Raw genomic sequence first — 72,089 nt, forward strand, 5'->3', positions numbered from 1 at the left:
AATATATAATGACGCAAAGATAGTCTCTTCAATAAATGGTCTTGGGAAAACTGGATAGCTACATGCAGAAGAATGAAATAGGACTCTTAGACCATATACAAAGATTAACTCAAAATGGGTTAAAGCCTTAAATGTAACACCTGCAAACATAAAACCCCTAGGAGAAAAGCTAGACATTGGTCTTGGCAGTGATTTTTTAGATGACACCAAAAACAAAGCAACAGATGCAAAAATAAAATGGGAGTATATCAAACTAAAATATTTCCACTCAGCAAGGAAACCATCAGCAAAATGAAAAGGCAATCTATGGAATGGGAGAAAATATTGCAAACCATTTATCTGACAGGGGGTTAATATCACAAAAATATATAAGGAACTCATACAACTCAGTAGCAAAAAAAAAAATTACCCAATCAAAAAATGGGCTAAGGAACTGAATGCAAAGAGCCAATGGATACATGAAAAGGTGCTCCACCACTAATTATCAGGGAAATGCAAATCCAAACCACAATGAGATATCACTTCCCACTTGTTAGAATGGCTGTTCTCAAAAAGATAAGAGATAACAAATGTTGGCAAAGATGTGGAGAAAAGGGAACCCTGGGGTACTGCTGGTGGAAATTTAAATTGGACACCTACTATGGAAGCAGTATGGAGTTCCATAAAAAAAAATTAAAAAGGAGCTACTATATGATCCAGCAATTCCACTTTTAGGTATATACCCAAAGGAAATGAAACCTCTTACTTGAAAAGTATCTGCACCCCTATGTTCATTGCAGCACCATTCACAGTAGCTAGGATGTAGGAACAGCATAACTATTCATCAATAGTTGGAAAAGAAAATGTGCTGTGTATCTACACAGTAGAATAACACTCAGCCATAAAAAGGAAAACTGGCCCTTTGTGACAATATGGATAAACCTGGAGGACATTTGCAAAGTAAAATAAGTGAAGTAAAGTGCTAAGTGAAATAAGCTAGACACAGCAAGACAAGTGTATGGTCTCACTTATTTATTTATTTTTTACACTTTGTATTAAGGTATGATTGATATACACTCTTATGAACATTTCACATGAAAAAACAATGTGGTTACTACATTTACCTATATTATCAAGTCCCCACCCATACCCCAATGCAGTCACTGTCCATCAGTGTAGTAAGATGCCACAGAGTCACTGTTTTCCTACTCTGTGATACACTGTTTTCTCCCTGACTCCCCCACACCATGTGTACTAAACATAATACCCCCTAAACCCCCTCTCCCTCCCTGCCCACCCGCCCTCCCACACGCCTCCCCTTTGTTGACCACTACTCCCTTCCTGGAGTCTGTGAGTCTACTGACATTTTTTTTCTTCAGTTTTGCTTCATTGTTATACTCCACAAATGAGGGAAATCGTTTGGCATTTCTCTTTCTCTGCCTGGCTTATTTCACTGAGCATAATGTTCTCCACCTCCAACCATTCTGTTGCAAATGGTAGGATTTGCTTCTTTCTTATGGCTGAAAAGTATTCCATTGTGAATATAGTACCACATCTTCTTTATCCATTCATCTACTGATGGACACTTAGGTTGCTTCCATATCTTGGCTATTGTAAAAAGTGCTGCAATAAACATAGGGGCACACATATCTTTTTGAATCTGAGAAGTTGTATTCTTTGGGTAAATTCCAAGGAGTGGGAGTCCCTGGTCAAATGGTTTTTCTATTTTTAGTTTTTTGAGGAACCTCCATATTGCTTTCCATAATGGTTAAACTAGTTTACATTCCCACCAGCAGGGTAGGAGGGTTCCCCTTTCTCCACATCCTTGCCAGCATTTCTTGTTCTCAGTCTTTTGGATGGTGGCCATCCTAACTGGTGTGACGTGATATCTCATTGTGGTTTTAATTTGCATTTCCCTCATGATTAGTGATGTGGACCATTTTGTCATGTGTCTGTTGGCCATCTGAATTTCTTCTTTGGAGAATTGTCACTTCATTTGTTAATTGGGTTATTTGCTTTTTGGGTGTTGAGGCATGTAAGTTCTTTATATATTTTGGATGTTAACCCCTTGTCAGATACGTCATTTACAAATACATTCTCCCACACTCTGGGATGCCTTTTTGTTCTGTTGATGGTGTCCTTTGCTGTACAGAAACCTTTAGTTTGATGTAGTCTCATGACTTCATCTTTGTTTTTGTTTCCCCTTCTTGCGGAGATGCGTTCAGGAAGACATTGCTCATGGTTATATTCAGCAGATGTTTGCCTATGTTGTCTTCCAAGAGTTTTATAGTTTCATGACTTACATTCAAGCTTTTAATCCATTTCAAGTTTACTTTTGTGTATGGGGTTAACCAATAATCCAGTTTCATTCTCTTGCATGTAGCTGTCCAGTTTTGCCAACACCAGCTGTTGATGAGTCTGTCGTTTCCCCATTGTATGTCCATGGCTCCTTTGTCATATATTAATTGACCATATGTGGTTGGGTTTATATCAGGGCTCTCTAGTCTGTTCCATTGGTCTATGGGTCTGTTCTTGTGCCAGTACCAAATTGTCTTGATTACTGTGGCTTTGTAGTAGAGTTTGAAGTTGGGGAGCATAATTCCCCCTGCTTTATTCCTCCTTCTCAGGGTTGCTTTGGCTATTCGAGGTCTTTTGTGGTTCCATATGAATTTTAGGATGACTTTCTCTAGTTCATTGAAGAATGCTCTTGGCATTTTGATAGGAATTGCATTGAATCTATAGATTGCTTTAGGCAGGATGGCCATTTAGACAATATTAATTCTTCCTATCCATGAGCATGGGATGTGTTTCCATTTATTGGTATCTTCTTTAATTTCACTCATGAGTGTCTTGTAGTTTTCAGAGTATAGGTCTTTTACTTCCTTGGTTAGGTTTATTCCTAGGTATTTTATTCTTTTTGATGCAACTGTGAATGGAATTGTTTTCCTGATTTCTCTCTCTGCTAGTTCATTGTTAGTGTATAGGAATGCCACAGATTTCTGTATATTAATTTTGTATCCTGCAGCATTGCTGAATTCAGATATTAGATCTAGCAGTTTTGGAGTGGATTCTTTAGGATTTGTTATGTATAATATCATGTCATCTGCAAACAGGGACAGTTTAACTTCTTCCTTGCCAATCTGGATGCCTTTTATTTCTTTGTGTTGTCTGATTGCCATGGGTAGGACCTCCAGTACTATGTTGAATGGAAGTGAAGAAAGTGGGCATCTTTGTCTGGTTCCCAATCTTAAAGGAAAAGCTTTTAGCTTCTCACTGTTAAGTGTAAGGTTGGCTGTGGGTTTGTCATATATGGCCTTTATTATGTCGAGGTACTTGCCCTCTGTACCAATTTTGTGGAGAGTTTTTAGTGTGAATGGATGTTGAATTTTGTCAGATGCTTTTTCAGCATCTATGGAGATGATCATGTGGTTTTTGTCCTTCTTTTTGTTGATGTGGTGGATGACGTTGATGGATTTTCAAATGTACCATCCTTGCATCCCTGGAATAAATCCCACTTGATCATGATGGATGATCTTTTTGATGTATTTTTGAATTTGGTTTGTTAATATTTTGTTGAGTATTTTTGCATCTATGTTCATCAGGGATATTGGTCTGTAATTTTCTTTTTTGTGGTGTCTTTGCCTGGTTTTGGTATTAGAGTGATGCTGGCCTCATAGAATGAGTTTGGAAGTATTCCCTCCTCTTCTATTATTTGGAAAACTTTAAGGAGAATAGGTCTTACATCTTCACTAAATGTTTGATAAAAATTCAGCAGTGAAGCCATCTGGTCCAGGAGTTTTTGTTTTTAGGTAGTTTTTTGATTACCAATTCAATTTCATTGCTGATAATTGGTCTCTTCAGATTTTGTTTCTTCCTTAGTCAGCTTTGGAAGGTTGTATTTTTCTAGAAAGTTGTCCATTTCTTCTAGGTTATCTAGTTTGTTAGCATATAATTTTCCTAGTATTCTCTCATATTCTTTGTATTTCTGTGGTATGTGTCATGATTTTTCCTTTCTCATTTCTGATTCTGTTTATGTGAGTTGACTCTCTTTTTTTGTTGATAAGTTTGGCTAGGGTTTTATCTATCTTGTTTATTTTCTCAAAGAACCAGCTTCTGGTTTCATTGATTCTTTCTATTGTTTTATTCTTCTCAATTTCATTTATTTCTGCTCTAATCATTATTATGTCCCTCTTTCTACTGACTTTGGGTCTCATTTGTTGTTCTTTTACTAGTTTCCTTAATTGTGAGTTTACGGCTTATATGGGATTGTTCTTCTTTCCTGAGGTAGGCCTGTATTGCAGTATACTTTCCTCTTAGCACGGCCTTGGCTGCATCCCACAGATTTTTCAGTGTTGAATTATTGTTGTCATTTGTCTCCATATATTGCTTGATCTCTGTTTTTATTTGGTCATTGATCCATTGGTTATTTAGGAGCTTGTGGTGAAGCATCCATGTGTTTGTGGGATTTTTCATTTTCTTTGTGTAATTTATTTCTAGTTTCATACCTCTGTGGTCTGAGAAACTGGTTGGTACAATTTCATTCTTTTTGAATTTACTGGGGCTCTTTTTGTGGCCTAGTATATGATGTACTCTTGAAAATGTTCCATGTGCACTTGAGAAGAATGTGTATTCTGTTGCTTTTGGGTGTAGAGTTCTGTAGATGTCTGTTAGGTCCATCTGTTCTAAAGTGTTGTTCAGTGCCTCTGTGTCCTTACTTATTTTCTGTGTGATTGATCTGTTCTTCAGAGTTAGTGGAGTGTTGAAGTCTCCTAGAATGAATGCATTACATTCTGTTTCTCCTTTTAATTCAGTTAGTATTTGTTTCACATATGTAGGTGCTCCTGTGTTGGGAGCTTAGATATTTATATTGGTTATATCTTCTTGTTGGATAGACCCCTTTATCATTATGTAATGTCCTTCTTTGTCTCTTGTGACTTTCTTTGTTTTGAAGTCTGTTTAGTTTGATACAAGTACTGCAACTCCTGCTTTTTTTCTCTCTATTAGTTGTATGAAATATCTTTTTCCATCCCTTCACTTTTAGTGTGTGTATGTCTTTGGGTTTAAAGTGAGTCTCTTGTAGGCAGTATAGAGATGGGTCTTGTTTTTTTATCCATCCAGTGCCTCTGTGTCTTTTGATAGGTGCATTCAGTCCATTTACATTTAGGGTGATTATCGACAGGTATGTCCTTATTGCCATTGCAGACTTTAGATTTGTGGTAACCAGAGGTTCAAGGTTAACTTCCTTACTATCTAAGAGTTTAACTTAACTCACTTAATATGCTGTTACACACACAATCTAAAGGTTCTTTTCTTTTTCTCCTCCTTTTTCTTCCTCCTCCATTCTTTTTATATTAGGCATCATATTCTGTACTCTGTGTCTATCCCCTGGTTGACTTTGGGGATAGTTAATTTAATTTTGCATTTGCTTAGTAATAAGCTATTCTACTTTATTTACTGTAGTTTTATTACCTCTGGTGACAGCTTTTAAGCCTTAGGAACACTTCCATCTACAACAGTCCCTCCAAAATAGGCTGTAGAGATGGTTTGTGGGAGGTAAATTCTGTCAGCTTTTGCTTATCTGGAAATTGTTTAATCTCTCCTTCAAACTTAAACTGTAATCTTGCCAAATAAAGTAATTTTGGTTCCAGGCCCTTCTGCTTCATTGAATTAAATATATCATGCCACTCTCTTCTGGCCTATAAGGTTTCTGTTGAGAAGTTGGATGATAGCCTGATGGGTTTTCCTTTGCATGTGATCTTTTTTCTCTCTCTGCCTGCTTTTAATAGTTTGTCCTTATCCTTGATCTTTGCCATTTTAATTATTATATGTCTTGGTGTTGTCTTCCTTGGGTCCCTTGTGTTAGGAGATCTGTGCTCCTCCATGGCCTGAGAGATTGTCTCCTTCCCCAGATTAGGGAAGTTTTCAGCAATTACCTCCTCAAAGACACTTTCTATTCCTTTTTCTCTCTTCTTCTTCTTCTGGTACCCCTATAATGCAAACATTGTTCCGTTTGGATTGGTCACACAGTTATCTCAACATTCTTTCATTCTTAGAGATCCTTTTTTCTCTCTGTGCCTCAGCTACTTTGTATTCCTCTTCTCTAGTTTCTGTTTCATTTATCATCTCCTCCTCCACATCCAATCTGCCTTTAATACCCTCCATTGTGCTCTTCAACGATTGGATCTCTGACCAGAATTCATTCCTTAGTTCTTGAGTATCTTTCCATACCTCCATGAGCATGTTAATGATTTTCATTTTGAACTCCCTTTCAGGAAGATTCATGTGGTCCATGTCATTTAAATTTTTCTCAGGGATTATATTAATGTTACTCTGAACCAGGTTCCTTTGGTGTTTCATATTGGTATATAGCGCCCTCTAGTGTCCAGAAGCTCTACTGTCTGGAGGTGCTCAGCCCCTGAAGCAATGTCTGGGGTTGCAGGGGAGTTGTATTGGTGCCTGTGGGGAGGAAAGAGCTGTTTCCTGCTTCCCAGCTTCTATGCCTGTCTCCACTGCCTGAACCAATGGGCTGAGCACACAGGTATAAGCCTCTATGCTTTGCATTTTTAGTTGCTGTAGACAGATCTTCTCTCTGGCTGGCCTAATGCCAGGGTAGGGTTTGCTGGTTTTGGAGCCAGGTGGGACTTGCCAGGAGAAAGGCGCAGTAGGCTGTGTATCACAGAGGGGGTCCTTGGAGCTGTGTAGCCAGCCAGGGAGCTGGAGCACCTTCAAATCATGAAATCTCCCAAGCTGCTGGGCAGAGTGCACCTCTAAAATTTTGTCTACCTGTCCTTCCACCTGAGCAGTAAGCTCTGTGCCATCCTTGCCCCTTTAGCAGCCCTCTTGCCAAGGGCTTCCTTGTTAGAAAATTTCTCAGACTGCCCACCTTTCTTTTTTCCCAGAGCAGCCGGATATGGATCCCTGCTTTCCACAAGTGGCTGGAATCTCAGTCTCTCCAGGAATTCTGCCTGTCTTAGCTTTCCAATCCCCTAATCACTAGAGTATCATGAAAGAACCATGAAATGTAGGTTTGTGCTCCCAATCTCCAGGACTAGGTGTTCAGCAGTCCCAGACTTCCACTCCCTCTCTGCTCTGTTTCTCTTCCTCCCACCAGTGAACTGGGGTGGCGGAAGGGCTTGGGTCCCGCTGGGCCATGGCTTTGGTACATTACCCTGTTCCATGAGGTCTATTATTTTCTCCAGGTGTATGCAGTCTGGCACAGTCCTCTTTCCTGTTGCTCTTTCAGGATTCGTTGTATTAATTATATTTTCGTATTATATGCAGTTTTAGGAGGAAGCCTCTTTCTCACCTCTCATACCACCATCTTTAATCCTTTTTCTGGTCTCACTTATAAGTGGAATAAAAAAAAGTGTCAAACTCATAAAAATAGAGTTGAATGATGGTTTCCAGGAGCTCAGGGGTGGGGGAAATAGCGAAATGTTGGTGTGGGCAAAATTACAATATTTCTAGAATCTCTCACCTGGCCTTAGTGCATCTCTGTATCAATAGGTGTTTCCAAGGGGTGGAGAGTAGTCCATCTCCACATCAATAGGTAATTACAAGGGGCAACAAGAGCATATGTGGACCTGAGAGGTTGGGTGGGGCCCTTTCTGCAGCCAGGTCACAAGAGACACAGGCGAGCAGAAGTGGATGACTGCTTGTAAGCAATAACCGAGTTTCTCCCACTTTATTTCTCCCTTTGACTGATTTTGATTTCAAAGGTATTTTGACTAAGATTAATAATATTGTACTGCACACTTGAAATTTGCCAAGTGTATCGTAAGTATTCTCAGCAACAAAAATAGGTAACCATGTAAGGTGATGGGTGTGTTAATTAACTTGATTATGGTAAATATTTCACAATGTAAACATATAAATCATCACATTGTACACCTTAATAAAAAACATCACATTGTACAGCCTTTAAAATAGAAAACCACTAACTACTATCAACCACAGCTTAATTTATCTCTTGCTGATTTGAGGAGGATGCAACTGCCTACATCATGTCAGATGCTCCTTCACGTCAGGCTCACTTTTGGCTTTCTATGGCAGAAACCCTTGCAAACATCTTTCTTCATCTTGGAAATTCTTTCAGCAAGCTACGTCTCCTGACTTCTTCCAAATAAAGGGTATTGTGTTGCTTTCTTAGAATTATTCATCATCTCTTTGACAATCAAGTGTTGAATTTTTAAAATTCTATATGCAGATAAAAGGAAACAATTCCACTACCTTTTAAAGTGTGTGCTCCCTGGGAATCCATGTTTTCTGTGCTGGGATTATCCTTCCTATCAGAAGGTAGTCATTTCCCTTGCTTTCAACCTGGACAATTTACCCGGTGGAGTTGCCACTTACATTGGTTCTAATGTTTGTCCCTTAGGAATCATAGGTAATTCCTCACTCAACTTGCTTCAGCAAGAATGCCTTCAATAACAAGGTAGAATTATTAGTCCAAAATTCTTTATAACATGCTTAAAACGAAAACATAACAGTTTAAAACATGAAAGAGGTTTAGTCCAGCTCAGGTTCAAGCTTGCAACCTGGAGAGGAGAGGGCTGCCTTTTAAGACACTCATTGAACAATCATAGTTAGTGTGCTAGCAAATGGGTGCATGGACACAGCTTTAAGGTGGGTCTGCCTTTGCCTGTATTACCCCTGCCATCGCCATCACTGAAAGTGCATCTACTCCAACCTCTGAATAAGCTGGGGCTGGATAAGGGGCCATGTGTATGACTTTGCCAAGTTGCTTATAATGAGGCCTAACGCAATTAAAATGGGATGGGATGTTAGGATTAATTTTATGTATGAACTTGACTGAGCTACTGAATGCCCAGAAAGCTGGTACAACAAGCATTTCCAAGTGTACCTGTAAGGGTATTTATGCAAGAGGTCAGTATTTGATTCTGCAGCTGAGTGAAATGATCACGCTCACCAATGTGGGTGGACATCATCTAAACCATGGTGGGCGTGAATGGAATAAAAAAGCAAATGAAGGGCAAATTCCATCTCTCCTTGAGACAGAATGTCTATCTGCTCCTGTCATTGGACATCAGAGCTCCAGGGCCTTTGGATGTCAGGACCCACATCAGCAGCCCCTTGGTTGTCAGGCCTTTGACCTGGGTCTAAGTTACACCATTGGTTCTCAAGCCTTCAGCGTCAAACCAGCTTATAGCACAGGCTTTCCTGGTTCCCAGCTTGTGAACAGCAGATTGTGGATTTCTCAGCCTCCATAATTATGTGAGCCAGCTCCTATGTGTGTGTGTGTGTGTGTGTGTGTGTATCCTAAATTTTTGGTTTTGCTGGAGAATCTTGACTAGTACAGTCACTATGAAGGATGGTTGCAAAAGGAGAGTTTGATACTGAGAATCTTGGTTATTCCACAAGAGGAGCTTACTGTTCTGACCATGGCCTGTCCCCACAGTTCTCAGACAAAAGCCTTTGACAGGGGGAAAGAAATGAAGGAAGAGCAGCTTAGAGGCAATCTCTGCAGCTTGGTGCAAATGAAGCTGTCCTTTTGTCTGACAAAATATAACCTGCTAACCATTCTACCAAATAGGTACGCTCCTCAAAGGTGCTAACCACTCTATTATCTCTATTCCCACCTTCTGGATTTAAGAGGCTCAGAGGCTAGCTTATAGTTCACATTCTAATGAGGTCTCGGATCAATTCAAACGTCAGAAAATCCAATGAGAAGAGGTGCTGAAATGTATGTGTTTATTTAAAGCTTGCTGTTCAACAGTCACATGCATCTTACTTATAATCAGCTACTACAGTTCATAAGGTACTACCCACAGCAGATTATGGGGCTTTTGAGATAGGAAAATAAATTAAGTTCTCTGCATTTTATGGTATGTCTATCTGACAGTCCAAGATGAGAAGCCATGAAAGCATTGTAACCAGGAGAGGTTCTGGTGTGTGTGTGTGTGTGTGTGTGTGTGTGTGTGTGTCCTCTCTCCTTCAGCAAAAGGAGAGCATAGCTAAGGAATAGCACACTGCAAAAAGTTGGCCAACAGCTATTTACTGATATCTACTTTGTACCAGGCAGTCTGCTAGATGCCTTTCAGGAACCTGAATATCCATCTGAAAATAAGGCTAACACCAAAAGACCGATTGAGATAATTTTCAAAGAAACTTTAGACAGTAGATGTTGCTAGAGTTCAGAGGAGAAAGATGTGCACCTTCTGGGAGGCCAGGGAAGGCTTCCCGGAGAAGGATTTAATATGAGTCTTGAGAATGGGCAGCATTTGGGAGGCAAAGGCAAGGGGATAGAGGATGTTCAGGGGGAACCATCTGCCCCAGGCACAGAGCTGGGAGCAGCTAAGGTGTCTGGGGAAAGAGAATTCACTCTCTGGGGTGGAAGGGATTAGGAAATAAGGCCTGAGGGGAGGCAGAAGCCAGGTGTGAGGAATCAGAATGCGCCTCTCCTCTGTGTCTGAAATAACGCTCAAATAGGTACTGACCCAGGGTGCCTGTTAGAGTAGCTTCACCCTGGAAGAAATGAAGTTGTAAGGGTGGGGAGACTTCAGAAGCCTCCTTCCCTCCTCAAGCTTCTGGGAGACCCCTGCTTGCCACTTAGTTCTAGTATACTAATGGTTCCCTGGTGCCTTCAGTGAGTGGGAAATAAAGATGCCACACATCCCTACCACAGGTAGTTGTTAACTAGGAAGGCCACCACTCCCCATCTCTTCCCCACTGTTTTTTAAAATGAAAACAATGAGAGGCCAAGAGAGGAAACAACTGCAAAAAGTCTCCCCTGGTGAACAAGGAACAAACTAAGCAAAACACCAAGGGTCTTGGCAGCAGCACTATAAGGAGTAAATTGAGATCCTGTTTTTGCCAGATGCCAGCTGTGACCAAACCAGATAAGGTCCAAAACCTCATGAATCTACCCAATGCATTGAGGAAAGTAGACATTCAGCAGGGGGAAATATGGAGGAAAAGAGTAGGGAGCCTGTAAGAGACTACAGTAGGGGAGCAGGGAGTGACCAACTGAGGAAGCGGCTTTGGGCTGAGATCTGCGGACCAGTGAGCATTGATTGGCCAAGGGAAGCGCGGTGGGGGCTGGGAATGACCCCTGGCCCTTCAACCACTCCTCACCCTCAATGCTAGCAACCCTCCTTCTGTTATTTTGACAACCTTCTCACTGTGACTATGGGCTGTAATTAGATCCCTGAAGACCAGGTGAGTCTGCAACTACTTTTTTTCCTCCTCATAATGCAGAGGCACCTTTCAGATTCCAAGGTGCAGCTCAGTTCGCAGGTCCTGGGTATTTGCAGATGCTGTGAGGAGGCTTTTCCTACATATTGGTTTACAGTTAACCCGGGGCCCCATTTACTTAAACCACCATTGACCTCTGAACCATCAAATACAGCGTCTTCATCCTCCTGCCTCATCCTCTCCCTCCCTTTGGGTCACTTCTTTGAAATTCTGGCTTTTTTGGTTTCCATGACACTGAATCACTCCTGTTCAAACTCTCTGCACACTTCTACCTCATCTATTGTTCCTTGTGCTGTGATAGTTAAGATTAAGTTTGGCTGCAAGCAACAGACCCATCATAACAGTGGCTTAAACAAGATAGAAGTTCATCTCTCCCTCATGTGAAGTCTGGGAATCGGAAGTCCAGGGATCAGAAGGCTGGGGCTGGTATAGTAGATCTGCAAAAGCATCTAGAGCCTTGAGCTCCATACCAACTTCTTTTGCTCCATCCTGAGGATGTAGCACTCATTCTCATGGTTCAAGGAGGCTGCTAGAACTCCAGCCCTTCACATTAGTATTCCAGAAAGGAGGATGGCACATGGGACAAAGGGCACATGCCCTCTTAGGACAGGTTCCCGAAAGCAATCACATGACACTGATTCTTACATTTCTTGGATAAAACTGAGCGCCATGGCCAAGTAGTGATAAGGGAAGCTGAGATATATGGTCTTCATTTCAGACAATTTCATGCTCAACTAAAAAAAATGAGAGTTGTGTTATTATGGAAGAAGGTGAGTTGTATAAGGGTCAACCACTAATCTCTGCACATACACATAGATGTGGGCCATGAAAGATTCTGACTTGGCTCTCATTCTTTATAGCCTGCACTTGGCAGTTCAACTTTTTTAAAAATTTGATATATAAGTGATACCATATAGTATTTGTCTTGCTATTTCATTTGTCTGGCTTATTTCATTTAGCATAATGTCCTCCAGGTATATCCATGTTGTTTCAGATGGCAAGATTTTCTTCTTTTTTTTATGGCTGAATAATATTCCACCTCATATGTATAATCACATTTTCTTTATCCATTCAGCCACTGATGAACAGTTAGGTGGTTTCCATTACCTTGATTATTGTGAATAATGTTGCAGTAAACATGAAAATGAAGGTAGCTCTTCAAGATATTGACTTCATTACTTTTGGGTATATATCCAGAAGTGGGATTGCTGGATCATATGGTAGTTCTATTTGTATGTTTTTTAATGTTTTCTATAATGACTGTACTAATTTACATTCCTTCCAACAGTGTACAATGGTTCCCTTTTCTCCACTTCATCATCAACATTATCTGTTGTTTTTTTGGTCATAGCCATCCTAACAGAAATGCAATAATTTTTCATTGTGGCTTTGATTTGAATTTCCCTGATAATTAGTAGTGTTGAGCACTTCCTAATGTACATATTGGCAATCTATGCATTTTTGGAAAAATGTGTGCTTAGTTCCTCTGTCAATTTTTTAACCAGGTTATTTGGTTTTACTGAGTTGTATGAGTTCCCTATATATTTTGGATATTAACCCCTTTCTGGATATAGGGTTTGCAAATATTTCCTCCTATTCCAGAGGTTGCCTTTTCACTTTGCTGATGGTCTTTTTGCTCTGCAGTAGCTTTTTAGTTTGATGTAGTCCCACTTGTGTATTTTTGCTTTTGTTTCCCATGCTTTGGTGTCATGCCAAAAAAAAATCATTGCCAAGATCAGAGTCAAGGAAATTTTTTCTTACATTTTTTCAAGGAGTTTTATGATTTCATGTCTTATATTTAAGTATTTAATTCATTTCAAGTGAATTTTTGTGAATGGTATAAGATAGGAGTATAGTTTTTCATTCTTTTGCTTGTAGATATCCAGTTTTCCCAAAACCATTTATTTAAGAGACTATCCTTAACCCATTGTGTGTTCTTGGTGCCTTTGTCAAGATTAGTTGACCATATATGTGAGCATGTTTTCTGGGCTCTCTATTCTGTCCCATTGGTCTATGTGTGTCTGTTTTTATGCCAGTACCATACTGTTTTGATTACTGTAACTTTGTGATATACTTTGAAGTCAGGAAATGGGTTACCTCCAGCTTTGCTCTTCTTTCTCAAAGTTGCTTTGGCTATTCAGAGTCTTTTGTCATTCTGTACAAATTATAGGATTGGTTTTTCTATTTCTATGTAAAATGCCTTGGGAATTTTGATAAGAACTTTGTTCAAACTGTAGATTGCTTTGGGTATTATGGACATTTAATATTCATTTTTCCAAAACAAGAACACAGACTATCTTTTCATGTATTTGTACTTTCTTCAGTTATTTTCATCAGTGTCTTACAGTTGTCAGTGTAGGTTTTTCACCTCCTTGATTAAATTTATTTCTAAGTATTTTATTGTTTTTAATGCTATTGTAAATGGGATTGGTCTCTTAATTTCTCTTTCAGATGGTTTGTTGTTAGTGTATACAAATACAGGTGATTTTTGCTGTGTGTGTTCTGACTGCTCCATTGACTGGCTCCTCACTGTCTCTGTCCTTCTCTTCAGGTCTTTCTATGCACTGAGACAAAAACTATTGACAGTAGGCCAATTAATAACCATATAATGACCTTTAAGTGAAAGGAGGAGAATCATGTTTCTCACTTTCAATCAAAAACTAGAAATGATTAAGCCTAGTGAGGAAGGTATGTTGAAGGCCAAGAATTAGCTAAAAGTGAGGCTTCTTGCCCTGAATAGTTAGCCAAGTTGTGAATACAAAGAAAAAAATTCTTGAATTGCAAGTGCTCCTTCAGAGAATACATGAATGATAAGAAAGCAAAACCTCCCTATTGCTGATATGGAGAAAATTTTAGTAGTCTGAATGAAAAGTCAAACCAGCCACAACATTTCCTTAAGCCAAACCTATTCTAGAGCAAGGCCTAACCCTCTTCAATTCCACGAAGGCTGAGAGACATGAAGAAGCTGCCTAAGAAAGGTTTGAAGCTAGCACAGGTTGGTTCATGAGGCTTAGGGAAAGAAGCTGTCTCCATGACATAAAAGTACAGGTGAAGCAGCAGGTGCTAAACTAGAAGCTGGAGCAAGTTATCCATAAGATCTAGCTAAAATCATTAAGAAATAGGCTACACTAAACAACATATTTTCAAATGTTTTAAAACATATTTTCATGTTTGTGTAGACAAAAGAGCCCTGTATTGGAGGAAGATGCCATCTAGGACTTGTATAACTAGAGAGGAGAAGCAAATGTCTGGCTTCAAAGCTGCAGAGAACAGGCTGCCTCTCTTATTAGGGGCTAATGCAGCTGGGGACATCAAGTTGCAGCCAATGCTCTTGTACCATTCTGAAAATCTCAGGGCCCTTAAGAATGATCCCAAATCTACTCTGCCCGTGCTCTCTAAATGGAATGACAAAGCCTGGAAGAGAGCAGAACTTTTTACAACATGGTTTGCTGAATATTTCAAGCCCACTGCTTAAACTGCTCAGAGAAAAATATTTCTTTCAAAATATTACTGCTCTTTGACAATATATCTAGTCATCTGGAGCTCTGATGGTGATGTACAATGAGATTAATATTGTTTTCATGCCTGCCAACACCACAACCATTCTGCAGCACATGGACCATTTTGAATTTCAAGTCTTATTATTTAAAAAACACATTTTGTATGGCTATAGCTGCCATAGACAATGATTCCTCTGATTGGTCTCAGCAAAGTAGATTGAAAACCTTCTGGAAAGGATTCACCACTCTAGATGCCATTAAGAAGTGCTCATGATTCATGGGAAGAGGTCAAATTATCAACATTAATGGGAGTTTGGAAGAAGTTGATTCTAAACCTCATGGAGGATGTGGAGGGGTTTAAGACTTCAGTGGAGGTAGTAATTGCAGATGTGGTGGAAACAGAGAACTAGAATTAGAAGTGGAGGCTGAAGACATGACTGAATTGCTTCAATCTCATGATAAAACTTTAATAGAGGAGGGGTTGTTTTTTATGGATGAGCAAAGAAAGTGGTTTTTGAAATGGAATCTACACCTGGTGATGATGCTGTGAAGATTATTGAAATGACAATGGATTTAGAATATTACATAAACTTACCTGTTAACACAGCAGCAAGTTTGAGAGGATCAACTCCAATTTTGAAGGAAGTTCTACTCTGGGTGAAATGCTATGAAACAGCATCACATGTTACAGGGAAATTGTTCATGAAAGAAAAATCAGTCAGTGTGATTCTTGAAAAACTTCATTGCTGTTTTATTTTAAGAAATTGTCACAGCCACCCAACCTTCAGCAGCCACCACCCTCACCAGTCAACAGCCATCAACATGGAAGGAAGACCCTCCACCAGAAAAAAAGATTGTGACTCACTGAAAGTTCAGATGTTGGTTAGTACTTTTAGCAATAACATATTTCTTAATTAAAGTATGTACTCTTTTATACATAATGCTATTGAACACTTACTGGATTACAGATTAGTGTAAACATAACTTTTATATGCACTGGGAAACCAAAAATTCATTTGACTCATGTTATTGTGATATTCATTTTATGGCACTGGTCTGGAACCAAATCCACAATATCTATAATGTATGCTTCTATTTCTTTTCCTTGCCTAGGTGTTTTGGCTAGGAATTAGTACTATATTGAATATATATGGCAAGAGTGGACATCCTTGTCTTGTTCCTGATATTAGAGGAAAAGGTTTCAGCTTTATGTCATTGAGTAGGATTTTAGCTGTGGGTTTATCATGTATGGACCTTATTTTTTAAGGTACATTCTTTCTATGCTAATTTGTTAAGAATTTTTGTGATGAAAAAGTGTTGAATTTTGTCAAATGCTTTTTTCTGCATCTATTGAGATGATCCTATGATTTTTATCCATCATCGTCTTACATCTGGTGTATTACATTTATTGACTTGCATATATTGAACCGTTCTTGCATTCCAGGGATAAATCCCAGTTGGCCATGGTGTATGATACTTTTAATGTAATTTGCTGTTGAATTTGATTTGCTAGTATTTCTTTGAAGACTTTTTTCATCTATGTGCATAAGGAATATTAGCCTGTAATTTTCTTTTCTCATAGTGGCCTTGTTTGGCTTTAGTGTCAGGGTGATGCTGGCCTCTTAAAATCAGTTTGTAAGTATTCCCTTCTCTCAGTTTTTTAGAAGATTTTGAGAAGGATTAATGTTGAATTCTTCTTTAAATTCGATATGTAAATAATTAAATTATTTCCCACATTCCCTTTTTGTTCTCCTGTGCTTCCTACTTTCATTTATCATCATTCTTCTCCCCCTCTTCCCATCGCCCACATCCAAATCTTTGCTGCCACGTAAAACTTCTCCTTGTCTCCTCCCTGCACATTCTCTCTGTGGCTAAGCGCCTGTTATCTTTTGCCTGGACTCCTGCAACAGCCTTTTGGTGGTTTCCTTTGCTTCTAGTGGTCAGTCTCTTCTCCAGTCTCCCTGGTATATGACTGTCTAATTAAAATTCTTAATATCTGGAGTGGGCTGCCTCCAACTCTTACTCCCAAGACATTCAAATGTCTCCCTGTTACTTACAGAATAAAACCAATACTCCTCAGCCTAGTGCACAATTCTCTACATAGTGATCCTAGGCTCTGTCACTCAACAAATGCTGTTAAGTTTCAAGTATGTGCCAGACTCTATTCCAGGTGCTTGAGGTCCATGATACAAAAAGCAGATATACACACACCGAACTCCCACACTGTGGAGCTCATATTCTCACTTTCCACTGTTTTGCCTCTTTACATACCTTCCATTCCAGGAAAACTGATTCACCTGCTGTCCATGCAGGGCCTGTTCTTCACTCATAATATTTACTCTTTCTGGAACATTCCTTTGCCTATTCCTTTATAGCAGAGGCTCTCAACCAGGGTGATGTTTTTCTCTGTGGGGGACATTTGGCAATGCCTGGAAACATTTTTGGTTGTCACTACAGGAGGGATTCCTGCTGGCACCTTGTGAGTAGAAGCCTGGGATGTGGTTAAATGATGCGATGTACAGGACAGCCCCACAATAAAGAATCATCTGGGCCAAACTCAGTAGGGCCAAGGCAGAGAAATACTGCTCTAGATCCAAGTCCTAACCATCCTTCAATGCCAGCTCAAATTTCACCTTCATGACAGGCCCACGATTCTTTCTCCCACTCCTTTGCTCAAAGCTATTTACTCCCCAGCTGAATTCCCAGTTCCCCTGTGTATTAGAGCCGTTTACTGGCACTCAACACTTTTCATAAGGAAGAAAGTCTTCAAGGACAGATTTACACCTGATTCATCTGAGTTCTCAAAGGCTATCCTGGAGCTTACTCCACAGGGAAAGGGCCCTCAGACATTTGTTATGTGCCTGACTGGGGAATACCCAATGTCTGTCTTTTCTCCCGGACTTCAGCTCCTAGGAACTGAGCAGCCTGAAAGTTCCAGCTTCAGAGAGGAATCTTCCAGGCCCCTCCTGGCCAAACCTGGAAGAGACTCAACTGACATCAGGTCACAAGAAAGACTCTGCCTCTACCAGCCTGGAGGGAAGGGGCCAGTAAAAAAAGAGACTAAACAAACATGGCAAGAAATACGACTCTGTGCAAACAGAGGTTTCCTACAAAAATAACTGCCAGCAGGAAGGACATTTGACTGGATGGGAGCTTGACCAGTATTATTAAGTGCATTAGGGAAGCCAGTAACCTTAGCTGCCCTTGAAATCCTAGTCCTAACAGTGCAGAAGCTAGGAGCCACACACAACCACACCAGGGGCTGGCTGCCAGCCACAGGGTCCTGTGCTGTCCCTGGGTCGCCTCCTAACAAAGGCCTGAGCACAGACACCGCTGCTGCAGGGTGCAGGATTGTGTATCAACCATCACTCATTAATACAACTTTTTCTATCTGAGTCCTGGGGCTGTCTAGGGGCCTGAAGTGTCCTGGCAAGACTGGGAAACTGCTAATCTCAAGAACTGGCTCAGTTACCTCAGAATTCTCCTGAATACAAATGTGCCAGCTTGAGCTGTTTGGAGCAGGGAGCTCTGCCATGCACCACTTTTTTTTTATCTGCCTGGCAGCCGAAATGTCAAGTAGGTCTGTGGAGTCCCAGCTCTGAATCAGGCACAAGGGAGCTGTGCGACTTTGCAAAAGGAGTGACTGAACTCAAGCGGAGGAGAAGAAAAATGGCTAAAAAGCTGCAATCAAAGCCCAGAGCCACAGAGCATTTGGTGAGCACTTCATAGCCAGATTTATTCCACCCGGAGGTATCTGTCACTCATCCAGCTTTACGCAGAATGAATCTCACACTTAATAAAACAGCATAACCCACTAAATTAGTTCTCTCATCTATTACCTAATCCTCTGTTTCCTTATGCTCCAGGATAGGGTTGGATGTTCAGAGAGGGTGAGACAAGAAGAAACTTGCTGACAATTTCACCTCTTACCCAGGGTTCTGGAGGCTTGAGCAAAGCGCAGGGGGATGTGCATTCCAGGGGGAATGTTGGTGCAGGGCCCCAGACTCTAACTCTAAGCTCAAAATTAGCCAGTCTAAGAGAAATACAATACCAGCCACAAACACAAGCCACATACATAATTCTTAATTTTCTAGTAGCCACATTAAAAATACATAACAAGGAATTAATTGTAATAAAATAGTTCATTCAATCCAATATATCCAAAATATCATTTTAATATGTAACTGATATAAATACACTCTCAATAAGATAATTTATGTCCTTTTTATCATACAAAGCCTTTGGAATTCAACATGTATGTTAGTTTTACAGGATACCTCAGTTTTAACTAAACATATTTCAAATACTCAACTACAGTGCAGATCTACAGTAATTCAGCCCTTTTACAAGGCAACAGTTAGTGCCCAGGCATTAATCATGTATCATGTATACAATGGGGGCTAAAATAACACATGAAATAAAATGAAATGGGGAATTTTAAAATTATTATTAATAAGGTATCACTGATACCTTATAAAGTTTTCTCATGAGCAACATTGCAGTTACTGCATTTATCCATACTATCAAGTCCCCCCACACCCCATTGCACTCACTGCCCGTCAGCTATAGTAAGATGCTATAGAGTCACTACTTGCCTTCTCTGTGCTATACTGCCTTCCCCGTGAACCCCTACACTACGTATGTTAACCATAATGCCCCTTAATCCCCTTCTCCCTCCTGTGAGATGGGGAATTAAAAAAAAATATTCTAGAAATCCCCCTGTGGGGAACACATCTCACATGTGGTTGGGAGAAATCCTTCGGAAAACTTGCTATAGCCAGGATGAGGGGAGGAGTTGGAGGTGGGAAACTCCCACAGAAAAATGCTGAGGTAACAATAGATTGACAGTTAAACTTGAAGCTATCAGGGATTTCACTGACACCTGAAACTGAAGCAACCTTTAATTATTTTTCTAGGACCAAACAGATGACACAGGAAGATATAACAACACTGATTCATTTTATTATTGGAAAATTTATAATAGCGTCAATGTCTAATGAGAATAAAAATATTCTATTTTTAATTAAATACTATTTATTAATATTAAATATTAAATATTATATCTGATTAGAATTATATTTAGAAATACTATTTAGAAATATATCAAATATATTTGATACAGAATTAAGTAAGAGAGAGAAGCTGGATTCGACACAATTGCTTATATGAGTTGATCTGTATTTAATAAATGCAAAGAAAAGAAATATGCTAAATGTTTCCATTGTTTTTACTAGGAAGGAGCATTATGGGTGATTTTTCTGGAATTTCTAATGCTTTTATAATGAATACATATTACTTTGAGAAATAGGAGGAAGAGACTAAATGAAAAGCAAAATTCAGTGACTCACTTCCCAGAGATCCCCACTGTGTAAATACTTAACTACGTGCATATGTTGTAGTGTGTGTGTCTATAGGCATGCAAGTGTGTGTGTGCAAGGTTTATGTGCTGTCTTCCTGAGTCTTCTCCTGAGCCTGATCCACGAATAATGTTCAGTAGATCTGGAGAAAGGTAACCTCTTCCACTCTAACACAATTATTTCCTTGGGTTTTGTTAAATTGATTGAAATAACATTTCCATAGCTATTCTGGACTCATTCCTAATTCCCTCATCCCCAGTTGCTTTTTGAGAGACTGCATCTCTCATGCACATTTCCAGCTAAGTGTAGAATGGTTTTCCCCTTCACTTTATGTGTAAATAAGACAATAAATCACCTCTGATCTCCAAGTTCTAAGCCCAGAGGCAAAGAATTTGAGATGATTATGCAGCCAAAAAATTAAGCCACATCACTGTCATGACATGTAATCATATCAGCCTGACTGCACGATTTTTCAGAGGGTCATTTTTCAATTGCCTGTTTTATATTACTGGGTTACGAGGCAGAAAGAAAGCTGACAGTATATTGAAAGTAGAAATTTTAAACTATACAGAAAAAAATCCCCAAGTAATGATAAAAAAGTTTAATCACTAAATATTTATGACTGCCATATATTCAGTTAAGAAATGTATGTTAAGCAGTTAAGAGTGTGCAAAAGAAAATCATATATTGTGGGAAACTCTTTTTTGAGCAGTATGAAAAATTGGATACTCTGAATAACCTGTTCAAGTAAAATAACTCACATACTGAGTAAGAAATTTTTTTAAATCCTTTTTGAACACTATGCTTGTGCAAAATATATGCTCATCTCGAAATGTGGTATCCACATATAAATCAAGTATAAAAATCAAATGAGTATTCATATTTGAACTGACTGTTTATAGTTCATAATGCATGAGCAAAACCGAAGGTTTCTGTGATGGCTGCCCTTGTACTGTTCACCATGTAAGAATTTATTCACTATGTAAGAATTTGTTCTCCATGTAAGAACTTGTTTGTTATGCCTCAGAAGATTGGAGACTGATGAAAATTAGGCTTGGGGTGGATTAATGATTGTGCATTGAGCATTGACTCCCCTATACAGAATTTTATTGTTGTTAACAACCATTTGATCAATAAATATGAGAGATGCCCTCACAAAAAAAAAAAAAAAAGTATACACTTCCAATGGTAAAATAATAAGTAACCGGGATGTAATGAATATAGTCAAGGTATTGTAACAGCTTGGTATGGTGATAGCTGGTATCTAGAATTGTCATGTATATAAATGTTGAATCACTATGTTGTACACCTGAAACTAATGTAATGTAATACTGTGTGTCAACTACCCTTCAATAAAAAAATAATTATGTACAAAAAATAAAAAAATAAAAAATAAAAATAAAGTGTTGATCTAAACTTCAAAAAAAAAAAAAGTATATGCTCATCTCTGAAAATAAGTGAAACCAAGAACTCCAATAGTGCCAAAACCAGCATCTACCCTAGAAAATTTAACAAAACCTGGAATCCTTGAGCTTGTGTTTTAATGACTCTACCAGGTACAGGTGACAAAATGTAAAGCTTAGAGCACAGCCAATGTGAGGACTGAAATTGAGATTCGCATAAAAAGCTGGGACTCCAAAGAGCTTTACCCACAGTGAAGCCTCCCTGAGCAGAGGGGAACAGCAAGGAAACTGGCCGGCAATCCTAGAGGAAGGAGTAAAATTAAAATAATCCCCTGGGATACCCAAAAGTAATGTTGTATAACTACTATACGTTTTATAAATCCCCTGGGAATTCATGACTACAAGTTGGACTTCATGACCATCCAGTTTCCTGTTACCTACATAGTCTAAAAAAACCTCATGGGGAAAATTTAATTTAAGGTAGTTATTGATCAGTAGTGCTCCAAAGTAACTGGCAGAGAAACACAAGTCCTCAACTTCAGCCCAGGCCTCAAAGAATCTCCATAGATAAATTTCTGGTAAAAGTGAGCAGTTCACAATAAAAAATAAAAAATAAATTAAATAAAGCACATTCTATTGGCTTTACATGATGGGTTAGTTTTCTGGACAAATCCTCCCAGTGGAGAAAGGGTAAACATTCTGGCTTAAGTCTGGGATAATCTCTTGCTAACAACATTGAATTGGTTAAAAAAAGTAAATCCTCCCTATGAAAACATCTTCCCCAAGAAAAGAGAAATGGATGTGGAGTACAGGGGATGTGCAAAAATGTGGGTGCATGTTTAAGGTGTCCATGGGCATTCAAGTGAGGATACTCACTGGGAGTAGAAAATAAGGGACTGAAGTTCAAGGAAGAGGTTGGGAGTGGAGATACTCCAAGAAAACATGGAGTCCAAAAAGGACTTGGCACAATATATTTCAAGAGATAAAAGAAAAATAAAATGTGTTAACCCAGAACCCTACACCCAGGAAAAATGTCTTTCAGGAATGAAGGAAAAATCAAGACATTCTCAGGTAAAGGAAAACTAAAAGAATTTGTCACCAGCACACCTACCGTAAAAGAATGGCTAAAAGAAGTTCCCTAAACAGAAAGAAATGATAATAGAAGGCACCTCAGGATATAGGGATGCAAAGGAATAGCATAGTAAGCCAAACTATGGGTAAATACAATATGAGTAAGTCTCCTGTTGAGTTTTCTAAATTATATTTGGTAGTTGAAGAAAGAATTACAGCACTGTCTGATGTCATTCTAAAAAATATTTGTAAAAACATCAAAGATTTAACAAGAAAACAAGATAGTAGCAATGTTCCTAAAGTTCATTTCTTGAAATAAAGGTTAACACACATGAAGGAAATTATAAGGTCCTATCTTCTGTCTTCTCACAGTTTCAGAATAAGACAATAGGGGAATAGGAAATGTTCTACAGATAAAAGATGAAAATTTTCCAGAATTATTGAAATACATCAATGCTCAGGTATAGGAAACCCAACAAATATCAAAAATAAAAGAAAGCCCCAAATCGACACTAGACTTATTATAGTGTAATATTAGAACATTGCAGAGATTTTAAAAGAAGCCAGATATCATCAACAAATAAATAGCCAATTAGACTGACTGCTGACCTCTTATAATAACAATGGAAGTGAGAAGATAATAGAACAAATACCTTCAAACTGAAAGAAAGTAATTATCAGTCTAGAATTTTATAAAGAGAAGAACTAACTTTCAAAGATAAGGGAAAAACTATCCAGACAAAAATTAAAGGTTTGTCACCACAACCTTCTCACTAAATTAAATTCTAAAGGATGTAGGTCAGGTAGAATAAAAACAAGCACAGATGGAAGGTCTGAGATGTAAGAAGGAATAGTGAGCAAAGATTCTGGTAAACATGTAGGTAAATTCAAACAAGCATTGACCTTCTCAAACAATAATTACAATAAGTGGGGAAAATGGGCTGTAAGTAAAATACTGGAAAACTGTGCATGAGTTTAGATAGAGGTGATTAGAGTTAATGCATTTCAAGCTCCTTACTTTATTGAGAAGGATAAATAATGTAAAAATAAAAATATTTAAACTCAAATATGGAAAACATTTGATCAGATGAATACTAATAAAAAGTCTGACTTGCTGTATAAATATCACAAAATATAGACTTTAAGGCAAAAGCTATGCTAGTAGTAAAGAATGTCACTTAAAAATGATAAAAAGCCTCAATTAACCATAATCCTAAATTTGTATGCAGTTAATAACACAATCAGCCTCAAGGTAAGTGAGACCTATAAAGAAATATTGACAGACCTATAAAGAGAAAATGACAAGTCCACTTTATAGTGGGAAATTTTACTTTCCTCTCTGCACTTGGTGAATTAAGGAAACAAACAAAAAAATCAGAAAAGATATGGAATATTGGAATAGCACAATGAGTAAACTTGTCCTGGCAGATAGCACATGACAAACACACATGAAGCATTTATGAAAATTGATCATATACTAGATTTCAATGAATTTCAAAGAAGTGGTGTCATACAGACCAAATGTAATGATCTCACATGCACTTAAATTATGAATAAATAACACAAACAAGATGCAATTACAGGCTGTTTACAATGTCAGAAGTAAAAGGATAGAAAAAATACACCATGAATACACTAACCAAAGAATAGCTGGAGAGGTTATGTTAGTATTAGACAAAGTAGCAGTTAGAGCAAGAAGTATTACTAGATAAAGAGGAACATTTCATTATGATAAAAGGGTAAATTCAGTAAGTCAACATAGAAATCATAAATTGGCATATATCTAATACTTAGTTTCAAAATATAAAAAGCAAATAACAGAGCTAAAAAGGGAAAAGATTCCCTTTCTCAGTTATAATTGGGAATTTTTTATGAGCATACAGTTTAATGGATTTACACAGAGTGAACATACTCAGTTTGAAAAGAATGTTACTTATGCCACAGAAGCTCCCCTCAAGCCCTTTCCCAGACAACTCTCCCTCCCTTGACTTTTCAAAATACATTTTATTTCTTTGAGCTGTTTTAGATTCATGGCAAAACTGAGGGGAAGTTAATGGACCAGAATACATGGAACCTTGCTCTTCACATTTGTAACCGGCTCCATTAATCAAGATTCTCCACCAGAATGGTACACGTGTTACAAACAATGAACGTATACTGATGCATCATTATCAGTCTACAGTTAACCTAACTAAGGCTTTACTCTTGATGTTGTACATTCTGTGGGTTTGGAGAATGTATAATGCCATGTATCCATCATTACACTATTATACAGGGTAGTTTCACTGCTCCCAAGATTCTCTGTGCTCTACCTATTCAGCCCTCCCTCCTCACTAACTCATGACAACCACTGATCTTTTTACTGTCTCCATAGTTTTGCCTTTTCCAGAGTGCTGGAATCTTACAGTCTGTAACCTTATTATATTAGCTTGTTTTATTTAGTGATATGTACTTAAGTTGCCCCCATGTCTTTTCATGGCTTAATGTCTCATATATTTTCAGCACTGAATGATATTCCATTTTCTGGATATACACAGTTTATCCATTCACCTACTGAGGTCATCTCGACTGCATCCAAGTTTTGAAAATCATAAATAAATCTTCTATAAACATCCATATGCTGGTATTTCTGTAGAGTAATTGGGAATTTTAACATTTCTCTCAGTACCTGATAAAAAATATCAGCAAGAATATAGTCGATTAAAGCAACATGATTAATGGATTTGATCTAATTGACTTAAGTAGTACACAAACCCAACAATTATAGACTATAGAATCTTTCAAGAGCACATGGAACATTACCAAGACAGACTGTAAGTTAGGCCATAAAGCAGGTCTCAACAAATTTTGAAATTATACAAAATATGGAATTAAACTAGAAATTAATGTTTTTATAAGACATTAGAAAATACCCAGAAACTGGGCAAAAAATCAAACATAACCTTTTTGGAGGGTAAATAACCTCACTCTCCTTTTCCTCCATTCTTATATAGCATATATATGTGTATCTGTGTGTTTATAAACACACACACATACATATACATATACATATACATAACCTTTGATGGCTGCCAACCATTTTGTCCTAAATATGCTACATTGTATTAACATTTCTGTAAGTTCCTGAAGGTCGGGAAGTTATCCTGCATCAAACCACAATGTCAATTGGACTCCAAGTCTCTGTACCCCAAAAGGAGCTCCAAAGCAAAGACTGCCCTTAAAAGAGTCCTGTGTTGGGGGGAAAGGGCTAGTCTCTTTCCTTCCATCTGTGTCAGTCACTGATTGAGATCTGCCCGAGAAGAGCATGCAATCCGATTACCACTGCTTTGCTTAGAAATTAGCTGGGTGGTTTCTCCAAGAAAAGCAGGATGTTGGCTTGAAAACCGAAGCAGACCCTAAGGGAGATGATGACTGGAGGCTCATCTAACTCTGCTCATAGGAGCTGTGCAGGTTCTGTCTTGAGGGGTCATCTAAGCAGCATGTCTCCATGTCTGCCACAGCCTGGTCCAGAGGAGAAAGGCTGAAAAATCAGTAAGTCAAGTGTCCACATCAGAAAGCTAGAAGAAGTATAGGAAATAAATCTCAAATTAAATAAAGAGAGGAAATTATAAAGACAAGGGCAGGAAGCAATGAAATAGAAAGCAGATAAACAAGAGAGAAATCCATGAAGTCAAAAGTTAGGTCTTTGGAAAGACTAATTAAATTGATAATCCCCTAGTGAGACTTCAAAAAAAATCAGAGAAAAAGGTAAAGATAATATAAGCTGTCACTATCAAGATTCAATACACTGAAAACATAATAAAAAGATATTTTGAACAATTTTATGTCAATACATTTAGCAATTTAGATGAAATGTCCAAATTCCCTGAAAGGCACAACTTACTAAAATAGTCACACAAAAACAGAGAATTTCAGTAGTCCTGTATATGCCAAAGTAATTGAATCCATAGTTAAAAACCTTTCTACAAGGAAAACTCTAGTCCCCCAAGGCATCACTCAGAAGTTCTTCCCAAGGTTTAAGGAAGAAATTAGACCTCTCTCAGGTAGACTCATTTAGAGATTAGGGATGAGGGCTCACTTCCCCACTCGCTTTATGAGGCCCTGGCACCACAATCTGACAAAGATACTACAAGAAAGTTAAATTGTAGGCCAAAATTTGAAACAAAGAAAACCAGTAAATACGGTTTATCCCAGGAATGCAAGATTGATTTAGCATTCAAAAATCAATTAACATGCTAGGAAGAATTAATATCGTCAAAATGGCCATCCTGCCCAAAGCAATATACAGATTTGATGCAATCGCTATGAAACTAACAGCAACATTCTTCAATGAACTGGAACAAATAATTCAAAAATTCATATGGAAACACCAAAGACCCCGAATAGCCAAAGCAATCCTGAGAAAGAAGAGTAAAGTAGGGGGGATCTCACTCCCCAACTTCAAGCTCTACTATAAAGCCATAGTAATCAAGACAATTTGGTACTGGCACAAGAGCAGAGCCACAGACCAATGGAACAGACTAGAGAATCCAGACATTAACCCAGACATATATGGTCAATTAATATTTGATAAAGGAGCCATGAACATACAATGGCGAAATGACAGTCTCTTCAACAGGTGGTGCTGGTAAAACTGAACAGCTACATGTAGGAGAATGAAACTGGATCACTGTCTAACCCCATATACAAAAGTAAACTCAAAATGGATCACAGACCTGAATGTAAGCCATGAAACTATTAAACTCTTGGAAGAAAACATAGGCAAAAACCTCTTAGACATAAACATGAGTGACCTCTTCTTGAACATATCTCCCCGGGCAAGGGAAACAACAGCAAAAATGAGTAAGTGGGACTATATTAAGCTGAAAAGCTTCTGTACAGAAAAAGACACCATCAATAGAACAAAAACGATCCCTACAGTATGGGAGAATATATTTGAAAATGACACATCCGATAAAGGCTTGACGTCCAGAATATATAAAGAGCTCACACGCCTCAACAAACAAAAAACAAATAACCCAATTAAAAAATGGGCAGAGGAACTGAACAGACAGTTCTCCAAAAAAGAAATACAGATGGCCAACAGACACATGAAAAGATGCTCCACATCGCTAATTATCAGAGAAATGCAAATTAAAACTACAATGAGGTATCACCTCACACCAGTAAGGATGGCTGCCATCCAAAAGACAAACAACAACAAATGTTGGTGAGGCTGTGGAGAAAGGGGAACCCTCCTACACTGCTGGTGAGAATGTAAGTTAGTTCAACCATTGTGGAAAGCAGTATGGAGGTACATCAAAATGCTCAAAACAGACTTACCATTTGACCCAGGAATTGCACTCCTAGGAATTTACCCTAAGAATGCAGCAATCAAGTATGAGAAAGATCAGTGCACCCCTATGTTTATCGCAGCACTATTTACAATAGCCAAGAATTGGAAGCAACCTAAATGTCCATTGATAGATGAATGGATAAAGAAGATGTGGTACATATACACAATGGAATACTACTCAGCCATAAGAAAAGGGCAAATCCAACCATTTGCAGCAACATGGATGGAGCTGGAGGGTATTATGCTCAGTGAAACAAGCCAAGCAGAGAAAGAGAAATACCAAATGATTTCACTCATCTGTGGAATATAAGAACAAAGGAAAAACTGAAGGAACAAAACAGCACCAGAATCACAGAACCCAAGAATGGACTAACAGGTACCAAAGGGAAAGTGACTGGGGAGGATGGGTGGGTAGGGAGGGGTAAGGGGAGGGGAGAAGTAGGGGGATATTAAGATTAGCATGCATGGGGGTAGGAGAAAAGGGAAGGCTGTACAGCACAGAGAAGGCAAGTAGTGATTCTACAACATTTTGCTATGCTGATGGACAGTGACTGTAAAGGGGTTTATAGGGGAGACCTGGTATAGGGGAGAGCCTAGTAAACATAATATTCATCATGTAAGTGTAGATTAGTGATACCAAAAACAAAACAAAACAAAACAAAAAAGTCCAGTTCCTGTGTGGTAACCTCCAATGAGTTCTACACAAGGGTATAAAGGGCATATAAAAGTGTAGGCAAAGGGTCTGTTTGCGTTTATACAGAAGATCAAAGCCTAATTGGGCTACCCCAAAAATGAACTAAGATACAATATGAAAGAGAACTTCCAACATCAGCACTCTCTGGAAGACTCATGCCAGAAGATGATCATCAAAAAACCCCAACAAAGATCCACGCACTGCTACAGCTGTAGATGCACTCATCCCACCAGCTCCTGGACTTGCCACAGGAATGAAGGAGATATCTAAGCTGGCCTGTGCATACAGTAAAACAACAAATTTGACTGGATCTATACTGTTGGAACTCAATCAAGAATTAGGAGAAGTGCAAATTGTAGCGCTCCAAAATCTTACAACTACAGACTATTTACTGTTAAAAGAACATAAGGGATGTGAACATTCCCCAGGAATGGGTTGTTTTAATTTGTCTGATTTCTCTCAGACTGTTCAAGTTCGGTTGGACAGTATCCACCATATCATAGATAAGTTTTCACAAATGCCTAAGGTGCCTAACTGGTTTTCTTGGTTTCACTGGAGATGGCTGGTAATTACAGGTATGCTTTGGTTATGTAACTATACTCCTATTATGTTAATGTGTGTGCACAATTTCAGTAGTAGCTTAAAACCTATACATGCTGAAGTTACACTACAAGAAGATATGTCAAAGAAATAATCAATCTTCCCATGTTTTCTTCCGCCTGCTACTTCTATAGCTTTTCTTCTTCTTCCTTCCTAATTACAACCCTTAAATAGAATTCGTGCATCATATCAAATTTACTGAGTATCATAATTCTTCCAAGTGGTAAAGATACCTCAAGACAAATGCTTGGCATAGAAGCTACAGGGCATACATATGCAAAGAAATAAAAAGCTAACCATTTCAAACAATAAGGCTTCTCTCTCACTTACCAACTTTACATTTTCCTGTATGGCCCCGGAAGATGACTGGTTAGCCAGAGACGGATAAGATTCCTCAAGGGAGGAACAACCTAAGACAGGCACAGTCGCAGGGGGGTCATCACGTGAGAAATTGGGGATCAACAGAGGTGAGGCTTAGAACCTCACCCCCCCGTTCTGAGAGAAATCTTCTGCATACGTGGATGTTTTATTGCCCTTGTCTAGCTTGGATTAACACATAGTCTACAGGCACACACCTGATCATCTACATTTGTTCTCTTACAACACTAAACTATGTTTTCTACCTTTATCTTGTATCTACCTACCACTTCAGCATTTTATTAAAAATAATAATAATAAAGAGAGAAATGTGGTATCCACATATAAATCAAGTATAAAAACCAAATGAGTATTCATATTTGAACTGACTGTTTATAGTTCATAATGCATGAGCAAAACCAAAAGTTTCTGTGATGACTGCCCTTGTACTGTTCACTATGTAACTTATTCATTATGTAAGAATTTGTTCTCCATGTAAGAACTTGTTTGTTATGCCTCAGAAGATTGGAGACTGATGAAAATTAGGCTTGGGGTGGATTAATGATTGTGCATTGAGCATTGACTCCCCTATACAGAATTTTATTGTCATTAACAACCATTTGATCAATAAATATGAGAGATGCCCTCACAAAAAAAAAAAAAAAAGGACAGACTTCCAATGGTAAAATAAATAAGTAACCAGGATGTAATGTATAGCATAAGGAATATAGTCAAGATATTGTAACAGCTTGGTAGGGTGATAGCTGGAACCTAGAATTATGTATATAAATGTTTTATCACTGTGTTGTACAGTTGAAACTAATGTAATGTAATACTGTGCATCAACTACCCTTCAATAAAAAGTAATTATCTAAAAAAAAAATCAATTAACACAATTCACCACATGAACAGGATAAAGGATAAATATGTGATCATCTCAATAGACCCAGAAAAAATATTTGCTATAATTCCATACTCATTCACAATTTTTAAAACCAGAAGAAAATTTCCTTAGTCTGATGAAGGGAAAACACAAAAACCTGCAGCTAACAACCTACATAAAGTTGAAATTTTGAGCCTTTTCCCCTGAATTTCAGACTGAGCCAGATAAGGAAATCCACAACTGTTGCTTTTTTCAACCTTTTGTTGGTGGCCTTAGTCTCTATAATGGAGCCAGAAAAATAGATAAGAGGTATAAAACTTCCATAGAAAAATATAAAACTTATTTGAAAATAATGTTTGTGTACCTAAAATTTGCAGAACAATCTACAAATTATTATAATTAAGGTTGAATTTAGCAAGCTTGTTAGAAACATGGTTAATATGAAAACATCAGACCATTTAGGAAGTAGTGTCACATATTCTAGAGGTCGACTCAGTCTTCCCTATGCTTGGCACTTCTCCAAAACCCTTGGATTTTCTCCATCCAGGTGATCTTCTTAGTGTAGATAGGAGGAAAATGTCTAGAACAACTTCCATATTCCTTGGAGATGGTAAGGGTGCTTCCAAAAGGGGTAGTTGCTCTTTTGTTTAGGGAAATAGATCTTTAGAGGGTTGTTGGTTGTGAAAGGTAAAACCCAAGGTATTGACTACAATGGGGAGGTCCCATAAAAGAAAACCAATGTCCTCTTTATAATAATACAAAAGGCTGGTTCCTGTGAGGTGGAGTATAGCCTCATTTTAAATGATTCTCAGCTCCCTCTGGAAAAGGAGAAAAAAGAGACAGCAGAAAGGATGCTAGCTAAAGTTAAAAACATGATACTCATGCAAATATAGAATGAACATGCTTTGAAATTTACTTTACTCATTAATGAAAGAACTAGCAGAGCTGTAAACCTGGTTGAAAGAGGATTGGGGACACTGAATATGTAGGCACCAAAAGAAATAATGCTGTAATAATTGTCAGGTTAGTCATAAAACTGGTTACTGATCTACAGGGACATAAAACCATAACCTTTATTACTACCTTTTCTAAAGGACAAAGTGTGTGCCTCTCTGCTGGACAAAAACCATTTCCACCTTACAAACCTACAAGTTAACATTTACTTTCACAGAATCTGAGCCCTAACCACGAGTAAGTAATAAATAAAACAAAGATACAATCCTCCTAGATGATGCTTAAGTATGAACAATAGAGACATGGACATCTTTTTATTTTATATCCAAGTTTAAGATATTTTTTCTTAACACTTAGAATGTATGAGAATGAATAAAACAGACTGTAACACATGGTTGTAAGAATTTAGCTTTAGCTTTTCAACCAAAAACTGGCAACAAGTTTCCCTGGGACTTATGTTTTTATTGGTAGGTTTGTTTGTTCATTCCTTATTTATTTTTGCAACAAGCAAAGAGACCCCAAGATTGTTTTGTTTTCCCAAGAGAAAACACACTTCATGAAAATATCTGATCTCCTTTCCTTTGCTATTGCTGATGCCTTTAGCAAGGACAGACCAGAGGAATACAGAGTTCAGAACATTCAAACCTTTTCCTAAACCGTTGGACCAAATTTAAAGAACTTGATGATTATTCTTTAAAACAAAAATACAGAAACAAACCTTCAGGAAAACAGATCAGGCCAACTCTGAGAGAAACAGAAATTCAATCGACTTTGCTAAGAATATACCTATCAAATTTTATGAAGGAAGGTGGTTAAGAAAAGGCAAAACAGATGCTGGAGCAGCCCGCGTCATCCAAGTATGCTTCAGCTCTTATGCCTTGTTCTAGGGGTGAGGGGGCAGCCATGGCGTTATACAGGACATTTCATGATGGACATGGGTGGGACCCCTCTCCTGCTCAGACTCCTAGCAGGAAGGGGCTCTGAGCACTGAATACTGATGACAAAGAGATATCACAGTGAGGGAGAGCACACCAGGGCAAAGAGCAGCACTTACACGACACACAAAGATAAGGGGTTGTAGCCTTGTGCAGCCAGAGCCCTTAACTAAGGAAATTGGCAGCCATAGCACCTTGTAGGGCTACTTGGAGGGAAACAAAGTCTACCATAAAAATCAATAAATGAAAACTTGGTGTTTTATGACTCCTAAAAGTCCAGGCTCATTTGGAATCTTTAATCAGAAGCCACAAATGCCAAAAATATCAGCCCAGGCAGTCACATCCTCTAACGTGTCATGAGCCCTGTGGAGGTTTTAGGGAACTGGAAAGTCCCTGTTCTGTTGAAAGTGGATGACAACTTCCCGGGGCCACTGCTTCCATCCACAAACAATGGCCTAGTGTAGCTAATTCTTTCTCTTTATGCTGGGGATTTCACTTTGTATGCACGATCTTCTAGTTTTAACTCTGACTCCTTTTTTTTAATGTTAGTGAAAGACAAACAAAACACATCTAAGAGTCAATGGTTTGTGACCTCTGCACTGACGGCTCCCTTTCTTCTCAAATACAATATCACCAATGCCCTATAAAAATCCTTCTTCCAGACCATCTGATCCTCATCCCCAGACGCCTCATCCCTAGATTATATTTCTACCTTACTTCTTTGGAGAGAAGACTGACAAAATTTTGATTCAGGCCCTCCTAAGATTGCCTTTCAAATCATCTTTCTTGTCTTAATCCCCTGCACTCTTTGGATGAGTGATGTTCCACCTCTCTGTTTGACCTTGGTATCCGGAGAAGGCATCCCACTTTGGATCTGGTATCCCTACCACTGCTTGTATAAACAGGAATTCTGAGCTAGAGTGTGTGTGTGAGTGTGAGTGTGTGTGTGAGAGAGAGAGAGAGAGAGAGAGAGAGAGAGAGAAAGACAGAGAGAATAGTAATAACAATGAAGAATTAACTTGGAACTGATTTGTTCTAACACATAGGTTGGGATATAAATAGAACAGAACATTAAGAATTAGAACTTGACAAATCAATACTATTCCCTTATCCACAATAGTTAATAATTATTGGCAGTGGCTCTCAACCCTGGCTTCACATTACAATTACTTAGGATGCCTATAACATACAAATGATTAGATACTATCCCAGAGATTCTAATGCAATTTGTCTGCATTATATGATTTGGTATATAAATTCTCCAGTGATCTTAATGTGCTGTAGGGTTATAAGCCATTGAGGAAAAGCCCCAGAGCATAATGGTTCTGACGGTGGACTTTAAAGTCAGCTTTAAAGTGAGCTTCTTCTACTTAAAGATGGTGGCATGAGAGGTGAGACAGAAACCTCCTCCCAAAACCACATATTATATGAAAATACAGCAAATACAACTAATCCTGTAACAGGAAAGAAGGCTTTGACAGACTGCCTACACCAGGGAAACAGAGAAGACTTCACAGAAAAGGGTGAAGTACCAAACCTGTGATCCGGTGGGACCCAAGCCCTTCCCCCACCCCAACTCACTGGAGGGAGGAAGAGAAAAGGAGCAGGGAGGGGGTGGAGGCCTAGGACTGCTGAACACCCAGCCCTGAAGATCTGCTCTGGGAGCACGAACCTACATGACATGGTGCTCTGGAGATTAGTGGGGTTGGAAAGCTAAGACAGGCAAAATACTTGTAGAGACTGATATTCCAGCCACTTGTAGAGAACAGGTACATACAACCATCTGCTCTGGGATAAAAGAAAGATGGACACTCTGAGACTTCCTAACAGTGAGAGGGCTGCTGAAGAGCCAAGGATTGCCCAGAGCTTGCTGCTCAGGAGAAAGGACAGGTGGACAAAATAGTCCCAGAACACTCAGCCTAGCAGGATGGGAACTTTCAGGGGCTTCAGATGCTCCATCCCCATGGGGGGCAACATAGATATGAGGCCCCCCACTGTGATATGCAGCATGCCACTCATTCCTCACAGCCAGAACTGGCTCACGAACCAACTGCACCTGACACTGCACAAAGCCAGCCAGAGGGCAACCCCATATATGGCAGCAAAAAGTGCTTAGCATAGAGGCTCCTCCTTGTACACTCTGCCCACTGGCTCTGGCAGTGGAGGCAGGCACTGCAGCTATAAAGAGGAAAGACCTCTTTCCTCCTGGCAGGCACCAGCACTGCTCAACTGCGAACCCAGCCATCACTCCAGGGGCTGAGCAGCTCCAGAAAGTAGAGCTTCCTGGCACAAGAGGGAGCCACCTACAAATATGAAAAGGCAAAGGAAATTGGTTCACACCAAAATCCCACAAACACCAAAAAAGAAGGCAAAGTGAAACTCAGTTCACCAATCTTCCTGAAAGATATTTCAAAATAGAAATCATAAACATTCTCAAGGAGCTACAGGAAAATATTCAAGACCTCAGGGAGGAATTCAAGAATGAGATACAAACATTGACAAAATACAGTATCAAAAATGAAACATACAATGGAGGAATTTAAAAGCACATCAGATGAAGTAGAGGAGATGGTAAATTAAATATAAATTAGAGAACAGGAATGCAAAGAAGCTGAGGCACAGAGAGAAAAAAGGATCTCTAAGAATGAATGAATATTGAGAGAACTGTGTGACCAATCCAAATGGAACAATTTGTAATTACATCATAGGGGTACCAGAAAAAGAAGAGAGAGAAAAAGGAATAAAAAGTCTCTTTGAGGAGGTAATTGCAGAAAACTTCCCCAATCTGGGGAAGGAGATAGTCTCTCAGGCCATAGAGGTGCACAGATCTCCCAATACAAGGGACCCAAGGAAGACAACACCAAGACATATAATAATTAAAATGGCAAAGATCAAGGATAAGGACAAACTATTAAAAGCAGCCAGACAGAGAAAAAAGATCACATGCAAAGGAAAACCCATCAGGCTAACATCAGACTTCTCTGCAGAAACCTTACAGGCCAGAAGGGAGTGGCATGATGTATTTAATGCAATGAATCAGAAGGGCCTTGAATGAAGAATACTCTACTTGGAAAGATTATCATTTAAATTTGAAGAAGGGATTGAACAATTTCCAGATAAGCAAAAGTTGAAAAAATTTACCTCCCACAAATTGTCTCTACAGTGTATTTCGGAGGGACTGCTATAGATGGAAGTGTTCCTAAGGTTTAATAGCTATCACCAGAGAAAATAAAACACAGTAAAGAAAGTAGACCAATTAATTACTAAGCAGATACAAAATTAAACCAACTACCCCAAAGTCAGTCAAGGGATAGACAGAGAGTACAGAATATGATACCTAATATATAAAGAATGGAGGAGGAAGAAAAGGTAGGGGGGAAAAAAACCTTTAAATTGTGTTCCTAATAGCATACTAAGGGAGCTAAGTTAGACTGTTAGATAGTAAAGAAGTTACCCTTGAACCTTTGGTAACCACAAATCTAAAGCCTGCATTGGCAATAAGTACATACTTATCAATAATCACCCTAAATATAAATGTTCTGAATGCACCAATCAAAAGACACAGTCAATAAATGGATAAAAAAACAAGACCCTTCTATATGCTGCCTACAAAAGACTCACTTCAAACCCAAAGACATACATAGACTAAAAGTGAAGAGATGGAAAAAGATATTTCATGCAAACAATAGGGAGTGAAAAACAGGAGTTGCAGTACTTGTATCAGACAAAATAGACTTCAAAACAAAGAAAGTAACAAAAGACAAAGACAGACATTACATAATGATAAAGGGGTCAGTCCAGCAAGAAGATATAACCAATATAAACATCTATGCACCCAACATAGCACCACCTACATATGTGAAACAAATACTAACAGAATTAAAGGGGGAAATAGAATGCAATGCATTCATTTTAGGAGACTTCAACACACCACTCACTCCAAAGGACAGATCAATGAGACAGAAAATAAGTAAGGAAACATAGGCACTATGTTGTCCAACAAAGGTTGTGCTAAGAGAGAAGTGTGTTGCAATACAGGCTAACCCCAGGAAAGAAAAACAATCCCATAAGAACAGTCTAACCTCACAATTAATGAAACTAGAAAAAGTAGAACAAATGAGGCCCTAAGTCAGTAGAAGGAGGCACATTATAAAGCTCACAGCAGAAATAAATAAAATAAAGAAAAATAAAACAATAAAAAGAATCAGTGAGAGCAGGAGCTGGTTCTTCAAGAAAATTAACAAAATAGATAAGCCCTTAGCCTGACTTATCAAGGCAAACACAACACAAAAAAAAGAAAACTAAAGACCAATATCCCTAATGAATATAGATGCAAAAATGCTCAACAAAATATTAGCAAACCAAATTTGAAAATACATCAAAAAGATCATCCATCATGATCAAGTATAATTTATTCCAGGGATGCAAGGTGGTACAATATTCAAAAATACATCAACATCATACACCATATCAACAAAAAGAAGGACAAAAAACACACGATCATCACCATAGATGCTGAAAAAGCATTCGACAAAATTCAACATCCATTCATGATAAAAACTCTCAACAAAATGGGTATAGAGGGCTAATACCTCAACATAACAAAGGCCATATACGACAAACCCACAGCCAACATCATACTTAACAGTGAGTAGCTGAACGCTTTTCCTTTAAGATTGGGAATAAGACAAAGATGCCCACTCTCCCCACTTTTACTCAGCTTAGTACTGGAGGTCCTAGGCAGGGCAATCAGACAATACAAAGAAATAAAAGGCATCCAGATTGGTAAGGAAGAAGTTAAACTGTCACTGTTTGCAGACGACATGACATTGAACATAAAAAACCCTAAAGAATATACAGCAAAACTACTAGAATAGCTGAATTCAGCAGAGTTGCAGGATACAAAATTAATACACAGTAATCTGTTGCATTGCTGTATACTAATGATGAACTAGCAGAAAGAGAAATCAGGAAAACAATTCCATTCATAATTGCATCAAAAAGAGTAAGATACCTAGGAATAAACCTAACCAAGGAGGTGAAAGACCTATACCCTGAAAACTATAAGACACTCATGAGAGAAATTAATGAAGACACCAATAAATGGAAATTGGATAGGAAGAATTAATATTGTCAAAATGGCTATCCTGCCTAAAGCAATCTAGAAATTCTATGCATTCCCTATCAAAATACTGACAGCATTCTTCAATGAAATAGAATGAATAGTTCTAAAATTCATATGAAACCACAGAAAACCCCAAATATCCAAAGCAATCCTGAGAAGGAAGAATAAAACTGGAAAAATTATGCTCCCTGACTTCCAGCTCTACTACAAAGCCACAGCAATCAAGACAATTTGGTACTGGCACAAGAACAGATCCATAGATCAATGAAACAGAATAGAGAGCCCAGATATAAATCCAAGCACATATGGCCAATTAATATGCAATAAAGGAGCCATGGATACACAATGGGGAACTACTGTTGTTGGCAAAACTGGACAGCTACATGTAAGGGAATGAAACTGGATTATTGTCTAACTGCATACACAAAAGTAAAGTCAAAATGGATCAGAGACCTGAATGTAAGTCATGAAACCATAAAGCATAGGCAAAAATCTCTTGAATATAAACACAACCATCTTTTTTTCTGAACATATCTCCTTTAGCAAGAGAAACAAAAGAGAAAATGAAAAAATAGGACTATATCAAACTAAAAAGCTTCTGTTCAGCAAAGGACACCATCAGTTGAAGAAAAAGCCATCCTACAGTATGGGAGAATCTATTTGTAAACAACATATCCGACAAGCGGTTAACATCCAAAATATATAAAGAACTCACATAAAGAACTCAACACCCAAAAAGCAAACAATCCTATTAAAAAATGGGCAGAGGATATAAACAGACACTCTCCAAGGAAGAAATTCAAATGGGCAACAGGCATATGAAAAGATGCTCATCATCATTAATTATCAGAAAAATGCAAATTAAAACCACAATGAGATATCACTTGGCATCAGTTAGGATGGCCAACAGGTGCTGGTGAGGATATGAAGAAAGGAGAACCCTCCCACACTGCTGGTGGGAATGTAAATTAGTTCAACCACTGTGGAAAGCAATATGGAGGTTCCTCAAAAAACTAAAAATAGAAATACCATTTGACCCAGGAATTCCACTCCTAGGAATTTACCCAAAGGAAACAAGACCCCAGATTCAAAAAGACATATGCACCCGTATGTTTCTTGCAGCACTGTTTACAATTCCATTCATAACTGCGTCAAAAAGAGTAAGATACTTAGGAATAAACCTAACCAAGGAGGTGAAAGACCTATATCCTGGAAGCCACTTAAGTGTCCATCAGTAGATGAATGGATAAAGAAGAGATGGTACATATACACAATAGAATATTATTCAGCCATTAGAAGAAAATAAATCTTGTCATTTGCAACAACATGGAGGGAGCTAGAGGGTATTATGCTCAGTGAAATAAGTCAGGCAGAGAAAGACAGTATCAAGTGATTTCCCTCATTTGTGGAGTATAACAACAAAGCAATACTGAAGGACTCCAGGAAGGGACTAGTGGTTACCAAAGTGGAGAGGTGGGGGAGGGTGGTTAGGGAGGGAGGGAGAAGGGGACTGAAGGTATTATGATTGATTTACATGGTGTGTGTGGGAGTCACGGGGAAGACAGTGTAGCACAGAGAAGATAAGTAGTGACTCTGTGGCATCTTACTAAGCTGGTAGACAGTGACTTCAATGGTGTATGGGGTGGACTCGATAATATGGGTCAAGGTAGTAGCCACAATGTTTTTCATGTGAAACCTTCACAAGAGTGTATACCAGTGATATCTTAATTTAAAAAAAAGTAAGCTTCTTCCAGCTTTGTCACCCATTAGCTATGTGACCTTGGCCAATGTACCTAGGATGTCTAAGGCTCACTCAGTCGCAGAAAGCACAGAAACAAATGCCTGCTTCATAAGGTTGTTTAAGATGAGGCACTGTTTGTAAAGTGCTTGCAAGTATGGAATAAATGATAGCTATTATTATTATTATGCATTCCCTAGGTGTGCATATGATAGCTATTATTCTATGCATTCCCTATCAAAATACTGACAGCATTCTTCAACGAACTAGAATGAATAGTTGTTAAATTCATATGAAACCACAGAAGACCCCAAATATCCAAAGCAATCCTAAGAAGGAAGAATAAAACTGTGAGGGAGAATTTCCTGACTGTTCCTTATTTAACAATATTTTCAATAATCTTGTTATTTAAAAATAACATGTTAAGAACCCATATTAAAATACATATTAAACATAAATTCAAAAATAAATATATTATGGTACATCCATGTAATGAAATGCTATCCTATCATTAAATAAATCACTATACTTTCATGCTTTCAAATATTTCTAAATGACATAGGAAAGTGCTCACCAAAAAGTGTAAGTAATAAATATACATCCAAATAGGAAAAAATTAAGGGAAAACTTCAAAATGTTAGTGATTATCTCTGGGTAGTGGGATTGTGTGACTTCTGTATTTTTGCAAATTTTCCATAATAAACCTGCATTGTTTTTATAAAAAGAAACCTTTTATAAAACTTTTAAATATTATATTGCCAAAAGAAAGTAAAACAATATAAGCAGCTTCCTTGAAAGAATTATATTTTAATAAAGCTTATTTGTGTCTATAGACCAACATCACAAGTAAATTCTATTCAAAACATTTTGGAACAATGAGAGACTCTCTTGCCAACAAAACAGAATTGGTTAGTAGAATGAATCCTTCCCACAAAAGTACTTTTCTCAAGGAAATAGAAACAGGTGTAAGTGTATAAGGGGAATACAATAATAAGGGTGTATGAAGTGCCCCTTGGGAATCCAATTAAAGATGTCTAATGGCAGCAGAAAATAAGGGACCAGAGCTCAAGGGAGAAGCTAGGACTAGAGATACAGCTCTAGAAGTTAAGGACATAAAGGTAGAAGCAAAGGATGAGATTAATTTACTTAAAATTATATATGTAAAAGGAATACATGGTCAAGGACTGAAATCTGTAAAAATTATAATTTAAATAATGAGGATGAAAAAGATAGCAGTGGTGGACAGCCTCTCTTTTACTCTCCTCAAACCTTTCCACAAACACAATAAAAGAAACTAGGATGTCAAAACTAAAGCCCATGGACAATAGTTCTAATACAGTGAGATTGACAAGATGTTCCACAAATTCCAAAATCCGAGCAATTGTAGACAAATCTCTGGCAGCCACCAGATCTGCATGTCATTAGCACCTGTACCTTAGGAAGCTGATGAGAGAAACATGGCTCCTGATGGATCAAAGACTCCCAAAATAACCATCAGTTATTGAGAAGCTCAACAGCCGAAATGGAGAACAGCCAATGACACTGGAAGGCGCTTGCAAACCTCAATAACAGATGAGCTTGAGGGGTCCTGAGGAAGGTCCACAGGAGGTGAAATGGTCTACAAACTCTCCAAACAACATACCAAAGTTATGCACCACACTGAGAAACTGCTGGAAACAGAATCCCAACTGAACAGGACAGGGACAATGGACACAGGACAAGAGAAGACAAAGGAAGGGACAGTAAACATGGGGGAGGCAGTGGAACCAGGAAATAACAGGCAGCAAATGATGTATTTTTTAACACTGTGTAAAAATCAATAGAAGGGAAAGGTTTATGAAGTCAGGAAAGCTCTCTTGAACCCTATCTCATTCTAAAAGTTCAGGAAAACTAATTTCATATAACAATGATCAATAAAAAATGATTGAGGTCAGAGATAAAGAAGCAGAATAACATCCCTCAGAAAGAATCCCACAGAAACAGAAGAAAAGTAAAACCTAATATTTTTTTAAATGAACAAAAAGACATGTAAAAATGGTAAAATATATAAAAGGAAAGTACACATTTGAAACAGAAATCTCAGAAAAAAGTAATAAGATTCATCAAAGATTTAGAAATAAAGAAAACTAAATTAGAAGGAACACAGGAGCAAATAAATATAATCATACCTTAATAAAAAGAGTACATTAAGAAATGAAGAGAAAGATAAATTAAATTATGCAGAAAGTGACTAATACAGAAGACAGGTAAAGAAAATGTAATAAATAAATAAAAGGAGTCCCTGTACAAGAAAATTAAAGCAAGAAAACAGAACAAATACTAAAAATTATAATTCAGGTAAACTTTCCTGAAATAAAGGGATTTGCAAAACTACCTACATATTAGTAAGTATCTCACATGCCTGGGTTGACTCAGAGTAACCAATATCAAGACATATTCTGGTAAGATTATCAGACTTTATGAAAAAGAAAAAAATTCTTCAGGTACCCAGGTTAAACTAACAAGTTATATAAAAGGGAAAGAAAATGTAATCACGATCAGATGTTTTGATGGTAATACTTTTTCCTGGAAGAAAATGGAGTAACATATTTAAGGTACCCAAAGGAAGAAAATGTGAGCCAAGGACTTTATATCCAGGCAGACTTATAAAGACAGCAGATGAATTGTCATCAGCCTTCAAGAATTAAGGGAATATTGTTCTCATGAGACCTTCTTTAGAATTTGCTAGAGAAAGAACTATAATCAACCAGAATGCCTCAGAGAGACATTAACTTAAATGGTAGTGAACATTAAAATATCTATTTAAATGTACAATATATTTTAATGAAAGATATGAGAGAGGAAGTATAGCATAGCTATGTGCTCTAACAATGTAGATTGAAATACAATTGTAAAAAATGGGGAAAGCATATGCAAAACATTTTTAATTTTGATTGTCTTCAATAATCCTTTTGGTATGTGTTGGGACTATTCTGCAAATGTTTTGGGAGAAACAAGTTAATGATTTTGTGATATCTAATTCTAATATCAATATGTCCTTGAAAACCAGGATTCTTGGTTTGGGGATAGATACAAATGTAAGATAGAAGAAGTTGATCATCCTGTACATTTGAATTCGAAATGAAAGTGACATTATGAATTCATGAGGTATTTCAATCTAATCTTTAAGTATCCTGGTTCAGCCCAGTGAAAGGGCCTACAAATGATGTGGTAACCAACAGTAATCCATGTTACTAGTTTCCACATGGTGGTCCTGAAGAAATGGCTGATTGCAGGTGTGAGGCAGGAAATGCCCCAGCTGAGCCTGGAAACTCGTCGTACAGCAAGAAAGCTACCAAAGACCATTTGGGTTGGCCAAAGAATGCAGAAACCAACTTGAAAAGATCCCCACTGAGCAAAGATACAACAACTTGAGCATTAATAAAGATAATTGCTGTCACGAGTTAAAATGCACTGAACATTATTTGACATAAGGTCATAAATCATACCCCATCCCCCCAAAAATACCCTAAACCTAACCAATTGCATTTAAAGAATGAGAGGGAACTGAGTTTATTTTGAAAAGCATTAAATAAAGAAGAGTATTTCAAGCTATTATCCTGTCTTTCCTTTAAAAACTCTACCACTGGATAATCAAATAGTAGATGAGGGAAAGTTTTTCTTTATACAAGTAGCCCAGCTAATAAATGAAGAAGAAATGGTGAATAGGGCTATCACCATTTTGCAATATCTAATAAAATAAAGGATCTAGACTTTGATTTTCAGTGGCTGCTAACAGCACAAAAAGAGAGACAATTAGACACTATATGCCTCTCAATGAAGAACAAAACACCACCTATGACAAGATTTACCAGAAAAAATTAGGAGGCACATAGGAATTAGACTTAGGAGACATATTTTGAAATAAAGCTTAGGCCATCCCTAAACTACAGTGTTTAGCAGCAGAACATGGTGATAAAACAGTAAAGAAAAGTAAGAGGTGACCATAAAGACCAGAAAGTGGTTATAGTGAGAGGTTTAGGACTGATCAAGGGAAGGTGCCTGCCAAGGTTCCATTCCTTGACCCGGCTGGTGGTTACAATGGTTGCTGCCTTATAGAGGAGAGTGTGTGGTTTGAGAAAAGAGGGCTGGGGACAGAACCCTGGCAAGAGCAACAGTGCTTAAGGACAAAGTGGAAGAAGAACAGGAACCCAGGGGATAGAAAAGGAGCAAAGATCTAGAAGGAAACCTAAAAAAAAGTGGTCCAGAACCCCAAGGAAAAGAAGGCAGGAGTGAACGATAAAGAAACCAAGTGAAATAAGGGTGATTCCCATGGCAACCATTGATATCCTACTTGACACCTTAGTCATCTCACAGGATTAACAGCCAACATCTGGGAAGTTCTTCTTCCCTGACTCAGCCCATGTGGTTGTTCTCATTCTCATCCTGTGCCTGTTTCTTCATGGACACATTTGCCTGATCAGATACTGTAAATATTAGAATTCTTCCCAAGTTCTAGCATGATTTTGTTTTTCCTTCTTAGCCATTCTCCAGTGCCAATTTCTAATGCTCCCACTATTTTATTATCATGTCCTTGGTAGGAAATCTTTGTGTCTAGTTATAAACTTTCTCTTTAGTGCCCAACTGCTTGCTGAACATTGCCACAATTGCTCCCTTTGGCACTTCATGCCCAACATGTATAAAACCAGATCTGCCAACTCCCAACCATCATTTCCTTCCTCTGTCTGCCCTGATTCTGTGTGCACTGTCACCATTCTTTCCACGAGTTTGAAATCCTGTGATCATCCAGGCTTTTCCATCTCCTTCCTACCTAAGCGCCATATCCCATCAGGTCTGCCCTCAAAATTACCCTCTTTCCGTTTCTCCTGCTACCTCCCCAGTGCAGGACCTCCATATCACCACCCCTGCTTATTGCAATAGCTCCCTGACGGCCACAACTTTCTGGTCTGTTCTTGCCTGCCTGCCTCCAGACTAAGCTTCCTGAATAGTAATGTTGATTGTAAGGGGACAACAGGATTCTCGTAACAATCCTAAAATCACACCAAATAAGTAATCCCTCACCATCTGCAACAAATCATCACTCAAACAAAGGGAAACCATGTTATCATGGCATATGTTTTACCACCAGAAAATACAAAGTAAATGCAATACTCCTTTATGGGTCAAGTTCACTGTTGTCAGCAAGTAGAACAAGGTGCCCTTATTCCTTTAAACTCTTGATTTTTCACAGAGATTGAGAAGGAGTTGCATAGGTACAAAAAGAATGCATGGAGAAGACAGCCACAGCAACATTGGCAATGGAAAAGCACACCAGGGCCCTGTGCTGTGCTGGAACTAGTACTGAAAAGCATGTTGTACTTTCCCGACCCTTGGCACAGACCCATCCTTTCACTAATGCTGTCACACAATCAGAATCGCAGCTGGCTGGAGAAAGGTAAGCCAAGGGTTGGAGGCACACAGTGAGCCACCCATTGCAGCCATTGCAGCAGTACACTTCCAGGCCATGTCATTTTCTTTATTAACATAATAAGCAGATAATTGTACACCTATTGAATTTGAGTATTCTGAAATGTCTGTCCCATTCCATTTAAAATTTAATCCATTTTCTGCAATGCTGAAAATTGCAAGGGCGAGATGTGTGTGTGTAGAAGTCCTTGGAGGAGGAACATGCTAGGAAAAGGATCTCCCAGCAGTTCTCAAACTTGGCTGCACATCAGAATCATTTGGGGAAAATTCAAAAATCCCAGATGCATAGACTTTTCCCTCCTTCCCAAACCAAGTTAATCAGAATCTCCAGGGCGAGGCAGGCATCAACATTTTTCAGAACTCCCCAGGGTGTGTGCATGTGCAGACAATGTCGCAAACCACTGTCCTGTCTCCCAAGTCATCTAATCTTTCTCTTGGACCATCACCAGTACTACGAAATCATGCCTCACCATCTCCCACATTTAAAAACTCCTTTGACCAATGTTGGGAATCAACACTATCAATTGGGTTCCTTTAGGTTTCCCCAGAAATGGCTTTGTTCTTCTCACTGTTCATTTTAATATAATGGAGCAGCCAAGTGAAAAAAAAGTTGGCCTCTGAAAGTCATTTGGGTTGGCCTAAAGTGAGGGTACTCCCTACCTCTTAACAATTTATGCTGGTCCCATTCATCTGGCTTTTCAAGGTGCTGTTGTTTGGTGATCATTCAGGCACACAGAGGCTATAAACTTCCTGAGGGTGGGGCTGCAGATGACACCGGACCCTTCCCAGCACTTTGCATCACGCTTTGCAAACATTAGTGCTCTAGTATGGCCTCCTGGTTTTCCTAGGGTCTCATTTCCATTAGACAGAAATATTTTAAAACATTTTAAAATGTGTCATTCCTTTCTGCTGCCGCTGACTTTTTTTCTGTTTGCGTTTCTAATGTAATCCTGAGATCAATGCCTTCTCCCTTACCTCCCTTGTGCTTTGCCACACCCATTCTGACAAGCTCTGCCTCCCTGGGATGTTCCCTCTAGGTTTGGTTCCCATGGAAATCCATCTCTGGGGGAGAAAAGCGGATTTGTTGATAAAAGGCCTGTTGCCTCCTGGTGTAAAGGAGTCACCCAGGGAGGTGGACAGAGTTAGGAAAGAGTTGTACCAACTCCAGTGAGAAGCTGATGCATTTCATGCCTTCCAATCCTGTGTCCACACGGTAGAGGGTTTTTGAAAACTCACCTCAAGACAGTAGCAAATTAATAGCATTGCCTTGTCACACAGAGGCAGGCATACTGTTATAAAACAAAATTCAAATGGGTAAATTAAAAATCTTCTTGGCTTTATTCAATGATGCATGAGTCAGGCAGCATCCTGTCTAGCAGACAGAAAGGTGCTCTGAGGGACGGTATGAAATGGCAGATTTTCATAGGCAGAAAGGGGCAGAGACGGGAAGTTAGTCCAGCAAAAGGCAGGTTGGTTGAAGCAAGGTCACCTTCCTTTGGGGGATGGCAGGGGTCTATCAGGCAGATTACCTCTCTAGTGCTGACCAAGGGATTTCTGATGGACTGATCAAAGATTCCATTCCTGGGAGAGAACAAAACTGTAATTAAGTATTAAGTCTCGGTTTGGTGATATGGGACTTGGCGTTAAGTGACTCAGGTCAGGGTTGCTACATAGAACAGAGGCTGGGTGCAATCGCCAGCCATGCCCACGAGGTGTCACAGGGATTCTGTGTAAGGTTAATCCTCAACTTGAGAAAAAGTAACATCCTTAGCGCTTGCTAGCTCTGTTCAAAGATGCAGAGACTCTCAGAAAATCCAGAAGCGGTGGTACATTGAAAAGGAAGCCATGACAGCAGGGGCTGAGGCTATGCAAACAGAGCCTCCCCTCACCCACCCCAGCCCCCACCCCCGGTCCACCTAATGCACTTACCAGTCAGCAGGGCCCAGTTTCAGATGCAGCCAAAATGTGTTTTAAGTTTGTTTCTAAAAGAAACAGTGGCTGGTGCAGATACTGTAATAGCTGTCTTAATTTTGAAATACTTTCATCTGTGTGTTTAAATACACATACACCCAAACTACTCTTGAATCTAATAACCACTTATTTCTCAACCAGGCAATCAGGAACACTGGGAAATAAACTCTGAGGGGAGGTGGGGGCAAAAGTACATGCCAGCTGTATACTGGAGTTCTCAGAAATCATCCCAGACCCCAGGAAGAAATGTCTGTCTCTGAGCCCTGACAGTTGCTTTGGCCACAGGGCAAACTTTTCGATAAACTACTCCAACTACACAGAGATATTTTCCCTGTCTCCACTGATTACTCATTTAATAAATATACACTTCCACTTAACTATACACATGCAGTGTGCTAGATGCTAAGGAATCAAAGATAGATAGTAGAGGGGGCCTCCTTTGAATGGACTCAAAATTAGGTGTGGAGATAGTTTTAAAGCCAAATATGGTAGTGCTTGTGGGGCCAATTAGCTATTGGGGTGGTATGTTTAGGCCCTAGTGGGGACTTTGAGGGCTAGCTAGTATTTAGTCTCGATAAGGCAGCATTAGAGATGCCCCTAACTTGAGCAAAGTATCCTAGGAGGAAAAAACACTTGCCTTTAAGTGATGTCAAGATTCATAGACACCACCCTGCCCGCACCAGCTCTGCGGTCTGACAGTATTCCAGCGGCCCACCCAATGACCTGAGACAGGACCAGCAGAAACCCAATCAGCTAAGCCCGTGTTTAAGCCCCATGTACCATCTGAGACCTAAGCACTGCAGCGAGGCAGGAGGCTAACATTAGGAATCAAAATTCAACTTACTATGCATCATAGTAATTGACTGGCATAGGCCTCAAGTAGGTTCAAAATCCATAACACCCAAATTTCAGGTCCTGATACTAGATTTTAATATAACTGACTCTGCCTCTCTTTGACCTTTCCTCTTGCTTCCTCCTTCAGCTCCCTCTTCTGCCCTTCCATTCCAATAGTAACTATTTTCGTTGGTTATGTCCCATCTCTTTCTACCATTTCATTATTTGATGGTTGAGACGCCTTCATGGTGATGCTCAGATGATTTGCATAGAGATTCAGATACAATAAACTTTTAGGTTCTTAGCATGTCTTGCAAGACTAGTTCATCTGTCTCTGGGATCCAATTAAGTCCAAAGAGCAGTGGGCATCCCTCTCCTCTCTGCATCTGTGTGTTTGATGGGTGATGGGACATTGAATTTCCAGAGACGAGCACTTACATGGATCAGAGGAAGCAATCCTTGAAGATATTTATTTGTTGTCTTGAAGCTGCCTGCGTAACATGTCAATGAGGGCTTCCAGACTAAAATCTTGAGATCAGCAGGAAGAGATCCTCCTGGGAGTGATCTTGGGTGATGCTACTCAAACGCCCTCTAATCTAATCTTTGAGAAAACTTGTCCTCTAAGAATTCAGTACAGGCTGCATAAATCAAAGAAGAGACTACTTTGGGGGAACTGTTCTTGACAAAAGTTCTGACCATCTAACATTTTCCCGGAAGAGTTGCTCTTATTCATACAGGTGAAAGTTGGCCCTCCACCCGGTTACCCCAGTGGTGACAAATGGAGCCAAAGAAAGGGAAAAACAGCAGATAATACCAGAGCTCTCTCATTTGGCCATCATACTTAGTGAGGGTCTATTATATGCTAGGCACTGGAGAGGCACTGAGGTGGCAGATGTGTCACTTCTGGCTGGTGAGAAGAGCAGGAGCAGAAAGATAAGGACCTTAAAGCAGGAACACTTTGAAGACAGCAGAGGCAAAATAATCAGAACCCAAGGTGAAAGGAAAGAGGACAAGAAAGGGCTTTGAGAGCAGTTATTCCGCTGAGAGTGGTGCCACTGTTGGCCCTGAGTGTACCCACATGGACCAGGAAATGGAAGACACAAAGGTAATTACCACCCAGAAGATGGGTGCTATTAATAGAGGCAGGAACAGGGCGGAGTGGGAGCACAGAGAAGATTCTTCCTGCTCCTCAGGGAGAAGACAACAAGAAAGGAAGAGCTTTGCATTGAAGAGTAACGGTCCCAGTGGCCACAAGGAACCCTAGGGGGCAGATGGGCCTGGCTAAATCGTAACAGGGGCAGGGGCAGGGGTGCACCAGAAGTCGGATCGACGGAATACAGAGATCTGTATGTAGGTGGATCCACCGATTACTTCAAACACTTAGAAATTGCTCTTCATCATCCAGGCAGGAAGTACTCACAGGCAAGCAACAAAATTCAAAGAGGAAAATGTGCAGATATATGTGGTCTAAAAAGTACTTAACTCACAGGTCTCTGCCACCGCCTCTCAATTATCTGAAAAGAAATCGCTTGCTCCTTAATTACAGCTCTTTGGAGTCCACAGAGCTTTCCGAAATAATCGCATCTTGTGGTTAGAACCAGGGGCCCTTTCTCTGGATAGAAACTGTAACTTACAGCACCAGGAATAGGCAAGGAAGCTGGCAGGACGCCTCCCCTCCCGGATGGCCTGTGACTGCCCCTGGGGCACTGGCTGCTGTACCACAAAGAATTCTAGCAGGGAAGCCACCAGCAACCCAGAGGAGCCAGGGGCACATCAGCAGAGGAGCAGGGTGCTGGTTGGGTGCTATTCTGATGTAAGTAACTCTTGAAACACTGTACAGATAGCCTCAAAGCAGAAGTAAATCAACATTGTTTATCTGAAAATCTGAAAACAACCGTGTGAAGACAGACTAAACGGAATAGTAACTCCAGCCGAATTGTCAACCAGAAAAAGGGAAGAAAAAAGAAAGTGTCCAAAGCTAACTTGGGAAACATACATGTAAAATAAGTAAAACTCCCACATAATTATGTTTATTTTAGGGGTTACTGAACTGATGATACGAATCTGCTTCTTGGTGAGTTGAAATCAAAAGCCTTCACTAGAAGTAAATTTTATTTGCAGCAAATAAGGAGACCACAGGGAATCACTTCTCAAAGCCACGACTGCTCACCCAAGGGAAGGCTAGTTCTTTTAGTGGGGCAGGGGAGGCATATTCAAGCAGGGAGGCTCTGTCATTACATGCAGAGGCAGGGTGAAGTCAGAATCACGAATGATTCTCTCAGGTTTCCACTCCACTTGGAACCACAGCTTTTACTTGTGGTACTCTTTGCAGCCTAACTAAGCTGTACTCAGAACCCAGAAGGATCAGAAGTAGTGTCCAGAAAGGAAAACTGAAGTGGGAATTGGGCAGTTGGAGTCTTAAAGGACTTTGCAGTGTTCTCAAAACTTGACCCTGAAATACACTAGCTGGCTTTCTGTAACCTTTAATTTTTCTCACCCTCACTGTGCCAGCCCCTTCTCTCATGTTAGTACCACTTCCTGTAACTGTAACGTCACTTCCTTTTTTGTGTTTTTCACCTATATTGCAGTAATGCTGAGTTTTCCTCAGCAGAAATAGAAAGTGTAAAGAATTTGATGTGGGGGCCTTTTCCATTTTGCACACTCTGGCCTTTAGACTTTCAACTATTATTGTTGGGGTAGGGTCTATTGCATATAACAATTACGGAAGTATTGTTTTTTCTTTTAAACTCAAGACTTTAAGTAGATGTGGGTAAAACTGAAGCATTTCCAGAATCTCACACCTGGCCTTAGTGCATCTCCATATCAACAGGCGTTTCTAAGGGGTGGAGAGAAGTAGTTCATCTCCATATCAATGGGTAATTACCTGGGCCACTGAGGGCTTATCTGAACCTGAGAGCCTGGGGGGAGGATTCACTAGCTTCTGCTACTTTAGGAGACAGATGCTGCATGGTTTTTTGTAAGCAATAAAAATGTCTTAAACTTTATTTCTCACTTTAACTAATTTCAGTTTTAGAGGTATTTTGTCTGGGGATTTACTCTCCCTGGAGTTACATCTGCTAGTAGTTGGCACGACCTCTGAACCCAAAATTTGTCTAAATGGGTGCGACTTTTGGGAGGGCTCCCCCTAGAGATGATGGGGAGATGCCTGGAGCACCCCCTGTGGATAGTTGTGAGGCCCCAGTGGATGCAGCAGCAGAGGGTTCAGCTTCACCTGGAAGCCCCCTATTTGTGGGGCTTATAGTTTGGGAGCCCCTAGTGGGGAACTGGTCTAGGATAAAGCACCTCATAGAGGGGTAAGGTCTTCTCCAGGACTGAGGAAGGGTGGAGACACCGGGAACTGTGGAATTAGCCCTCTGTGAGAAAGAAGACTGCTTAGAGGCCCTGAGTGGCCATGTAGCAGCTGGCATTATAGGGTCCCGTTTCCTCGAGATAGTGGAAAATGTTCGAGAGAGAGAGAGAGAGAGAGAGAGAGAGAGAGAGAGAGAGAGGGCTACCAAGGAGAAAGAGAGGGTGATTGAGAGGGTTATCGAGGACAGAGAGGGACTTCAGCAGGAGAGAGACACACTTTGGCGTCGCTTGGAGGACCTGAGTGATGACCTATGGGATTCCCTAAGGAAGAGAGACAGTTATTGAGAAAATGCATCACTGTCCTGGAAGACTCCTTAGCAGCGGAGAAGGGGGAGGCAGCAGGAGCAGCCACGTTGCAGGAAGCAGTGGGGGAAGGGAAGGAAAGACTGGTACCTTCAGCCCCAGAAATGGTGAAGAAGCCAAGGAGAGAAGATAAGGAGGGGCCGTGGGCTGATCTGCTGCCGAGGCCACTACCCAAGGTACCAGCCTCTCCCATATTAAAGGCCCACTCAGCTATAATTAAAAAACAAAAATGAAACAACTACGGGATCCTCAGGGCAAAGAGCCCCCCTCCTCCCCAGGTTGTGGAGCACTCCATGCTCCACCCCTATGCCCAAGATGAGCTCATGGACATGAGTGTCCAGTAGAGGCAGAAGCCATCAGAATCTCTGCCTACATGACTTTTACATTTCTGGGATATGGGGGTGGAAAACATTGTTATGTCGGGTTCTGAGATGAGTGGACTGGCTTCCTTGACAACTCACCCCTCCCCTCTGGCAGCAGTTGCAAGGTGTCCATCATGCCTCAGGGAATCAGACACTTCTGGAATGGCTCACAGCTTCCATCAGGGCAGTTTGGCCTAATCAGAGTGATTTACCATATTTACCCACCAGCTGGAAAACATACGTAGAGCTCCAACAGGTACTGCAGGAACTGGGTATGAAAAGTAGCATCTATAATATGGACGCCCAGGGCCCCAATGAATAGATGTTCACTATAGGAATGAGAAATCTGGTGCTGCATACAGCCTCCCCATCTCTCTTTGGGTCCCTAGTGACTCCTCTTGCCCCCACATAGGTCTACTGGTAAGTGAGGCTATTCATACTTTAGCAGATCTGGGGGAGGTTGAAACAATAAGGGCACTGAGGAAAGTAGGGGCCACAACTGAAAGAACAGGTGCAAAAGGCCCCGTGAAGGTCTCAAGGACCCAAATCTGGGTTGATTTGATAAAGGCCGGGGTAGTGAAAGAAACACTTGATGGGCAGCCCAACAGAATCTTGTTAGAACTGTGGCACCAAATAAACCCAGAGCAGCAGCTCCAGCCACTGAGGTCCAGGACATGGAAACGGGAGTCAAGGCTGCATGCCCCTCCAGTGTCCCTGTGAAACTTCCTGGGGAACAATACTCAGGATACACCTGGGCCCTCATCTCCACAGAAGGATGATTGGGCATCACTGTTCAACAGGGGAGGTTCAAGGTTCCTACCTTCTGTGACGTGGTGGGGACTGGAGGCCACATGTAGAATTACCAGTTCATTGGTCTGCTGTGAATGTACGTGTCCTGCTGTTGGTGGACACAGGAGCTCAGTGTTCTCTGGTTTATGGCAACCCTGAGCATTTTCCTGGGTCCCCTGCTGTGATAGATGGCTATGGGGGTAAGGCAATTAGGGTGTAGAAAGCCCAAATCCCATTGGGGATAGGGCATTTACCACCAAAGGAGTATACTGTATACATTTCTCCTATCCTGAATATATTTTGGGGGTAGATATCTTGCAGGGCCTGTGGTTAGAGACCACTATAGGGAAGTTCAGAGTGGGGGTTCATGTGGTAAAGGCATTTCTGAGGGGACATGCTAAGCACCCACCTGTAGCTCTGCCTATACCTCAGCAGGTGACATTACTAAGCAGTATAAATTGCCTGGGGGCACAAGGAAATTGGAGACACTACAAGAGTTGGAGAGGGCAGGCATCATAAAGCCTATTCACAGTCCATTTAATTCCCCAGGGTGGCCAGTGAAAAAGCCAGACAGCTTCTGGCATATGACCGTGGACTACAGGGAACTGAATAAAGTCACACCCCCTTTGCATGCTGCTGTCCCCTCTATAGCAGCCATTCTGGACACACTCAGCCATGAGCTGGGCACATACAGTAATGTTGTAGACTTGCTAATGCTTTCTTCCCTATTGACATAGCACAGGAAAGCCAGGAACAGTTTGCCTCCACCTGGGAATGCCGGCAGTGGACAGTCACTGTCCTTCCACAGGGATACTTCCACAGTCCCACCATTTGTCACAGACATGTAGCCCAGGACTTGGCCACATGGAAGAAACCGCAAACAGTGCAGCTGTAACACTACATTAATGATATCCTGCTCGCATCTGATTCTCTTTCAGATTTAGAAGGGGCAGTTCCTAGACTGCTGCAACATCTACAAAACAAAAGATGGGCTGTGAACAGCACCAAGATTCAGGGACCTGGTCTGTCTATAAAATTTTGGGGTGTTGTCTGGTGAGATAAAACTAAAGTTATTCCTGAAGCAGTCATAGACAAGATCCAGGCTTTCCCCACCCCTACCACTGCGGCAGTATTACAAGAGTTTTTATGTCTTTTGGGCGACTGGAGTGTTTATCTTGCAGTTGGCACAAATCCTGAAGCCCTTACACCATTTGGAATGAAATGGCATCAGGTGGAACTGGGATGAGACATGGGAGCTACTTTTACAGTTGATAAGTAAGCAGTCAGTGCCATGCAGGCCTTGAGTGGAATGGACTCATCAAGGCCCTGTGAGCTAGACGTTCATGTAACCGAAGAAGGTTATGGATGGGGTCTTTGGCAGCAGCTTGAATGGACATGCCAGCCTATTGGCTTCTGGTCACAACTATGGAAAGGAGCAGAGGTACGGTACACCTTGATAGAGAAGAGACTGACTGCTATGCACCATGCTTTGCTGGCTATGGAGCACATAACTGGAGCAGCTCCGACCAAGGTAATAAACACCTATCCTATCACGGGGTGTGTATGAGACTGGACCCAAAGTCCACAGAGTCGCGTGGCACAGATGCCTACACTGGCCAAATGGAGTGCATATTTACAGCACTGTAGTGCCCTCTCTACTAGCCCCTCAAGTGGAGAACTCCAACGCTTATTGGACCAGTGACCTACACCAGTGGAAAGCTGGAAGAACTTGCTTTGAGCCATTGGTAGCTAAGAGGCCTTATCAGGAGGGAAGCGGAAGATGCTTGGTATACAGACTGCTCCACTTGTGGTCAGCACCCAAAGTCGAGGGCTGTGACTCTCCATCCTAAGAATGAGACAATATAGATAGAAGATGGAGAAGGGAAGAGCAGACAATGGGCTGAGTTGCAGGCAGTATGGCTCATAATCATCCAGGAGCCTTCTCCTATAGTTGCATGCACTGACAGCTGGGCCATGTATCACGGCTTCACCCTGTGGCTACTGACATGGTACTGTGTCAACTGGATGGTTGGTCACCAGCCCCTTCAGGTGCAAGAGCTGTGGTAAGAACTATGGGCCTCTGGTCAGACTAAGACAGTTACCGTATATCAGGTGACTGGCCATTTGCCTTTGGCATCCCCAGGGAATGATAAAACAGACACACTGGCCCAGGTGCATTGGCTAGAAGGAAAGCCTGCCTCTGATGTGGCCCAATGGCTACACCAGCATTTGTTGCGAGAGGGGCAAAAGACAATTTGGGCTGTAGCCCTTTGGTGGGGCTTGCCATTGACCTTTGAAGAAGTCAGCAGAGCCTGGAAGGAGCTCTTTGTATGCTTTAAGAGGGACTTACACCGAGTCCCACAGCAACATGGGACTGATACCTCTTGTCAGGTGGCAGATAGACTATATTGGGCCTCTGCCCATATCAGAAGGATATTGGTATGCCATAAAGTGTGGACACGGCTACTGGACTGTTGGTTGCTCTTCCTGTATGTTGTGTAGATCAGCAAGTAACAAAAGGGGCCTAGAGCATCTCTTTGCAACCTATGGCTGGCAGCAGGTGATTGAGAGCAATCAAGGCACCCACTTTACTGGACATGCATTACAAGAATGGGTGCTGTAGCAATTAGGACTAAAGTGGAAGTGTCATGTACCATATAACCCTACTGGGACAGGCATGATAGAGAGGTACAAGGGTTTGTTGAAATATGGCCTGAAGTCAGACACCAATAGTCTATGGGGCGGTCAGTTTGCTTATGGACAGTGCTATGGCATCTGAATGAGTATATCCCAAAGGAGCCTTGAGCCTGTGCACATGCTAACACATGCTGCTGCCTCTCCTATGCAATTGCATGTGCAAACCAAAGAGGAGTTATTGAGGCCAGGATATGGCCAGCAGAGCAACATCCTGCTGCAGCCCCTACTGCATTAAACCCTGGAGACACTGCTGAGTGGATGGGGCCAGGGACATTTTGGCACATGGACCAGTGATGGCTGGCCCTTCTGGCACCTTGGGGGAAAGGCCCGGAAGCTGGCTTCCTGTGTGTTCCCGGAGTAATAGCAGAGCAGCCCCCAAAGATCATGGTAGGGTACCCAAAACATCTGGGAGGTAAGAGCATCTTACAGGGAAGTTTTGTTTCATCTTTATGTCCAGTGCATGTGCCTCCCGTACTCTATATATTGACCCATCTGTAACTTCCACAGGGAGGGGGGTGAACGTCTGGTATACTGGACCAGAATGAGATCCCATTCCTGCCACTGTCCTATCCAGGGCCACTTGTTTGCCTGCATCCTATCTGATGGATAAGATTTGCCTATGCTGGTATCATTAAAACATGTATCTTATCACCCTTAAGGTTATTTTCTTCTACAGTCCCTGAGACCTGGAGCCAACCCCTGGCTGCAGCTGCCACATGATTATTGCTCTGAACCCTCTATCTCTTCAGCTGCTGCCTGCCTGTGGAATGGGCGAGCTATGGTCTTAATCTGTATAGGGCTTTGAACCTAGCTGGATCCTCCAGCTTGAGGATTATCATGATTTTATTGCTGTTGCTATTGTATGTCATTAGTCTATTTACAATGCTCCGGTTTTCTTGCACAGGGACCACTGCAGAAGATGGGGAATGAGTAGATTGTAAGATGAGATTTCTGGAAGAGTGGCCTGTGGGTAAAATAGCAGTATTTCCAGAATCTCTCACCTGGCTTTAGTGCATCTCCATATCAACAGGCGTTTCTAAGGGGTGGAGAGAAGTAGTTCATCTAATGGGTAATTACCTGGGCAACGAAGGGCTTCTCTAAACCTGAGAGGTTAGGGGGAGGATTCACTCACTCCTCCCACTTCAGGAGAGAGACAGACGCCAGACGGTTTTTTTGCAAGCAATAAACGGGTTTTAAACTTGATTTCTCCTTTCGACTGATTTTGGTTTCAACTAGGTATTTCATCCCGGGATTTCCTCCCCCCAGAGTTACAGTAGACAACTAAGGTATTAGTCAAGAATGACCACACTCATGCTGTGTAGTAAGAATTATGTTCAATCATAACATAATATATAAAAGATATAGAGTGCATTCTGAAATCGATTTCTCAGTTCTTCCAAGGAATCAAGAGTTAGTTAGACCGTGCCCTCCCCTGCATACCCCGCATTGTTCCTAAGTGCGGTGGTTTGAAGAATGACTTATCAGAAAGCTCCAGGAAGGCACAGGACTGGAAGATGAGTGGTACATATAATTTCTCAAAGTCTGATAGAAGAGTGAAAGATGCATAAGAGTAACAATCGTGAAAACACTGCGTGGTTCTCCCTGTTCTCCCACAGGGAAATCGCCACAGTCTCTTCCATGTACCACATGACTACCCAAAAGGGACCTCGGGGGCACCGCATAGGAACTACCAATCATCCGCACCTTTCTCCTTCTCCAGTTCTGTTTTCTTTTTTCATGAGAGAACCTGTGATATCTACCTAAGCCAAAGACCACTGCCTGAAGGAACACCCAAATTATCTTAAGTGAAGCAGGTCTAAAGTCACAGGAGGGAAATGACGCTGTGCTGAGTAACAGGATAGGGAACGAGGTATGGTGAGTCACAGGGCAGGAGCCAGCAGGCGGATCCAGGCAGAATGCAAAGGCCAGTGGTGGAGAGCTCAGCTGAGGACAGCACGGAGGCCTGCTCTTACATCTACCTGCATGTGATGTGAGGGTGCGCTCAATAGCACTGAGAAGCCAGGTGGCAATGATAGGCAAATACAGCAATGGGACAAAGCAGAGAGCCCAGGAGAATGTCCACACACACGTGTTAGTACCTCTAGAAGCTCTGAGACAAGAATCTGTGTGCAGGCCTTTATATTTGGGAGGTGCGAGCAAGTGCAGTAGGGAGAGAGGTAGTCTGTAAGGGGCGAGTAAGGAGGCAGCCTCAGCAGTGGGCTCTGGAGCTCTTCTCCAGGGGAAGCTCTGGGAAAAGGCCTAGAACATGTCTCAGAACTATCCCACCTGCAGAGGGAGGGAGGGAACTGGGACACTCGTAGGCTGAGTCCTTTCAGACTCTGCTTGTGAACCGCACCCAAGCCAGCACCTGCAGGCTTCTGTGGTTCTACAAAAGTCCTCTGGTCAGAGAGGAGATATTGGCAATCAGAGGACCTCAGGAGCTCACTGAAAAGGCACAGCACACATGTTCTCTGTGGCATGTGAAAGAGGTAACCCTACAAATGAGTGAGGGGAAAATGGACTGTTCAATAAATGATGTTGGGACAAATGACTATCCATATGGGAAAAGATAAAATTAGTTCCCTACCCCACACTATACAAAAATAAATCGCAGATGGATTAAAGCCCTAGACACAAAAAAAGAAAAAATATGTAAAATATCTTGGGCAAATATCTTTATGACATCCTAATATGGACAGACTTGTTAAGATGTGCAAATCACAAATTCCAAAGAAAAAAATTATATATATATATATCTCAATTTGACTTTTTTAAAAATTAAAACATCTGCACCATAAAAGAGGACAAACAGCATGAAGAACCAAACTATAGACTTAAGGATGTTACTGGCAGCCAGCAACCAACAAGTATGATAAAAGATCAATATCTAGAGTACACAAAATTATCCTCTCAACTGATAAGGAAAAGACACCAGGCAGAGTAGGGGGAAAAAGGTAATTTGCAAAGAATACTTAAATTATACCTTTAAACCATCTATTTAAACAAAAAGAAAAAGAGAGTGTAACTGTTCATGTATACAAAAATGTGCCAGCTGGTAAAAGAACAAAAGATATAAACAGGATTTACGAAGAAGGAAACCAGTCCATTAATCATATGAAAAAATGTTCAATCTCAATAAAACTCAGGGACATGCAAATTAAAACAATAAGATAACGTGTCACACACATATCATGGATGAAGCTTCATGTCTGGTAACACCAAGTACGAGCGAGGATGTGGAGGAGCGGGAACCGCAGGCCTCCCTGGGGGCAGAGTGAGAGCGATTCTGTCCCCGTGAGGAAGCTGGGTGCCTACAATGGAGCGATTCCACCGCCAGATCCACCCCGGAGAGACGTACACATAACCCAGGAGACACCCAAAAGGATGACCACTGCTGTTTGTGATAAAAAAAAAAAGAAGGAAAGGCAGCAGAAAAGGGGGGGAGAGAGGGATGAAGGAAGAATCTAAATGTCCCTGAGTAGGAAGAACATACAAATTAACTACGTTTAATTGCATATGAAATATTGTTCAGCAGTTAAAATGGCTGAGGTAGGTATAAGCATATGGTTAAATCTCAAGAGCATCCTGTTGAGTAGGGAGAGAAAGGTAATTTGCAAATACTTAAATGACACCTTTAAACCATCTATTTTAAGTTTTTAAGCCAAAAAAAAAAAAAACGGTGTAATTGTTAATGGATACAAAAGAGTGCCAAAACATATGATGAATGTTGGTGACCTCTGGAAAGGGGTGGAAAAGGGAACTTCCAAGAAGGAAGAAAACTATTTATGAATGTTTTAATGCTTCTTAAAAAGATCTAAACAAAAATGGGAAAATCTTAATTCACATACATTGAGCATCTGTGGTGGGTATATGGGTGCCTGTTATGTTATTTTTGTACATTTGGAGATGTTTGAAATATTTCATAATTTAAAATGTTAAAAATAAAGTACAGCTATACATCATCTTATTGTGCTCCACAGATAGCGTGTTTTTTACAAACTGAAGATTTGTGCCAACCCTGCATCGAGGAAGTCAGTCGGCACCATTTTGCCAATAACGTTTGCTCACTTTGTGTCTCTGTCACATTTTTGTAATTCTCACAATATTTCAAATGTTTTCATTATTAAATTTGTTATGGTGATCTATTATCAGTGATTACAACTTGCTGAAAGCTCAGATGACAGCATATTTTAGCAATAAGATATTTTTAATTAAGTATATATGTGGGTTTTTTAAAGATATAATGCTATTGCAGACTGAATATAACTACAGTACAGTGTAAACATAACTCTTACATGCACTGAGAAACCAAAAAATTCATTGTCTGAGCTTTGCTGTGATGGCCTGGAACCAAGCGCACAGTACTTCCCGGGTGTGCCGGTGTCACTGTCGGAAGCTGCAGTTGTAGGTATCTAGAGCACCCACCCCGGGGTTCTCACCCCACGGGGTTTTCCCACACCCAGGCAGACATGACTTTGCAGAACATCACCCCATCACCTGTGATGGTACCTGGTACCATTTCCCAAACCTTGCCACAAGCCTTTCCTTTCCCGCAGACGTGATCATTTTGAGTCAAGTGGATTTGCCAAGCTCAGGATAAGCCAAGCTTGTGGCTTACATTATTTCATTAATAAGTAACTACATGAAATACTAATATGACTCCACTCAGCAGTTATTTTATTTATATATGTATTACATAACATTTGTTTTTATAATTGTATTTATGAATTCATTCATAATGTGATCATATTTATAATGTATGTCTTAGTTTTATGATTTCATGTACAGACGTATGCATTTATATATAATTATTATAATTACTGTTGCCCCTGTTTTATAGATAAGTTAACAGATGCTGGGTGGCTCCAAGAGCTTGGATAGTTTCTCATGAGTACAATGGAGCCGAGCTGGGATCTAGACTGAAGTCTGTCTTCCTCTGAAGACAAGAGTCTTCTTTGCACCAAACTGTTGTGTGGGAAGAACATTTGCTAAGAAGCTCAAAGTTCCAAGATTGGCCTTCAGGTTTTTGTCACTTTTTGATTTTGATTTGGGGAGTGTGTATTGGAGGGGAAATAAGAGAATTTTTGAAAAAGGGATGATGAGATCATAGGGGTGCGTTTCCATTTCAACTGAGAACAGCTCTGGGAACTGGTGTCTCCTCCGCAGGCAGCATCCTTTTATCAAGTGGGTGGGTGTCAAATGGTGGTGCTTCTGCTAGGCTCACTCCAAGCCTGCAAGCTGGGGCTGCGCAGAACCTCAATAGCAGGACATCAGATTTGGAACACAGCACCTGCCTACACAGTCAGTTCCTGCCTTATCCTTCCTCCTTTCCCTAGGCTACTCTATTTTTGTTCCCCTAACAGCTCAGAGTTTATCCCAGCTCTGAGCCAATTCTCACCCCCAAGTCCAACACTGTATCAATATCAGGTTCACATGGCAGCCACCATGGCCCCATGTTCATACCCAAAGCTTGTTTGAGCCCCTCCCTTGTGCCCCAGGAGCCAACCTCCTGCAGCCTGGGGACCCCATGTGTTCATAGTTCCCACGGGGTGCTGCTTACAAACCCAGACTTGGGAGGAAAACCTAGGTTTTAATCTCAGTTCCTCTTCCTACTTTCCAGTTCTGGGGTGCGCAGACTACTTCACTTTTCTGGGCCTCAGTTTCCTCATTTGGGAATAGAATTAATGACAATAATTATTTATAGGGTTATGTGAGGAGTAGATAAGGGATGAAATGTACGTATTAGTACTATGCCTGTCACTGGAGGACCCCTTGGACTTTAGCTATTGTGAATATTAGGTTTCCATTCCAGCTGCCCTCAAGCTTTTGAATAACACCCTCTCCTGGATTGCCATTGTCCTGTTTCATCCGCCTAGGAGGCCTTCAGATTACATTGCTTCTGTCCCCACACATTTCAACTGCTGACTTATTTCTACAGATGGGTTTTCTCCCGGGGCTTATAGCTGCATATGTCCTCATGGTGCCTGTAATACCCTAGAAGGCTAAGACAAGACCAAATATTGGATGCTGGATTCTCCCAGTCATGGTCTCTCGGCAGTCTGGCAGATATCCAAGCTAGATTTTGCCCTAAGACATGACAGAAATTACAACAGACTGTTGGTTTTCCCCGAGAAAGGTCTGCTTGCCTCAGAGGTAGAAGAGTTAGTGAGAATAGAAGATTCAGTAGAAACCAAGCCCTCCAGCCTTAGACATTTCACTAACTCATTCACTTAACTAATTGCAAAGTAAAGAGAGCCATCAGTTTGTTGGCGCCTATGCCGTGGACATCTGGGGATGGATGATCCTTTGTCGAGGGGCTGTCATCCACATTGTGAGATGTTCAGCAGTATCCCTAGCCTCTACCCCCTAGATGCCATAGCATTCCCCCCCACAACTTTGTAACAACCAAAAGTCCCCCAGGGTCCAAAATCACTCCCAGCTGAGAAACCAACCAGTGTTCACAAGTGTGGGGAAAATTGCAACATTTCCAGAACCTCTTCCTGGCCTTAGTGCATCTTCATATCAATAGGTGAATCTTACAAGGGTGAGTGGGGACATACACGGGAGAGCAGAAGTGGATGACTGCTTGTAAGCAATAAATGGGTTTCTTCCACTTAATTTCTCCCTTTGACTGATTTCAGTTTCAACGGTTTTTTGCCCAAGGATTTTCCCCCTGGAGTTACATCTGGGGGAGGGAGAGGGAAAAGCAGTGCCTTCAGCCCAGGAAATGGTGGAGGATATGCTGGGAGCAGATGAGGGGGTGTGACCGAAGGCCCCTCTGTTGCTGAGGCCACTGCCCAAGGCTCCAGTCTCTCCTGTATTAAAAGATCTGCCCAGTTGTAATTAAGAAAATAAAAACAACAATGGTGGGCTCCTCAGGGGGAGAGGTCAGCCCCTCCCCAGGCTGTGGAGCACTCCCTGCTCCATCTGTAAACCCAGGATGAGCTGGTGGACATGAGTATCCAGTTTCAACAGAAACCGTCAAAACCTCTGCCTATGTTGCTTTTGCATCTCTGGGATATGGGGGTGGAAAATTTTGCTATGTCGGGTCCTGAAATGGGTAGACTGACTTCCTGGTGATTCACCCTTACCTCTGGCAGTGGTTGCAAAATGTCCATTACAGCTCAGGAATCAGATGCTTCTGGATTGGCTGACAGCAGCCATCAGGGCATTTTAACCTAACCAGGGTGATTTGCTATACTTACTCACTAGCTGGAAAATGTATGCAGAGCTCCAGCAGGAGTTAGGGGGCTGGGCAAGAAATATCATATATTATATGGACCCCAGGAGCCTAATGAGGAGTTATTTACCATAGGAATGAGAAATCTGGTGCTCCATACAGCTCCCCCATCTCTCTTATGGTCCCTAGTAACTATTCTGTCCCCCCACATAGGGCAACGCATAAGTGATGCTACTTGTATGTTAGCAGATCTGGGGGAGGTTGAAACAATAAGAGCACAGAAGGATATATGGGCTATGACAGAAAGGAGGCGTGCAAAGTGCTCTGTGAAGATCTCGAGGAACCAGACGTGGATTGATTTGATAAAGGCCAGGGTAGTGAAAGAAAAACTTTATGGGCAGCCCAATACAGTCTTGTTAAAACTGTGGCACCAATTAAACCCAGAGCAGCAGCTCCAGGTGTTCAGGTCCAGGACATGGAAACTGTAGTCAAGGCCTCATGCCCCTCCAGTGTCCATGCAAAACTTCCTGGGGGACAGTACTCAGGATTTGCCTGGGCCCTCATCCCCACAGGAGGACCACTGGGCATCACTGTTCAACTGGGGGGGTGTCAAGGTCCCCACCTTGGGGGATAAGGTGGGACCAGAGACCACATGTACAATTAGCAATTCATTAGTCCGCTGTGATTGTACAATATGTCATGCCACTGGTGGGCACAGGAGCTGAGGGTTCCCTGATTTATGGCAATCCTGAGCATTTTCCTGGGACCCCTGCTGTGATAGATGGCTATGGGGGTAAGGCAACTAGACTGAGAAAAGCCCAAATCCCATTGGGGATAGGGCGTTTACCAAAAAAGGAGTATACTGTGTACATTTCTCCTATTTCTGAATATGTTTTGGGGGTAGATATCTTGCAGGGCCTGTGGTTATAGACCCCTGCAGAGAAGTTCAGACTGAGGGTACATGTGGTAAAAGCAGTTCTGAGGGAACATGCTAAGCACCTACCTGTAGCTCTGCCTATACCTCAGCAGGTGACAAATATTAAGCAGTATAAATTGCCTGGGGGGCACAAGGAAATTGGAGAAACTCTACAAGAGTTGGAGAGAGTAGGCATCATAAAGCCTATTCACCGTCAGTTTAATTCCCCAGGGTGGCCAGTAAAAAAGCCAGATGGCTCCAGGCATATGACCGCTGACTACAGAGAATTGAATAAAGCCACACCCCCTTTGCATGCTGCTGTCCCCTCTATAGCAGCCATTCTGGACACACTCAGCCATGAGCTGGGCACATACAGTAATGTTGTAGACTTGCTAATGCTTTCTTCCCTATTGACATAGCACAGGAAAGCCAGGAACAGTTTGCCTCCACCTGGGAATGCCGGCAGTGGACAGTCACTGTCCTTCCACAGGGATACTTCCACAGTCCCACCATTTGTCACAGACTTGTAGCCCAGGACTTGGCCACATGGAAGAAACCGCAAACAGTGTAGCTGTAACACTACATTAATGATATCCTGCTCGCATCTGATTCTCTTTCAGATTTAGAAGGGGCAGTTGCTAAACTCCTGCAACATCTACAGGAGAAAGGATTGGCTGTGAACAAGCACCGAGGTTCAGGGACTTTTCCCTTTCCCTACCACTGTGGCAGTATTGCAAGAGTTTTTGTGTCTTTTTGGTGACTGGAGACTGTTTATCTTGCACCTGGCACAAATTCTGAGGCCCTTATACTGGTTGGTATGAAAGAGCATCAGGTGGGATTGGGATGAAACATGTGTAGCTGCTTTTACTGTTGCTCAGTGAGCAGTGAAGGCTGTACACACCTTGAGTGTAATGGACTCATCAAGGCCCTATGAACTATATATTCATGTAACTGATGATGGTTATGGATGGGGTCCTTGGCAGTGACTTGAACAGACAAACCAACCTATTGGATTCTGGTCACAACTATGGAAAGGAACAGAGGTCCAGTACACCTTGATAGAGAAGCAACTGGCTGCTGTGCACCATGCTTTGCTGGCTACAGAGCCCATCACTGGAACAGCTCCAACCAAGGTAATAATTACTTATCCCATAGTGGGGTGGGTGCAAGACTGGATCCAAAGGCCATGTAGAGACATGGCACAGATGCCTACACTGGCCAAATGGGGTGCATATTTACAGCAGTGTAGTACCCTCTCTACTAGCCCCTCAAGTGGAGAACTCCAAGGCTTATTGGGGCCAGTGACATATGCCAGTGGAAAGCAGGAAGAACTTGCTTTTGAGCCATTGGTAGCCGAGAGACCTTATTGAGAGGGAAAAGCCCCTATACCTGAAGATACTTGGTATACGGACAGCTCCAGTTGTGGGCAGCACTGGAAGTGGAGGGTTGGGCTTTCCATCCTAAGACTGAGACAATATGGATGGAGGATGGAGAGAAGAAGAGCAGCCAATGGACTGAATTGTGGGCAGTATGGTTCATGAGCTAGATGTTCATGTAACTGAAGATGGTTATGGTGGAATCTTTGGCAGTGGCTTGAACAGACACGCCAACCTATTGGATTCTGGTCACAAGTATGGAAAGGGGCAGAGGTCTGGTACACCTTGATAGAGAAGCAACTGGCTGCTTCTCTATCACCCAGGAGCCCTCCCATAGTTTTCTGCACTGACAGCTGAGCTGTCTTTCAGGGCTTGACCCTGTGGCTACCAACATGGTACCATGCCACCGGATGGTTGGTCACTGGCCCCTTTTGGGGCAAGAGCTGTGGCAAGAACTATGGGCCCCTGGTAAGACAAAGACAGTTACTGTATATCATGTGACTGGCCATTTGCCTTTGACATCCCCAGGGAATGATAAAACAGACACATTGGCCCAGGTGAATTGGCTAGAAAGAAAGCCTGCCTCTGTTGTAGCTCAATGATTGCATCAGCATTTATTGCACATGGGGCAAAAGACAATGTAGGCTGTAGCCCATTGGTGGGACTTGCCATTGACCTTTGAAGAAGTCAGCAGAGCCCGGTAGGAGTGCCTTGTGTGCTCTAAAAGGGACTTACACCAAGTCCCATAGCAACATGGAACAATAGTAAAGGGGCCAATACCCCTTTTCAGGTGGCAGATAGACTATATTGGGCCGCTGCCCATGTCAGAAGGATATCAGTGTGCCGTGACTTGTCTGGACACAGCTACTGGATTGTTGGTTGCTTTTCCTGCATGTCATGCAGACCAGCAAATGACCAAAAGGGACCTGGAGTGTCTCTTTGCAGCCTATAACCAGCTGCAGTAAGTACAATCAAGGCATTCACTTTTCTGGACATGCATTACAAGAATGGGTACAGCAATTAGGACTAAAGAGGAAGTGTCATGTACCATATAACCCTACTGGGGCAGGCATGATAGAGAGGTACAATGGTTTGTTGAAATATGACCTGAAGTCAGACACCAATAGTTTATGGGGTGGTCAGGTCACATATGGACAGTGCTATGGCATCTGAATGAGAGGCCCCCAAAAGGAGACTTGAGTCCTGTGCACATGCTAACACACATTGTTGCTTCTCCTATACAACTGTATGTGCAAACCAAAGAGGAGTTACTGAAGCCAGGTCAGCAGAGCAACATCCTGCTACCAGCCCCAACTGCATTAAACCATGGGGACTCTGTTGGGTGGGTGTGGCCCTGGACATTTTGACACATGGACCAGCGATGGCTGGCCCTTATGGCACCTTGGGGAAAAGGCCAAGAAGCTGGCCTCCTGTGTGTTCCTGGAGTAACAGCAGAGTGGCCCCCAAAGATCACGGTAGCATACCCAAAATATCCGGGAGGTAAGAGCATCTTATAGGGAAGTTCTGTTTGATCTTTATGGCCAGTGCGTATACCTCCGTAGCCCTATATATTGACCCATCTGTACCTCCCACAGGGAGTGGGGTGAAAATCTGGTATACTAGAGCAGAATGAGATCCCTTTCATGCCACTGTCCTATCAAAGGGCCACTCTCTTGCATGCATCCTACCTGATGGACAAGATTTGCCTATGCTGGTATCATTAAAACATGTATCTTATCACCCTTAAGGTTATTTTCTTCTACAGTCCCTGAGACCTGTATCTGCCCCCTGGCTGCAGCTGCCATGAGATGACTGCTCACTAGCTGTTCAGCTACTGACCACCTGTGCAATGGATGAGCTATGGACTCAATCTGCATAGGATTTTGAATTTAGCTGAACCTTCCAGCTTGAGGATATTATCATGATTTTATTGCTGTTGCTATTGTATGTTATTAGTCTTGTTACAGTGCTCCAGTTTTTCCCCACTGGGGCCATTGCTGAAGATGGGGAACAAGATTGTGAGGTGAGATTTCTGGAGGGGTGGGCTGTAGGTAATATTGCAATATTGCCATAATCTCTCACCTGGCCTTAATGCATCTCCATATCAATAGGTATTTCCAAGGGGTGAGGAGAAGTAGTCAATCTCCATATCTAAAGATAATTACAAGGTCGAGTGAGGGCATATCTGGATTGGAGAGGCTGGGTGGGGGCCCTTCTTCTGCAGCCAGGTTGTGAGAGACAGGGGCAAGCAGAAGTGGATGACTGCTCATAATTAATAAATGGGTTTCTCCCACTTAATTTCTCCCTTTGACTGATTTCAGTTTCAAAGGTATTCTGCCCTGGAATTTTCCCTTCAGAGCCACAACCAGAAAGAGGATAGATTGATTTTGGGTGAAAATGAGAGTGACCTAGAGAAACTCCATTTCTGGAGTCTTCCAGGATCACCAGAGTAGTGATTGTTTTCAGTTTGTTATAATCAAGGTTCCCAGGAAATACTGTCCATCCACACTGGTGTTTTCTTAGTCAGCAAGTTGCTAAAATAACACACTGGGGCTTACTTGGGGCCAAATCAGTGATGCTGTGGATCCTGTCCAGGACAAGAATTCATTTTCATTGGAATGAGTATGCTGGCTGATTTAGAAGTAATTAATATCAAAATTCTATCATCTTGGGATTTTTATATTCTTGCTTATGCTTATTTGTATTTTCATATTTTCTATTCTAAACATGTTTTATTTGTATAAAATTTATATTTATTACTAATAAGAGCTTTTTCATAAAATTTTATTTGCTAAAATTAGGAAAAGAGACTAAAAAAGTGAAGCAAATCATATCAGCTTTTAGCTCAAGATTTCTCATCTGTAGCATGAGTTGTCTGGATTATCCATGAGATAGATGGGTAAGTAAAAAGGTGTTTTTATCAAAAATATCGTTAAAAAAGGGAAATTCAGACATATTTCTTTCTCTGTGGGAAGGATACACCCTAGAATCACCCCTAGTGAGTCACACCCTCCTTAAGTACAGGCATGTGACTTGCTTTTAACCAGTAGAATATGGCAAAGATGCTTGGATGTTACCCCCTTAAGTAAGTTATATGATTAGAAAAGATAATCTAATGATTACATTGTGTAACATAAGACCCCTAACTGAATAAGGGATTCTCCTGGTGTCCTTGATGAAGCAAACATCCATGTTGTAAACTGCCTATGAAGAGGGCCATGGAGCAGGGAAATGCAGGTAGTTAAGACCCTCAGTCCTACACCCACAAGGAAGTGAATTCAATCAACAACTTTGTAATCTTGAAAGAGAATATCAAACTTCACTGGAGAACAGAGCCTCAGCAACACCCTGAGCAGAGGACACAGTTAAATCATGCCCAGACTTCTGACCCAGAGAAACTGAGTTTAAAGGTGTATATTGCCTTAAATTGCTAAATTTGCAATAATTTCTTACACAGCAGTAGGAAACTAATCAGATAGAACTTCACATTTGGAATGCAGCATTTTTTTAAATAGTAGGTGAAAAATCTCTCAAGAAAAAATGAAATAAGAATTCCAGGTTAAAATGAGAGATTGAACATATAACTTCACTCCTAAAATCACACTAAGTCAATGGTAAGAATTTTTTAAAATCCCACAAATATGGGGAGAACAGGCATGGTTGATTGAAATAGGGGTTGATTCTTCATTACTCCCTATTATCTATGCCCTTTGTTATGTAGCTGTGCAATTTCCTTACACTAAAGGGGGAGTATTTCTTGCTTCTTTATATATTCAGCAAAAATAGTCTTAAAAAATAAAAGCAGGATATATAAATTGAGATAATTCATCACCAGATGGCCTGCACTAAAAAAGAATACTAAAGGGAATTCTTCAGGCAGAAGGAAAATGATCCCAGATAGAGGTAAAAATGCAGGAAAGATAACTGGAAAAGTATATGCATCTAAAATATACATGAATATTGACCATAAAAAACAATATTAGTTATGTCTTATGAGGCCTTAAATATATTGATAATTCAAATTCAAGATACATATGCATAAAATGCAAAATAGGAAAATTTACAGATTAGAATAAAGAAATTTAGTAATGTTGAAGACTATAATGTCAATATACAAAAATTAACTTAATTTCTATATACTACCAAATATTAGAAAATGACATTTTAATCAGATTAGAAATTTTTCCAAGACATACAGATGGCTAACAGACACATGAAAAGATGCTGAACATCACTAATCATCAGGAAAATGCACATCAAAACCACAATGAGGTATCACCTTAGACCAGTCAAAATGGCTATTAGCAAAAAGCCAAGAAATAAGAAGTGTTGGTGAGGATGTGGAGAAAAAGGAATCCTTGTGTACTATTGGTGGGAATGTAAATAAGTGCAGCCATTATGGAAAAAAAGCATAGAGGTTCCTCAAAAAGTAAAAATAGAACTGCCGTATGATCTAGCAATAACTTGTTACCTGCCCCCCCCGCCACATGTTCATTGCAACACTATTTATAATAACCAAGATATGGAGATAACCCAAGTGTCCATCAAGGAATAAATGGATAAAGAAAATGTGGCATATATATATATACACACACACATCCATACACAGTGGAATATTATTCAGCCATGAGAAAGAAAGAAATATTGCCATTTGTAACAACATGAATGGACATTGAGGGCATTATGCCAAGTGAAATAAGTAAGACAGAGAAAGACAAATGCTATATGATTTCACTTATATGTGGAATCTAAAAATAAAACAAACAAAAAAATGAGATCATACATTAAAAGAATAAATTGTCAGAGGCAGGGGGTAGGAGAATGGGTGTAGGTGGTCAAGAGGTACAAATTTCCAGTTATAAAATGATTAAGTCATGGGCATGTAATGTACAGAATGGTCACTTAAGTTAATAATACTGTGTTGCATATTTGAAAGTTGCTAAGTGAATAGATCTTAAAAGTTCTCACACAAGAAAAAAATGTAATTATATATGGTTAACCAGACATTGTGGTGATCATTTTACAATGTATACAAATATTGAATCATTATGTTGGACACCTGAAATTTGTTATATGTTGATTATACCTCCTTTAAAAAAAAAAGAAAATGACATTTAAAAAATACTATATAAATAGCATCAGAAAAAAATTAATCTATGGCATAAATCAAACAAAAGATTTTTAAGACCTCTATGTAGGAAACTACAAAATGTGTCAGGGAAAAAAATTAAGGCTAAATAAATGGAATTTCCATGTTCATGGAAAATTGAAGATTGAAAGAATATTGTAAATATGTTATTCTCCCAAAATTCAACTACAGATTCAATGAGATCCAAATCAATACCCCAACAGAGTTTTGTTGCTTTGTTTTGGTTTGGTTTAGTATGGAAAGAGACAAGCTGATTCTAAATATATAGAAATGTAAGGGCCTGTAATTACCAAGATGATCTTATAAACAGAAGACATATACCAACATATATCGAGACTTAGTATAAAAATTCAGTAATTAAAATAATATGATATTGTTGAAAGGATAGACAAATAGAGGAATGGGCTAGTATAGAGAGTTCAGAAAAAGACCCACACATATATTGTTATGGGGAAGGAATGGTCTTTTTAATAAATTGTTTGGGACAATTGGCTTTTATGGAAAAAAGTAAATCCCAGCCCCTACTTCACACTAGACACAAAAAACAGCGGATTTTTAAAAATCTAAATATGAGAGGTAACACAATAAAACTTCTTTAAAGTAAAACAGGGAAGGATATTCATGACCCTTTAGTAGGCAAACATTTCTTAAATAGCACATTTAAAAAGACCAACCCTAAAGGACAAGACTGATGTATTGGAGAAAGCTAAGAATTTCTGTACTTTGTGAAGAAGCAAGTCATCAAAAGAAAGAAAATATTTGCAACTATGTATCTGTTTAAAAATTCATCTCAGGAACAAAATGAAGTATCACAAATCAGTAAGAAAAAGTCAGATAACCCAACAGAAAAACAGGCAAAAACTTAGTCACTCCATGAAAGAAAATACATAAATGACCTAAAGATATATAACATCATTGTTGCTCATTCTATTTATGCACATTAAAGCCACAGTGAGATACCAATATGCACCCGTTAGAATGGCTCAACTTTTAAAATAGATAATCCCCAATACTGGAAAGAATATGGAACTGAAACAGCTAGTGAGTGCAGGTGGGAGCATTGCCGTAATTCTGGGAAAATGGCAGTATCAATGAAAGCTGAGAAAACACATCCTCTAAGACCCATAAACTCCATTCCTACATATCTGCTAACAAATGCACCCAAATGTACACCAAAAAGCATTAACAGTAATGTTCACAGCAGTGTTACTTGTCCAACAAGGAAAAGAAAGGCATGACATCCAGGAGAGCAGGAATACAGCAGATAAAGAAAACAGAATTCCAAGAACAAGAGCAAAGAAAAATCCCAGGAGACCAGTTGCACAGTGGGCCCAGCAGACACCAGCACAGGGAAAAGGACAAGGGAGGTCCCCAAAGGGGCATCTCCAAAGGAAAAATGGAACCAATGGATTATTTGATGTGAATCACCTTGAGGAAAATTGCACTGAGATTTTGCACTATGGGATGTTGGGATGTGTGCAAAGAAAGAATTACCAATGAACAGTTAATTTCAGGAAAAATGAAATCATCATGGCACAATGACAACTATTAGTGTGTAGATTATCTGCACATGTATCTTAATATTCTGAATATTGTTTTCACCAAATTGAGTAACTATGTAGGGAGCACTGGGGAGGAGCCTCATTGATAAAGACATTGTAAGATTTCCTGCTCAAGATAGTGGTGTGAGTAGGACAATGGAAACTCCTCCCAAAATCATATATATTTTTGAAAATACAACAAATACAACTATTCCTAAAAGAGAGACCAGAGGATACAGTACAACAGCCAGGCTATATCTACATCTGCAAGAACTCAGCATCTCATGAAGGGCATAAGATACAAAGCCGTGAACCAGCAGGACCCGAGCACTCCCCCAGCCCCAGCTCACTGGCGGGAGGAAAGGAGTCAGAGTGGGGAGGGAGTGGAAGCACAGGACTGTTAAATAACCAACCCTAGTAATCTACATGGGGAGCACAGACACACATTGCATGGTGTGCTGGATATTAGAGAAATAAAGGGTAGGATCCGAGACGGAGACTGCGAGCGGGTCCCCACAGCCAGCTCCCCTGGGACAAAAGAAAAGCGGGCACTTTTGAAAAGTCTTAAAGGGACAAGGGCTCAACAGCTGAACAAAATCATACCAGCACACTCAGCCCAGCAGGCTGGGAATCTTGAGGAACTTCGGGCCCCTTAATGCCCTGGGGGGTAAAGCAGCCCCAAAGCCCCTCACAGCAATAAGCAGCCTGCCATTCATTCCCCCCAGCTGGCACTACCAGCAAACCGGCTGACCCACCACAACTGCAGAGCAGCAAGAAAGCGGCCCCGCCCACAGCAACCACACAGAGTCTTCTCCCAGCACACAGCTAACTGGGACAGGCAGCAGAAGCTGTAGCAAGGTCCAGAAGGCAAGAAGGGGTGCCATTCTCACAGGAGAACACACCTGGCATGGTTGCAACTCCATGCAATGATCTAGGCTACCCCAAGGGCGACCTCACCCACGGCAGCTCAGGAGATTGTCCAAAAGTATGC

The sequence above is a fragment of the Manis pentadactyla genome, chromosome 16, assembly GCF_030020395.1.
Source record: "Manis pentadactyla isolate mManPen7 chromosome 16, mManPen7.hap1, whole genome shotgun sequence".
NCBI classification, from domain to species: Eukaryota; Metazoa; Chordata; class Mammalia; order Pholidota; family Manidae; genus Manis; species Manis pentadactyla.